Source organism: Tauraco erythrolophus, chromosome 22 (assembly GCF_009769465.1).
Source record: "Tauraco erythrolophus isolate bTauEry1 chromosome 22, bTauEry1.pri, whole genome shotgun sequence".
In the NCBI taxonomy this organism is placed as follows: domain Eukaryota; kingdom Metazoa; phylum Chordata; class Aves; order Musophagiformes; family Musophagidae; genus Tauraco; species Tauraco erythrolophus.
Window position 1 is genome coordinate 9844886 of NC_141486.1, and position 69805 is coordinate 9914690.

At 50.6% G+C, this 69805-nt stretch overlaps 2 protein-coding genes across 3 annotated transcripts in view; both read left to right on the forward strand.

Annotated features, from left to right (window-relative positions):
• Positions 1 to 15884: 15884 nt before the first annotated feature.
• NACC2 (NACC family member 2) lies at positions 15885 to 32195 on the forward strand. The gene is made up of 5 exons (XM_009989304.2): positions 15885 to 16749; positions 25786 to 25953; positions 28873 to 28978; positions 29252 to 29349; positions 31696 to 32195. Exons 1-5 carry the CDS (start codon positions 15885 to 15887, stop codon positions 32193 to 32195), a joined length of 1737 nt encoding a protein of 578 aa, XP_009987606.2.
• Positions 32196 to 54610: 22415 nt separating this feature from the next.
• UBAC1 (UBA domain containing 1) overlaps positions 54611 to 69805 on the forward strand; it is an 18314-nt gene continuing 3119 nt past the window's right edge. Inside the window, exons 1-8 of one of the 2 annotated variants that reach the window (XM_086625163.1) lie at positions 54611 to 54757; positions 60531 to 60651; positions 62737 to 62810; positions 64090 to 64197; positions 65236 to 65353; positions 66070 to 66178; positions 67648 to 67879; positions 68982 to 69068. In XM_086625163.1, the coding sequence (XP_086481289.1) occupies positions 54620 to 54757; positions 60531 to 60651; positions 62737 to 62810; positions 64090 to 64197; positions 65236 to 65353; positions 66070 to 66178; positions 67648 to 67879; positions 68982 to 69068 (987 nt within the window). In that variant the 5' untranslated portion in view covers positions 54611 to 54619. The remainder of the gene's footprint in view (positions 54758 to 60530; positions 60652 to 62736; positions 62811 to 64089; positions 64198 to 65235; positions 65354 to 66069; positions 66179 to 67647; positions 67880 to 68981; positions 69069 to 69805) is intronic. The other variant, XM_086625164.1, reaches the window with a different exon arrangement.

Below are 69805 nucleotides of genomic sequence, written 5' to 3' on the forward strand. Positions count from 1 at the left end.
TTTTGTTTACCATGGACTAGAGATACTTGCAGCAGCTTTTTTTTTTTTCCACATCTGCTCCTAGATTAGGAAGTTATTTCAGCAGATGTCGTTTCCTAAGAAAATGGGTTAATGCTTGGTGGTTAGAACGGTGTGGCAAAAAAGCTTATTTGTGCGAGGTTTTGGCTAATTGCCTCGCAAGTGTTACAGAGCGTTGCAGCAAATTTCCTGGATTTCACAATCGCGATGGTTCTGGTTTAACTGGCCAGAAAGATTTTCAAAAATGCACAAATAAATGGGAAAATAGAGGCAAATCACTTGCCATGTTGCTGCAAAAAGCTGAAGGACTTTGTGCCCGGGGTGAAAAGTCTCCAGGTGTCTGAGCAAGTGGTTGAGGCTCGGGGCTGGACAGACCTCGGAGCTTTATCAGCTCTTCATCGATGAAAGGCGGGTGCTGCTCTGGGGCAGGCCAGAACGAGAACCTCGTAGAAACAACAAGTAATTCCCAGGTTATGAGTTCCCTGGAAGAGCAGGGGTGTTTGTCATTCCCAGTTCATGGGAAATTGGGAAAGGGTTGTTGCACGGGGAGGGGAAGGCTGCTGATGTGCAAAGCATCCTCTGCTCCGAGGGTAGGGACCGCGGGAGGTGGCGGGACCCATCGCTGACATGGAAGCGCTTTCTTGGCCGGGAAAGTATTCCCTTGTTTTGTCCTGGGGGGTGAGTGTCCGGGTGTGAGGGGGCTGCCCGGGGCTGCTCCCATCCCACAGTGCCAGCGCTGCACTTCGGGGACGATGCTGCTGAGCTGGGGTCCCTCTCTGGGGTCACCCCTTTCACATCCATGGGCACCCCCAGGGCAGGCGGGAGGAGGAGGAGGGGGGGGCTGTTTCATGCACTTAGGAAACGCATCTGTGGAAGGTGCTGGTGCAGGTGAAAACAGAGCCTGGCCTGGGAAACGGGAGGGGGTTCATGTTCAGTGATACTTGTGCGCTGAGTCCCGCTGCTCCGTATCGTGACGGTCGCGACGTGTGTCTGGCTGATGTAACGCCATCGCGGTGGGCAAAGCTGTGGGTCCCCGTGTCGCCCACAGGGATCCCAACCGCTGGCGGCAGGATGAGTCCCCACCGCCGCCCCGGCTCACGGGCACCGTCCTGCCCGGGGCTGATGGAGCTGGAGGGGGCACAAGGAGAGTTTCAGTCTGCGCACAGTGAAGCCAGCAATTCCGTACGCAAGGCAGGTGTGCAGGAAAATGCAAATCAAGTGTTGCTATTTTCTAAGAGCGTCATTGTAAAAAGATTTTTAATTTTTACTGCGTTGAGAAGTGCGATGGCGATGAGCTGCGGCTGGCGGGGCTGGAAGGAAACCCCCAGCTCCTGGGCACCTCCGCACTGCCCATCCTTGGGATGCTCCAGGGAAGGGTGGCCACGGTGCCATCCTTCAGCTGGTCCTGCCGTCCTGTGCCGTGAAGAAAACCTATTTCTGGGCCAGACCCTGGGGCCGCGTGCCGGCACAGCCGTGGGTTGGGGGCTCGCGGCGTCGGCCGGCACCGCGTTCCCCATGCTGCTGGTTAAATAGCTAATTAGATTCCGTTCGAGCAGCAACATAAACCAGGAATAAATGGACTTGGCTTCATAAACTTAGCGCTTAAATATTTTCCCAGGCAGGAAAAAAAACATTTGCTTTCCGTGCAAAACATATAAATCTTGGAAAAGTTCCCGAAGTTGCGTGTTTAACTGTTCAGATCTGTGCGTTTGTAGAACAGAAGTGGTTATTCCCCTGCATAATTATTTTTCTTTTTAAAAGGAAGCTGAAATGTTTGCGAGGAAGACATTTTAAGCGACTGCTGGGGATGAAGAGTGAAGGGAGAGTCAGGTTTAACGCTGATTGCTTCGCTTTGCTTTATCGCTGTTGGAAATGAAGGACCTTCTCATCCCCCCCCTGCAAATGTCCCTTTTTCCATTGTGTTTCGGGGCTGTTTCTGCTTGTCTCACGAGTTTTACTGAAAGATGTTATCTGGTTTCTTTTTAATCCTACCAAAACGCAAGAGCTGTTCCTGGAGTTTATTTAACGCGACGGAGTCTTTGCGTAGTTAAAATTCCGGGTGCTGTAGAAAACACAGGCTCTCGCCTTCCTTCCCGACGCCCCTGCTGCAGGACATGCTGCGGTCGGATGCTCCTTTATTTACCCGGTGTGGGCGAGGGGTGGGAGGGAGGTAGCAGCCTCCTCCAGCTGGGTCAGCAGCTGAAGGGGAAGGGTCCTAAATGGGGGGGCTGACACCCCACAGGGGGTCTTCTGCCTCCGGCCACCAGCACTGCTTGCCCGGGATGGAGATTTCCAGAGCGGTGGGTGAACTTTCAGCAGAAATATCCATGGGTTGTTCCCTGCACTACGCCTCCCTGGTGCTCGCCCCGCGAGAAACCCCTCTAGAACTATATAAATATAGAGATACAGAGCATAGATTTGTTTTTGCATTAAATCGCTGTTTTGCATTAAATCGCTGTTTTGCATAAAATCACTGTTTTGTGTAAAATCACGCTTTTGCATAAAATCACTGTTTCGCATCAAATCCCCGAGGAGATGCTGTGGAGACCCATCCCGGCAGCTGGCGTGATGCGCAGCTTGTGTTGGCATCGTCCTGTCCCCATCCTGGGGGTGCAGGTGGGCAGCAGTGGCGGGGGGCAGCACCCCCAGCCCCACCACGACACCGGGGTGCGGAGGTGGAGAAGTGGGTCTGTGGTGACTGTCCCGGCTGGGGGTAGGTCAGATTTTGGCGTGAGGACAAGTGGAATGAGTTTGGGAGTCTCCTTACTGATGGACTGCCAAAAGAAGATGATGGTTTCGTCGGAGCTGGGGTGCGGTGGGGTTGGGGTGCCCCAGGCTGGGCTTTTCCTGGACAGCGGTGCCCTGGAGGAGGTTTTTCAACACCTCCACCACGAACATGTGGTTTGAAAGAAGCCAGAAGATAAAAACACGCAACAAGCTCCTTTGCAGATTGAAAAAACACCCCAGCAACCATCCTAAAGCTCCTCTCCATGAGCACTTTCCACCTGCTTTGCTGGCATTAATAGTCACCGCTCCGGAGCTGGAGATGTTTAATTTATTTGTGTTCTCCTAACACCTTTCTGTTTCATAACAGTAATCACCTCTCCGGGTTTGGCCGGGAGGCAGCGGCGTCTGCCGTGCTCCCTGTAATCCAGGAGTGAATCAAAGCAACTTTTTACAAAACAAGATTCTCTCGCTGTTGCAAAAGAGCTTTGGGGAAATCTGGTTTTTGTGGTTAAGGATCTTACTCTGATGCACAAGGAAAATTATGTGTAGCTTTTATTTGGCCCAAAGGATTCTTACAACATTATCCGTATTTCCTTTAATTTGTGGGATTTCTAGTAAATGGGCTTAAAAATAGGTCCGGGCAAAATGCCAGGGTACATAGGAACAGCAAAAAGGCTTTGCAGGCTGCGAGCAGCTCACTTTCACTTCTCCCCCGGCGCGGGCTGGGGGCACGGAGCAAACGCTCACCTTTGGGGTTAAATTTAACAACACCTCTGGAATTCTTTGGAAGTCGATATTGCAGAAAAGATCCTTTAACTCTTTAACAGAACTGATGCCATGTTGTTGTTGAGCTGGACATAAGTCTGGAAAGGGAGCAGGACGAGCTGTAGTGCCGGGGGAGGAGAAGAGCGTGGGGTGACCCGGGGAGACCCTCACCCGAGTCCCGGGACCCGTTTGCTGATGGGATTTGGGGACCCTGGAAACCTGGTGTACAAGCAGGAGCAGAACATGGCGATGATACACATTTTTTTTTTTTTCCTTTCAGCTTTTCATTCTCAGAAGTCTCTTTAAGCCTTTTGTAAGACGGGAAAAATCTAATAAGGGAGAGGCGATGGCTCGGAGCCGCGTGCCCAGCCAGGGCAGCTGCCGAGTGCCCGGCTCCCTTTGGTGATGTTTAGCTGGCTCTTCTGACTAGATCAGCCTTGGTTCAAGTGACTTAAAAATACATTTTTCCCTGGGGACAGCCACCCACAAAAGCCTTTCATTAAGACGTAGTGGGTTTATGCAGCTGGAGTCCCAGCGGCAAAGGGAAGGTAAGTGGGAAAGGATGCCGGCCGTGCCGCGCGGCAGCCAGCCTGCCTTGCTCGGCGTTCCTGTGCCGGGCAAAGGCACCTTATGGTTTCCCAAAACGTGTGGGTTTTGTTCTGCTTTTGCAAAATTTGCTTCATTAGTTTTTAATTAAATCTTTGGGCATAAATCTGTAAAACTTTGAGTACTGTGGATGCCGCGCCTCTCTGTTGCGAGTAACTTCTTGGGAGATGAAGAGGAGGAACGGGGAGATGGATGGAGAGGAGGAACAGGGAGATGGATGGAGAGGAGGAATGTTTTGAGCTTCCTGGGCGCAGCAGCAGTGCCTTGGATTGGCGCGGTGGGCAGGAGCGGCGTCTCGGCACAGGGAAGGGCAGGAGTGTGGCAACAGGGCAATGGCTGGGTTGGGGCTGGAGCAGGTCCTGTGAGTCACAGCCACCAGGAACCCCCCTTTGGGGAGCAGTGGGTGGGTGCCAACTCACACCGTGCCCCTCCCAGTGCTCTCGAACTAAAAACCTGCGTTTTCTTGTGTTGGTGGGGATGGACTGAAGATGAAGAGGTGCTCGATGTAGAAGCTCGTTAAGGGGAAATTATTTATGCCATTGGCAGCAACATGCTATTGAGTTGCTTTACAGATATTAAGTCTCCTGATGCCTCTGGGAAGTGGGGAAATGTGGTTAATTTTGGTTGTACAGGGGAGGGCACCGGGTCTCATCTCTGCCCCCCTCCCTGCCCGAGCACAGCCTGGCTGCTCGTCCTGTGCCGCACCAGGACCGTGCTTTTCCTTAAAAGTTGGTAACTTGAGAGTTGTTGTGGAAACCAACCCACCAGGATGGCAGTGGCTGGGGACTGGAGTCCCACGAGCCATTAATGGCACCACTCAGTTCCCCAGTACCCTTTCTGGAGGGGGCAGGTGAATTCACTCCAGCTCTTAGAATACGGGATAATGTCCGGGATGTGTCTGGAGGGCGCCCGGCTCCGTAACACCGAGCCCTGCCCCGGGATAGCGTCGCTGGCAGTTGGGTGGGATGCTGAGCCTTTTCCATGGGACTGATGCCGGTGGGTGCTGCAGCAGGTGCCGGAGCACCCTGGGGCAGCTCCTGGCTCCGAGGGCACTTCCATGTTTAAGGAAAAAGCAAAGTGGAGAAAAACGCCCCGTGCCACCTTGGCATGGTTTTGGTGTGTTGTGAGCAGAAATCATCCGTTTCCCTCTGGACGCGGAGCTGCTGAACGTGAGCACCCCAAGACACCTCTTTTCTCGTTAAACCTCGGGGTTCTGGAGCTTCCAGCCCTGGCACTGCTTCCCCTCCCGCGCCGGAGACCCGTCCTGCGGGCAGCCTGGCGCAGCGGCCGAAGTTCACGTTCCAGCTGATTCTTCAAATTTACCTTCTTTGCTGGAGATCAGCTTTCCCAGCCGCCCCGAAGGAAAAGACTCCTGTTTTTTCTTCAAAACCCAAGGTTAAACGAGCAGCTGTGGCACAGCTTGGTGGGAAATGTGGGATTTTTTGGAGTCGGGGGGATGAGCTGGTGCTGGGGTCCATCGCCAGGACGGGTGAGCTCCCCTCTTAGAACAGTGCCATCCCCCCCTGCACACGCCTATAAGCCCCTTTGATTTTTCTTTTTGAAAATAATTGGGTTTGTCCATGTGTTTTTGTTGTTGCTGTTGGTTGTTTTGGGTTGGTTTTTTTTTTTTTTAAAGATTTTTAACTGAGAGGCAGCAAATTTAATATTTTCTGTGTCTTGGATGTGTTGTGATTTACATTTGATTTTAGGCATAATTAGAAATGCAAGTAGAGCGCTTTGTGTTTTACCTCTGCTTCAACTATTTATGGCATGATATGCAAATGAAGCAAGCTATGAATATTAAAGATTAGGGTATGTTACAAAGTATCACTGTCTTTAATGAGTTCGGTAATGGGCACAGGCTTTGCACAGCCTTTAACATGGAGGTATTTCATGTTGTGTGCCGCCTGGGCGGCTCTGCAGCTCCCGGTGCCGGGTTTGGTGCCATCCCAGGAGAGCGGGGCCGTGATTTAAACCCGATGGAGCCCCGGGGTCGGCTGCCGTGGGTAGGTGCCATTCCCGAGCGTGCCCATGGCAAAGGCGGCTGCGGCTGGCGCAGGGTGTTGATGGATTATTTCACAGAGACTCTTTCAGTTCTCGTCTAGGTCAATCCGTTTCATCTGCTGCAGCGTCGTAGATGGATCTGAGAATATGAAAGCGCTCGTCGACCTTTCAAGGTGCTTTGCAGCACTGGGAGGGAATCTTAAACACGCTCCTGCCAAAATGGAGCTGCTGCCTGGAACGTCACATAGACCCCACGAAATCAGTGGTGCCCTTCCTCACCCGTCAGACTTATGGGCATAGAGTTATTTGGGGGTTTACTGACACATCCAAAGGCACTGGGAGGAACGTCTTGTCTGCCAGATAGCAGAGGGTTGGGAAGTGGGGCTCCTGGCATTAACCCTTTCTTGCTGTGGGCATCCGGGCAGCCCGGTTGGCACGCTTGGGTTTCTAAACCAGTAAACATTTTTCTCTCTAAACTGGCGGCGTAGTTATAAAAGAGGAAAGTAACTGTGCTTTCAGGCGCTGCAGCGCATACAGAGATTTCACCCACGGGTAATCTGAAGAACAAACTTCTGCTCGAGGAGTGGGGTCCCTGCGGGGTGCAGGGGGGGATGCTGGGGGGCTGTGGGGGGTGGGGGAAAAAACAGCCAGATACGGAAAGGAACGGGATTTTGTGCCCAACGGGGCTCGGGGAGGGTGGGCGGCGGGGAGGGAGAATGAAGCATGCCCCAGGGAGCGTGCTTTTCAGATTTGAGGTATTTAAATTACAAATTTTGATGAGGGAAGATTGTCAGCAGTATTCAAAACAGTGCTTAAATTCTTTTGAAACACTGTCGAGCTGTGCTGTGGCAGTTGAAAAGTTTGGCACACAAGAACTTGGCCCAGAAGTTGCTGCTTGGGTTTTTTCCCTTTAAAACTCAATTCATCTGTATTCAAGTATCCCACATGCTTAAGAAAAAAAACCCACCGGGCTCACAGTGGTTTGAGACAGACCCTTGTGTGTGAGGGGAGTGATTGATCTCTGATATTAGAGGGTTTCCTTGTCAGTTAATGAGCATTAATAACTATTTATACTTGTGTATTTCAAAAAAAAAAAAAAAAATTTTGTGGTGCTTGTGTCTACTCATAAAAACCAACCAGCAAACTAAACTGGGATTTAGAAAGCGCTTGTGATCCACTGGATTAATAACCCATAGGCATTAGTTATACCTGTTTATTTTGATGGTTTTCATTGGTGTGGGATCAGCTCAGTGTTTGCAGCCCTTGTCTGCAGCATGTCATGAACGTTGGGGAGACTTTCTTACCTCCAACCTCTGACCCTCCTCTGCTGCACGAAGCTTGGATCTCCATAAAACCCCCACATTTAAGCAATGTATGTGCTTTAGCTAGAGCTGTGCATCGGCAGAGCTCCCCGGGGACGCTGGCTGCTCAGCCACCAGCACAAAACTTGTGAGATGTTAGTGTTGGCTCTGAAGACATACTTGACCATATATTTTTTATATATATATAAATTAAATAGTATATAAAATAATATATTACATCATATATAACATATTGACCATATATAATCTATATAATATAATATAATATAATATAATATAATATAATATAATATAATATAATATAGTATTCTGGGCTGCAGTGTTGTCTGGGGTTGTTTTAGGGCACGTTACAGAAATAGTCACATGCTGAAGCTTTGGTCAAAATTTGTTGGAGCAGTGAAGGGTTTTGTTGCGAGAGCAGAGAAGTTGGACATGACAAGTCGGTGCTGAGTCTCCTGCACCTTCGTGCCCCGGTGCTGCGATCCCCAGGGTGGGAGCCGAGTCTGCAGGGGGGTTTGCCCCCGGGGAGGGGGGAGAGAGAGGATTGTTTGCTGAAGTACAAGCAATAAATGCATTGTATGAAAAATGCAGGTCTTCTGCTTTGTCCCCGTCAGCCTGGGAAAGGTGGGCATCAGGTTGAGGTGAGCACCTCATGTCGCAAATTTTGGGTTTCTCAGGGGTTTTGCTCAGTGAGCAGAAACCTCAGTTTTGAAAAACTCCCTGTGCAGTCTTGTATTTGCTTCTATAAACCGGGAAGTACAGAGTTAAATTTCTGCAGTCTATAACTTTCCTTTTCTGCAAGCTTATATTTCCATTAAGGATCAAGCTCAGATGCAACTGTAGCTTCGCTTTATCGAGTATTAAAAGTTTAATGTATAAACGTCTTCCTTCGCCAGAACTTTTTTGGCAGTATTGTTTTCCAGCGCTGAAATTTCTACAAGACCGTGGAGATCCCGATAGCTGCGAGGGCTCCGCTGCCCTTTGAGGGTTAATTATATTATGCCTACTTTTTTTTTTTTTTTTTTTTTTTTAAAGCAAGGAGAATAAGCTGTAGCCAAAAGTAAAAGTCATTAATTTTGAGACAGAGATGTAAGCAAAGTTTCCTTCCCCTCTGCAGGTTGGTCAGGGTAGGCTATGCAGTAATTGAAAAGTAAAGGCAATTGAATTACAGGCTCCTGTCCAAACGGAGCGCGATTTCTTCTCCTTTTTTTTTTTTTTTTTACAACCTCCATTGCATCAGAACTAGGCAGTATTCCTGATGTTCTCATGTGTGTTAATGCTGACTCACAGACTAACTTGCACAAGAAAAAAAAACACACAGGCAGCTCCACCATACTAGGTAATGAGCTCTAGCAAGAAGCAACGTCTGATGTTTTGTAAGCTTTTTTTAATTGACCTTTTAAGCTATTTACTTTATTTTAAGGCTTTCTGTTCTGTAGTGGCACGATGGTAGAACTGAGTCATGCATGTTATATATTGCTAGCTCTGCTGTTGTGTGCTAGGAGTGAGGAGAATACAATTCAGCATGGCACTTGTCTTTTTTGATGTGTTACGGATGCGAATTACTGTTTGCGACGGGATGCAGGCAGTGCACGCTTCGCAGAGGCAGGGTACCGGGGTGCTCTGTGCTGGCTGGTGGACGTAACTTAGTCGGGGTCTTGAGCTTTTATTGCATTTCAAAAAAATCAAATTCTGCAGAATAATTGTATTTTTTTTAATCCATGTCTCTCCCTTACCCTTTTCCTTGCAGCAATCTGAAAAAAAAAAAATTAAAATGTTGCATTTTCTATTTATTGCTGCTCTTTTGAGAGCTCTTAAAATCAGTGGTAGATAAGGGGGGGGGGGGGAACTAATTAAAAAATAATGGCAATAACACGCTTTGCCTTGGCTGAACGACTGCACTTTTTGGAGGCAGCAGCCTGCCGGGTGGGTGACCTCGAGTGCGGTGTTCTGCCCGGGCTGCCGGTGACTCACCTTGCAGCAGGACGGAGCCCCGGGAGCTGCCGTCGGTGCCGGGGCTGCGCGGGGGTCCCCAGGGAGAGCACCCAGGGCTGCGTGGGGGTCCCCAGGGAGAGCACCCGGGGCTGTGTGGGGTCCCCAGGGAGAGCACCCGAGGCTGCGTGGGGTCCCCAAGAGCTCCCAGCACCCCATCCCGGGGCTGCCCTGGCAGCGGGGCTGCCCGCACCGACCAGGCTGGATCACCAGCATTGATTTAATTCACTTTTCCATCTTTTTCCCTGCCCCAGCCTCCGGGTCTCTACTTTCTGCGGGAACTTTTGAGGGTTATGAAGCGAAGGTGGCTCCGCGCTGCGTGCGCGTTAGTAATATTTGCAGATTCGGTTTCTGCTGCCTCGATAAGGCAGAAATAAATCTCTTTTCACCCATCGCCACTGGCTGCTGCACTAAAAATAGGGTACGTTAGCGCTGCTCGCTGCTCGCCACTTGCAGCATTTCGGAAATAAATACTTTGGGGCTGCAGAAGGCAGTGCTGCAGAAGAGCACGGGAGTCTCGGCGTGGCTGACGTTTCATTACCGGCTGCACCTTGTTTTCTTTCCCCTGCCGAAGGCGTTAAACCGTGCAGGCGTTCGCCGCGTTCCGGTTGTGCTCCGGTCCCTCTCCCTTCCCTCCCTGGGTCCCCCACCCCGACCCCCGCTGCGGGCAGAGGAGAGGTTGGATTTTGGGGTTGGGGGGTGCAAAGACTTTTCTTTTTTGCTTCTCGGGCCCCTGACACAGCACCCTGCAGTGGGGGGGGGGGGGGAGGTATACACAGCGTAGACCTGAAGTGCATTTTGTTTTACTTCATTTATTTTATTTAAGGCGTTACAGTGGCTCCGTGCTCAGGGTATTTTGTTAAAAAGGGGGGAGAAAAAAATTCCCAAAACCCTGTAGCAAGAGCTGGGCAGGTGGCACCGCTGTGCCCAGGGTGGGGGAGACAGCCCGGGGGTGGCAGGGGGCTTTGGAGACTCCCTGCCCGCCTGGGTGACGTCCCCCTGCCAGCCTCAAATCCAAGGGTGGGATTTTTCCCCCCTCTCTCCTCATTTACAGAAGAAAGGGAAGTTTCCTTTGACCCTTTGGGGCCTTCAAGGGCAGGACTTTTCAGCTCTTTTCTTTTGAGGGGCTTTGGCTGGGGGGGGTGGAAGCCCTTGGCCGCTTTGTCTCCCACCCGCGGCGGGTCCTGCTGCCTTTGTCCTGCCCAGCTGCTGCCCAGCACACCTTCCTGCGGGAAACCGGGGGCTTCGGGTGATTTGGGGGTGGTATTCTTTTTTGTGGGGTGGGGTGGGGGTGAAATCTCCAAGTCTCTTTGTATGTTGGCTAAGGAAAAAGACAATTTAAATACGTTATCTAATTATTTCTGATACCTCCCGGGGGAGCTCCGATGCCAGCGTCTTATTCTAGGTCGATGCTTTCTCCTTTGTTGTCGTTGCCTCGCCCCGACCTTTCAGGCTTTGGAGCAGGGAAAGAGTTCAGAAAAGAGCAAACCTGCTTTTTTCTTCTTTCCCCAAAGCACGTGAACGCAGAAACTGAGGATTCTCAAACTCTCGTGGAAGTTGTATCAAGTAACGGCTGCATTTTTTATGAACGCCTTGTGGCAGTGGCTATGACTTTACAAAAATGATGCAGACATGAGCAAATCATCCGGCTACATCGAAGAGCTGGAAAAAAGAAGCTGCTCTTAGCAAACAAAATGAATTTTTACTTGAATGGTCATGTGTCTTAAATGATGGGAGGGGATGGGTTTCATCCAGTTTTGTCCAAGTTTTCCTGTTTGGTCAGAGGTGTCTGTGTCATCATCCGTCACCTGCAGGGCACAGCAGCCCAAAGGGGATGGATTTTTTGGGTGGTGGTGGCACTGGGGGCTCCCCCTGCACCCTGGGCACAGCTTGGCTCGGGAGACGAGTTTGCAAAACAGAGTTTACATGTAATTGCTAAGGACAGTTCTTCCCGTGTCAGATGGACTGAAGCCATTTCAAACCATTCAAAAGTCTCTTGGTGCTCTATTTAAAAAAAAAAAAAGATATTCAGTAGAGGAGATTTTTAAGTTAGACATTTTCAAGTGTTATTGCATTCACTATTTAGTCACAGTTGTATTTCGTTGCTGTTGTTTTTAGGGGACGTGAGCTCTCGTGGTGAACAGGTTCTCCTTGGCTTTCAAGGGTGGTGAGCAAGTTCTCCTTGGCTTTCAAGTCTGCCTTCTTTTATTCCTTGGATTTTTGAGGGGGTTCAGGTTGTTGTTCGTTTTAGGTTGGGTTTTTTTTTCCATATTCTGGTGATAAAAAGGCAGGGGCAGAGAGGGAGAGGAAGAAACAAAAATCCAGCAGTCCTGGTCTGTGGTTTATTGAAGTGATCTGGGCTTTTGCAGCTCACTGGAACGGCTTTGCCTGTGTTCCTCGATGCTCTTTCTAGACCAAACACAGTTACTTTTTTCACCATTTCCCTGTGAGCACGTTTCAGGGCCTTTTTTCTCCAGGAAGGCTGGAGGTTTAGAGTTTCACCAAGTGCCACCAGCAAGTTGACCCACTCACTCAGCCACTTTGTGACTGGCAGCTACAAAATCTGCTGGAATTGGAGAAGAGGCCATCAGGAACTGGAGTGATGCTATTTTGGGAGTGGGATCCCTTTGGAGTGGTCAGGCCAGGCTGCAGTTCAGTGGAAGACGTACCCCAGGAGGGATCAGTTGTGTGGAGCATCTTGGTTCAAACTCTGATGTCTCATGGGAGGTTTTACATGAAATCTGCTAATAATTTGCTAGGCTGGGGCAGCAGCTTCTCACCAGTTTAAATGTATCCTGAACTGGCACAATTTTGGTGTTTTTAGAGAGAGACGTGGGTTCCTCCTGGCATGCCTGGCTTGTTTATAGAGCAAATTCTGAGCAACATTAATAATTTATATCTATTTTAAGTTGGTTTGTTTTATGCTACCAAGCTGTCCTTGGCTGGTCCCACTCATCCTGCCCTGCTGGGTTTCTCCGAGGCAGGGGGTTGTGAAGGGGGTCCAAGGGGGTCCTGTCCAGTGCTGCCCTGGTCCCTCCAGCTCTAAGGGAGCTGTTGCTGGAAGAAAAGAGGAGATCCTTCTCCACCCATGGTCTGCCATCCACATGGACAAGGCTTCCTTCAGGTTCCTGAGTGGAGAAGTTATGTTTCTGTAAAGCACATTTGATTTCAGTAATTTTCACAGATCCAGAGTGGATCTGTGTTTGCCAGGGCAGACTCTTTTCCTTCTCCAGCAGAGGTTGGCAGTGTTGTGGTTGGAAGAGGTCTTGGGCTTTTGGGCTTGGCTGTCGTGGTGTCTTCTCTGACCTCCTCGCAGGATGTCACCTTGGTCCCCTCTCAGTGCCTTAGTCTCCTCCTCACCACCAGGCAGAGATCCCGTTGACCTGACACCAGGTTTGGATGAACCCATTGAGCGCTCCCAACACGTGGAGATCCTGGAGGTCCTCGTCCTGGAGCGCCGCGGCTCTGCCCGGCGCGGGGAGGCTGCAGGTCGCGCGGGATGCAGAGCAGCCGTGTCAGTGCCGTTTGCTGGAAGAGCTGGGGAAGGCGGCCAGCCCCACGGTGCGCGGGAGCAGCGGTGCTTTACTGGTGCAGAGTGGAACTTAATGCACCAACAGCCTGCTTGGGCGGTGGAAGTGGAGGTAGCGCCCAGTGGGCAGGGAGGGCTTGTGCCGGAGCATCACCAGCTCCGCTCCCTGCGGTTACCCTCCTCTAAGGATGGCTTCGTCCCTCATCTCCTGCATTTTAACCGTGTGTGACCATCGGAGCAGAGCAACTGAAACAAATCCGAGAGCAATAGCAGAAACCCGAACGCTCTGGGCAAGAGAGAAGTAAGCAAAGGGAGGCCCCACCCTCCTTCCCAGAAAAAAAGCACCAAACATGCTCAATAAATGCGAAGGTAATTTAAAATCTGAATCCAGGAGACAATGTGACTAGGATTTCATTACTTAAGCAAATGGATTTGCTTTTAGTGGATTCAGCCACAGACTGAAAGAAGCTTTCCCCAAGGGGTAAACATTTTTCCTGCATTTGAAAGGCTTTGGGGGGCGGAGGGGGGAGCAGGGAGGGTTGCGGGGGGGGGGGGGACACACACCAGTACTGGGACTGCCCAAGGAGCACCTTTGATTTGGGCATTCCCAAAGGTGTCCTTTTGGGTGGGTGGTTTTGGGGAGCTCCTGGAGTGGGATGGGGGAATGCAGGGGGATGCTGAGGCTGGGAGGGTGGAGGGGCAATGCAGGGGGATGGATGGGGATGCAGGGGGATGGATGGGGATGCAGGGGGATGGATGGGGATGCTCCTCGCGCCTTCCTCCGGCCGCATGAGTTAACCAGCGGCAGTGCCAGCTCTGCAGACTGTTTGGAATAGTTTAAATGCTTTGACACTCTGGATGTACTAGATGGCAGGGGAGGCAGTTTACAGCGTAATTCATATGCAAAACTGCACTATAAATTTAAAACCTGTCTCAGTTGCCGTGGCACCACTAAGCATTTCATCAGCATACAGTACAGTATTTCTGCCATCTTTGTTTGCATTGCAGTGACTCATCAAAAGTCTGTCTTGTACCAACACTGAGAGCATTCCTCTGGCACTGATATTTCTCTGTTTTTAAAGCTTCGGTTTGAAACTGGCATTTACTTCAGGTCCCTAATCAAAGGGCTCTATTCATTGCAGAGAGCAGCCTGAATGTTAATCTGCATCCGGCCTATTCATTTAGATGCTCTGCGCTGCCGGGGAGATTTGACTTGGTAAAAGCTTGAGCTCCAGCAGATACAAACCCTGCGTTTGATACTATATTTTTATTTTTTTTTTCCCCCCTCCCCTGAGCCATCGTCGTCGCCTCCTTATAGCGTGGCGCCCGGGGGGCACGGAGGGACGCGGAGCCCCGCGGGCGAGCGGCTGCGCTGGGGACGGGCGCTGCTGAAGGTACGGGGGGACCGGGCACTTCCTCGCTCGGAAGAATTTTTTTTAACCGTGCAGATACAATGAAATTGGCTCCGAGTGTGTTCCCTTTTCTTCCTGTTACCCCGTGGCCTTGCAGATAGGACTTTTTTTTTTTTTCCCCAGCAGTAGGAACAGAGACGCTCTTTGTGGGTTATTATTTTCTTTTCAGAGATTTTTTTTTCCTTAAAATCTTTCTCATATAAACTACTTTTTTTTTTTCTTTTGCCTTTTTTTTTTTTCTTTTTAATATTGTTCCTACGAGCTTTCAGTGCTAGTTAATTGTAGTTTTTCTTCAGCAGCATTGAAGGGAGGCAGGATTTTAAATCTCCTGGACTCTCGCATGGAGCTCGGGGAGGGGGGCCGGGGGGTGCCGCTGGATCCGCAGTGATTTGCTGCGCTGGAGTTTCGGCGCCCGGGCGGCACTGACGCTACCTGCTCCGCCGTCGCACGGCTCGTGGGCGAGCTCCCAGTGGAGGCACGGCTGGATTCGGGCGGCCGAAGGAGGAATTATCCCGTGGCCGAAAGGTACAGCGGCCCTTCGGCAGCGGCCGCGGCGGGATGCAACGCCGGAGCCTCCAGCCCTTTTGGTGTGAGGCTGCTCGGAGGGTCCGCGGTGCCGCTGGAGCAGGGCTGGTACCCCCAGGCTGGTACCCCCGGGCTGGTACCCCCGGGCTGGTACCCTCGGCCGGGGGGTGATGGGCTGGGGGGGGCCAGGGGCTGTGGCCGCAGGAGGGACTGGGCTGGGGCTCCCCTGCCCCACTTTGGATTTGGGGGAGAAAATTGGTAGGCGGCTCGCTGCGGCAGGGCGGTTTGTTTTATTTGGGCTCAAATATCTGGCTTAATTTGGAGATAAGCCTGGTTTTGTTGGAGGATAAATCTGTTGAGAAGGGGTTTAACTGTTGAAACGCTCCCTCTTTCTGGTGCAAATGGGAAGATTGCTTTTCAAAGTGCTTTTTCCTGGGAGCTGTTGCTCCGGCAGAATCCTGTATTTATTTCAGGCAGGATGGCACATTGTTTTATAAATATCTTTTCTGTAGTTTGAAGGTAGCTGCTGGTCGTTGTGTTTCTTATATAACACTGCCCAAGGTCTGTCTGACTGTCGGACCCTTTGCTTTACTGCTCACTCCTCTCCCGTTACCGTTCAGCTTTTCCTGCATAAAGTAAAACCCTCGGGGGAATAAATCAGTGGTGCTTATTTAAACAGACCACAACTTCAAGAAAATGCTTGCTTTTTTTTTTTTCGGAATATCCTTTGCCGTCCACCAATAGCGTTTCCGACGTCGTTTGGAAACATCGATAAGTAATTTTAATAAGCTTTTCCGCACTGGCTCTCGGAGCTTCGCTGGGAGCCTTTGATGTCGGGTGAGGTGGGTTCCTCTGCTCCTGCCTGCTTCGGTGAACCGTCTAAAAACGCTGTGCCTCTCTCCCTGCCTTCTCCGTTTTTCAGATGTGCCCTACTTTGGATCCTCCTGCATTGAATGTCTGAGGAGCTCCAGCCGATCCTGAGCCATGTCGCAGATGTTGCACATAGAGATTCCCAACTTCGGGAACACCGTTCTGGGCTGCCTGAACGAGCAGCGGCTGCTGGGGCTGTACTGCGATGTCTCCATCGTGGTCAAGGGCCAAGCCTTCAAGGCGCACCGGGCGGTCCTGGCTGCCAGCAGCCTCTACTTCCGAGACTTGTTCAGCGGGAACAGCAAAAACGCCTTCGAGCTGCCGGGTACCGTCCCCCCCGCTTGCTTCCAGCAGATCCTCTCCTTCTGCTACACCGGGAAGCTGACCATGGCAGCGAGCGAGCAGCTGGTGGTGATGTACACGGCGGGCTTCCTGCAGATCCAGCACATCGTGGAGAAAGGGACGGACTTGATGTTCAAGGTCAGCTCTCCCCACTGTGACTCTCAGACCACCATGATCGAAGACCCCAGCTCGGAGCCGCAGAGTCCCTGCAACCAGCTGCAGTCGGCCTCGGCGCCCTACGTCATGTCCCCCTCCATGCCCATCCCGCTCCTCACGCGCGTCAAACACGAGAACCTCGAGCTGCAGGCAGCTGCCCTGCCCGGCCTGCCTGGCAAGCGGCCTCTCGAGCCCGGTGCCCGGGAGGGGGCAGGTGGCGGTGGCTCCAACGCCGGTCCCCTGAAGCTCTCCCGCGTCTCCTACTACGGGATGCCCAACCTGGCCACCCTCATCCCCAATGTCCAGCAGGTCCAGTACTCACAGGGGGAGCGGACAAGCCCTGGCGCCAGCAGCATTCCCACCACCGACAGCCCCACCTCCTACCACAACGAGGAGGACGAGGAGGACGACGAGGCGTACGACACCATGGTGGAGGAGCAGTACGGGCAGATGTACATCAAGTCCTCAGGAGGCTACTCTGGTAACAGACAGTCTCTCTCCTTGGGTTTTCTGCTCTCCTTCAGTGGTTGCTTGGTCCTTCTCCAGCCAGCACGGGTGGTTTTGGGCTTGTTCATCAGGCTTTTGTCTTCGGGGGGCTTCCTGTTTTTATTTACATAGTGCGGTGCAGAAGGCAGCGCACATGGTGGGCTTGGTGCTGGTGTCCAGGGGTGGCACGGGCAGGTCCTTCTGTGCCATCGCTCATGGGCCATATCTCCAGCTGAGAGGGTCTTTAGATGAGAGAGGCGACGTCATCCGCCATCCCTTTGCTTTTGGGCTGGGACTGCTGACAAAGCAGCCTGGTGGTTACGTGAGCCATGGGGTGGTGACACCATCCCATGGCAATGGCTGAGCTCACCTGCCGTGGGTCACCCCAGAGGGGTGGTCTCTGCGGGAAGGGAAGCGTCAGCCCGCGCCGGCCCGGCGGGGTGAGGTGGTCGGTCTGGGAGGTGGTCTGCAGCAAGGTGCGGAGCGCGTTCCCTCTGTCCTGCCCTTTTAGAATAGAACTTTTTAAGAAGTGGTGAATGCATGGCATTTGGAGGAAGGGAGAAAAGCATCAAGTAAATCATTTGAATAGATGTTATTAATTAGGAGTGTCTGCAAAAAGAAAAAAAGAAGAGCTTCTATCCCCACTGCCTGAAGAGACCCCCCCTTGCCTTTGCCAGCCTTGCCCAGCACGTTGCTATCAAAAGGGGAAACGCAATTTGGGGGCCTGTTGGTAATAATTTATTTCTCGAGTAGGTGAGTCCCTGGCTGTGCCTTGGACAGAGGAGGCGGCTTTACTTTGGTGGTGCTCAGCCCCAGGGCGGGCACGGAGGGCACAAGACCCCTTCCCTCTTACTTGCCATGAACGAGAGGGCTTCCTCGGGCGTGCGCCCCGTGCCCCCAGGCACCTTGCAGGGCTCAGACCCTGTTGAGGAGCAGGGACAGGGGTGGGTATGGAGCTGGGGGCTCAGGATGGGCATGGGAGATGCCCGGCTGGATGGCTGCCATGCCTGCGTCCGGCGCAGACGAAGCTCGCAGCATCTCGCACAGAGGCTCAGCCTCGGCACAGTGGCCTCCCCGCCGGAGCTGCAGGTGTTGGTGATGGCAGCTTTGATCCGCGGGCACTCCCCAGGGAGGGACATCTTCCCGGCGGCTCTGGCAGTGCGGAGCATCATCTTGCCCGGAGCTGTTTCCCCTGCTACGGTTCTGTGCTGAAATTGCTGGACTAATTTTGCAAATATTTAACTCTGGTTTGTTGGAGAGCTGGCATGCTTTCCCCAAAGCCGTTTGATTTTCTTCTTAAGCAAGGGAGAAGGTTTGACAAACACAACTGTTTCTGTTCCCTAAAGCCAGGCTTTCCCTAGCACTGGGAATGGCTCATCCCCCCACATTCTGCCGTCCCGTCCCCCACAAAGAGCAGGAGCCCAGCGTCCCCGTGGCATGTCCCCCTGCCAGGCAGCCAGCAGAAAGGCAACATTTTTTGAGCATTTTTACCCAGCCATGTGCAGAAAGGGGAAAGCATCCTCGTAGCAGTGTTACTGTTTTAATATTAGAAATATTTACTGAGAAAAGTGGACAAGCCAGTTGCAGAAACTGAGCCTGGGAAGCCTGCCTGCACTCTCTGCCACATTTCAAGTCTCAGCGGTTGGTACCAGGTGGGCGAGGAGGAGCGGGCTGGAGGGATGGGCATGGGCTCGGGGTCTTCTGCCTGGCAGGAGCGGGGGGCCCCCATGCCCTGGCTGCTGTTAGAGTCAGTCTGAACAGAAATCAGGCTGTTTTCCCTCATGCTGGTTTTGTTTTCATTTTGCTTCGCTCTTCCCCGCTGTAGAGTGTGCGGTGAATAACGTGGGTTTGCCTTCGGCACCGGAGCTCGCAGCAGTTATTCTTCAGAGCGATGGGATTATGCCCTTGGACACGCCGTTTTCCTTCCCTCTCACGGGGCCAGTTCATGCAGTAACAGAACAAAATCCGAAGGTGACGGCAGGACCAGCCCTGGGATGCTGCAGGCAGCACCTCTTGGGCTGTTCCTAGTTGTGGTGGTGCGGGAGCCGTCCCAGTTGGGAAAGCAAACACAGGAGCAGCGTTCCCAGGTGTTGCTGGTGATGCTGCAGCCATCCGGCCCTCGCCTGAGCCGCTCATCCCGCGGAGAAGTTTTCCTCCTTGATTTCTGTAGGGGGAAGACTTGGACTGTGCCACGGTGCCGAGGCAGGGAGGAGGCAGGTCGGGAGCGCGGCGCTGCCCAGCCCCACCGTGAGGCTCCAATATTCCACATTTCTGCTGAATTATCTCTGCTGCAGCAGCACGTTTCAAGGGAGTTTCCTGCTTTAAATGAGCCAGCTGTGGTATCGGGCTTCCTGGAAAAGAGGGCGCACAAAAAAGAGATTAAAAAAATAAAACCTAAGCTGTTCCATTATGGTTTGGGCTTGTACAACTGACTGTGTTTTAATTACTTGGGATAAACTGTACCCTCAAAAGGTGCAGAATAATAAAACCGTAAGATGGAAGAGAGAAGGCAGCTAATCCTGCTCCTGGCATGGAGATCCCGACAGCCTTACAAAGGCCCGGGGGAGGAGGGAGCCCTTGAAAACAGCGATTGCCAAGGTTTCCAAGAGCCCCGCTTGTAAAAACAAAAACAAAGCCAAAGAAGAGCACAGCAGATGAAGCCCTGAATTTCAGAGAGGTTGGGTTTTTTTTCCTTCCTTTTTCTCCACTTTTTCCTTCCCCCCTGAAGTGTTGACCGAGCTGATGGTGGCGAGCGCGCGGTGGGACGCTGGTGGCTGATGTTCTTCGCTTCCCTCGAGCACCACTCGCCTTGAGCATCACCTGCCTTGAGCATCATCACCCACGGCTCCCAAAGGTGGTCATGAAGCCTCTTCTAGCCCCAGTGCTGTTTTTTTTTTTTAAATTTAGTTTTGTTCACCCATTTTATAGCCAGAACCATGCCGAATCTCCAAAGCTGGGATCAGAGAGATGAGGAGCACATCATCACCTTGGCCAAGGGTTTGATGGTAGAAGAGGGAGCGAGGAGGAGGTGGCACCAGTGTGACGGGCCAGGAAAAGTGTTGGACCAGCAAAAGAAGCTGCAGATAAATGGAAGGATAAGCCCAGTCTTAAACCCAAGCCGATGGGAGGGGTAGGTTTAGACGTCAGTAGACAGGGCGGCAGCTTGCAGAGGGATGTAGGAAAAAGTGTGGCAGCTCCCACCAGCCTCTGGCATCGTTCGGTGGCCACGGTGTCACCACCACTGTCCCTGTGCCCACCTTCTGCTGCGGCACGCCGGGAGCATCGTGATAAAATGGCTCCTTATTCTGTAACTGGGTCTGGTTATGGGGAACATGTGGGCCGTGAGGACACGAGCGAGACTTAATGAGGTTTCCAGCATCTGATCTGAGGAATGCGCAACTCCAGAAGATATTAAACAAAAGCAAAGTATTTTTATCCTCGTTAATTACAGCGTCGTGGGCCTGATCTGAAGTGGGTTTCAGCAGGACTTGCAGATGCTCGGCGTTTTTCTGCGCCGAACCGCGTTGCTGTCAGGCAGCTCGCTGCTTCGCAGATGCGGTTAATTTAATTTTGACGGGCACAAGCGAAGTGGCACGAGGGTCCGTCCTCCGCCCCGGCCCCTGCTGCACCCCTTGGCAGGGGAGGGGAGAAATCCGGATGCAGCAAACGGCTGGAATGTGAAGGCTGGACCTGAAAGTTATGAAATCCCAAACTGACAAGAGCACACTTCATTAAAAATGCATCTAAAATAGCCATTATGGAGCAGTCGTGGTAATTAGCTGAGAGAATAGTTTTCTCTCCTGGCCTCTGATTCCTGACAGTAAGGAAAGAGGGCAAGAAACAGCCCAGAATCCATAAGGAACAGCTGAGGCAGGGAATGACGCGCTGCGATGATGCCAGTCGCCGCTCGTGACGCCGGATAATTGCGGCCGTCGTGGAGTCACTGGTTCTACCTGCGGGACCAGTGATCCAACCCCGTGAGCACCGGTGATCCGACCCCACGAGCACTGGTGCTCTGACCCCATGAGCACCAGTGATCCAACCCCACGAGCACTGGTGCTCCGACCCCGCGAGCACCAGTGCCGTGCGGCGGCCGGTCGGAGCCCGCGCTGCACGCGGGGGATGCTCGCGAGCAAAGAGCTGCCGTTATTTTTAGGCAACGAAGTGGTGCAGAGAGGACGCCCTGTTTCTTCACCAGAGCGCTTTTCCTTTGGCTTTTTGTCGAGGGTTACGAACAGCCCCGCTGCCGAAAGCGCCGCCGTGTGCCGCCAGGCGCCGGGCAGCGCCGGCAGTGCCCATCCTGGCGCGGGAACGTGGTGCTGCACAGCGGAGGAGGGCAGAGCCCCGTGCCAGGGGCACGCAGCCTCTGGCCTTTTTTGGCATTAAACTTCCAGTCCCGGTTTCCTCACTGTAAAACACAGATGTTTAATTTTAGGCTGGCAGATGTTTCACTCCTGGCTGAGGTCTGAAGCGAAGGCGAGATAGGGGTATTTATAAACCAGTGATATTTTTCCTATACTAATTCCAGATTACCTCCCTGTATAAATAGGTCACAAATCAAATTTCTGCATTCCAGTACGTTGTTATAAATGTACTATTTGTAAAACGTAAACTATCCCGGTTGGGACCATATCATATATCTGTGCCGCGGTGCGTGCGCGTGTCCTCTGTGGCGCGGGTTTACGCACACGGGCAGATGCTGGCGGTGCCGGGGCTGCGGCGGCGATGCTATTTTTGGGGTAGACCCACTGCCAGTGGAAAATAGGCTAATGGGATCAAAACGTTTGTAAAACATTGTTGTTTGAAAAGAAACTTCTTGCCGTGTAGAGAACAGGGGAGAGTTATCCCCGTGTTTGCGTACGTGGTGACCGGTGGTGGAACAGATGGAGATGGTTTTGTAGCCGCTGTGGTGGACTGGGGCTCCTCACTTGTGGGTGTGTGTTGGGGCTTTGTAAACGTTAACATTTGGATGAGGGTCCGTCACTCGGATATTTCTATATCTCAAAATCCTGTTCTTAAAACAGAAATAGTTGTTTCTCACCCACAGGAGTATGTCGAAGTTTGTATCCATTAAACGGTCAAGAGGAGAACTTAGACCAGTGGGAACTGAGGGTTCATGAATAATTTTGAAGCACTGGTGTTGAGATTGTCAGGAACTACAGAAATAAATGAATACTGGCACCAGGTGTGTGGCCAGCAACTCCCAGCGCTGCCAGACCCCGGGCGCTCACCCCAGCAGCTTGTTGCCCATCACCGATGAGGCTCAATGGGAGCTGTGTGGGCTCAGCATCTCTGGTCCCAGGCAGCTGGGGTGGGACATGCAACTGTCCTGGTGTCACCAAAACCATCGTGGGCTCAGCAAGAAGGTGATGTAACAGACCTCTGAGCCGGATGGGATGTTTTAGGGACAAGGAGGACGTGTGCCCCTAGCGGTGTGCAAAGCCTGGAGCCGTGGAGCACCGGTAATTCCCGCGACTCCAGCTTTCCTCCGAGCGTGCACCTGTGAGTTGGTTTGAGGCCGCTTCTTCAGCCAGAAAACCCGGGATATTTCCCTTTCTGGACCACTTGTTGCCAGCTGCAGCATCCATATATGTTTGAGATGAAAACATATATCTGAATAAATAAAATACAGCAGCGTTTGGCTGGCAGCTCTCATTGCTTCCTCTGTAACGATTTCCTGCCCTCTCCACTGGCTGGTAGGCTCCATTCTTGGTCGAGAACAAAACCATATGAAACAATACTTCACATTGTTTGCCCTTTCATTCAAAGGGAAGGAGCTGCTGCCCTCTGAAGATACAAATTAATTAGAAGCAAATACTATCCTGTTCTTCAGAGCAGAAAGGCCAAACAGACTGGCTTTCTTTGAAAACATGGGACCAAAGTGTCTCTTGTATCCCGCTTCTTTACATAACCGATTGCTATCTGCTGAATTGAGGTGGCACTGAAAGGCCTAAATCTTTGGTCGTTTTTGTTTAGTGTCGTTGAATTTGTGCGAATGCTTTAATGGAAACAAAGTCCAAAAAATGATTCATGCCCGAGCTCAGTAAGAGATTTATAGACAGCGAGCCAGCAGGACAGATGTAACCAAAACAGAATAGGGGATTTTGTTACACTTGGTCTTTTTAGCCCAAATTTGAGTTTGTTTTATGAAGTATTTGATTTCACAGGAAGAAATGTGAACTTCTCGATGGCTCCATGTGTAGGAAGTGAAGTGTCTCCAGAAGCAAAGAATTTCTTCAAGGCAGAATTGTCACCAACCAGCACGGCAGCGTTGTCTTCCTGAAAAGCTGCTTTTCTTTCAGGAAACAGCTTTGACACCAAGTCCTTCAGAATTTCTCCAGGAAGGCAGCGTGAACACAGTGCTCGTGCCGATCTTTCTCCTACTTGCCTCATCATCGCTACCTTAGGACCTCTTTGGCCCAGAAATTGATTTTTATTGAGTGTTTGCCTATGGAAAGTGGTAGAGCAGGTAGGTTTGTCCTTGGCCGCTGTAGCTGGTGGCCACTTGGATGTCGTGAGTGTTTAATTTCCTCGGTGACAGCAGCCTTGGTGGAGAAGCGGGCGGGAGGAGGGCACGGCTGGTGGCCCCTCCACTCCGAGTTCTCCTCTGTTCCCGTTACAGCAGCGCTGGGTCACAGCTCCGAGGACCTTCTCCTGCCTCTCCTGCTCTGAGCTCTGTCTCATTTTGTGTATTGATTGCAACTACTTTCCCTGGAGACCAGCGGCCTTTATATCACTCAAAAAATAACTGGAGGCCTCTAAGAAACTTTCTGAGAATCCATATGAGCCTGCCCAGCTTCCCTCCGGCAGCTGAACATCTGCTGGTTTTTAGGGGTGATGAGTTTTGGGGGTGCTTTTGACCCGAGTCATTAGTTAGAAGTTTTGCCCCTAGCAGCATCACTCACCTAGCTGTTGTTGCTGCTGTTGAGGACCTTGGGCATGCCAGGCTGGTTTCTGGGATCTGTTGGCAGAATGACAGCTCACCTGGGGTGTGTATGTACAATTTTACCGTTTAGTTCAGCCTGTGTGTAACTTGCAGAGGACTCTGGGTGGGACCCGACTGCGGTGTCCGTTCCTGCTGCCTCCCCTTGAGATTTGCATTTATTTTGCAGTTGCCCTTGTGCTACTGTAACCTGCCTTGGCGAGCTTGCCTTGCCAGAGCCGAAAACCCTGGGAAGGACAGCAGAGCGGGCATTGGATCCCCCACACCCAGTGCCCCCTCTGCTTTTGATTTGTTTGAGCTGGAAAATACTAGTGTTTAATTGGACATACTCTGCTTGTCCCTCTTTGAAAGCATCAGAAATACAGCAGGTCCTGGGGATGCTTCCTCTCTTTGAGTGGAAGATGACTCCCATCTCCAAGGAGAGGATGCCTGGATGCTCGAGAGCTCTATTAAAGCGAGAAGTATTGCTGTTGGTGAAAATTCTGGATGTCAGTGGGACCACACATCAGCACCACAAAGCCCTGCCACTTTCCGTGGATGGTCGGGCTGTGATGGCAAGAGAAGTTAGTTTAAAAACATCATGTGAATTATTCTGCTGCTGTTTGGTCCTTAATCGCTGAAGGAAACGTTGCTCTGCCGTGGCGCGGCTCCACGAGCGAGGGGCACCCTCCTGGTGTTCCGACTTTTTAGGGAAGGAGGGAGCGATGAGGGTGAGGATGCTCCCAGCCCCGTGCCTGCGGTAGGATGCCACGGCACAGCACGGCGTCGCGGGGCATGGCCTAGTTAGAACACTGCTCCCATTGTACCGGAGCCATCGCCCTTCGGTTACTGCAGCAACAAGTCTGCAAAACTTGTTATTTTATCTAGAGAGAGGAAAAGCGGCCCCCAGAACACCGAAATAATGGCAGGAAAACACACCTCTTGAGTTGGAGAGTTTTGAGTTCAGGAGCGCTCTTTGCTGGGGTTTTTTTCTTCTCTCTGTGTTCACAGATGGCGAAGCACAGAGCGGGGTTCGGTTTTATGCGTGGCACTTGCCCCATTATCAAACAGTTTTGGGAAAAAAGATGGGTTGTTGTCGAGCTGAGCTGCTGTTCAGAACTGTATCTGCTCCCACTGCATCCCAGTGCAGCCGGCGCTGATGTACGCCCGTGCCGGCTCTCTTTTGCCCTCAAAAAACATAATTTTAAGCAAGCTGTGGACTTGCACTGTAAACGTGCTTTAGAAAGCGAATCCTCTGTGTGCCCACAAGACCCAGGCTTGTGCGGTGCTGGCAGGGCAGCGTGGCACTTCCAGCTTTTCACCGTTAATGGTTGCTCACGGGCAGTGGCGGGCACAGGGATGGGACGTCGGGGCGATCACAGCTGCGTCCTGGCAAAACCCAGTAATTGGGTTTTGAAGCCACAGCTTAGTAACATTTTTGGGCTCGTTGGTTGGGGTCTGTCTTGTTATTGGGAGGAAACGTTAGCCTGCAAAAGGCAAAGTAAGGGAAGGTGCTTCAGAGGGTGAGTTGGAGCTTGCAGGAGGTGGCTGGTGGGTGCCGTCCTCGGGGGAGGCTGTGGTGACCTTTCTCGGTGCAGGGGGTATCTGCAGAGTCTGGCTTTTAACTTCAGCAGGAAAAAAACATCAAGAGCGGTAGTTATGGTACTGATGCAGGTATTTATCAAACTCGGGCAATTTATTGCCTGCTTTAGAAACCGCCGGTGAAGTAACCTGCCGTTCTTCTGGGAGTGTTTGGGGCAGCCAGCTCCGTGTGCTGCACTTGCAGAATGATGCCAGCTGTGCAGAGTCGCCTATTTTCATAAATGATTAACTTAAGAAAAGTTAAAGCATAATTAGATTCTAAGAATCCCTCTCGCAGAACCCGAACGTGCGTCTGAAACTGCTGTGGTAGGTGATGGGGGAGACCAGGGGATCTTCCCATGCTTTCAGGTGGCATCTGCCCTGCGGCCGATAGCCCTGGCGAACAGTTGTACTTCTGGAGGGAGGAATATTTCCGACAGCTACATGAAAAAGTCAAAATCTGCCCTTCTGTTAGTGTTGTGCCTGCATAATAAACTGCTTTAATGGTTTTTCCTTTTAATTTTCAAGTTGCTCAAGAGAAGCCAGAGCAGATCCCACTGGAGAACCGCTCCTGTGTCCTCATACGACGGGATCTAGTAGCTCTCCCAGCCAGTCTTATCAGTCAGATCGGATACCGTTGCCACCCGAAACTCTACTCGGAGGGAGATCCTGGTGAAAAACTTGAGCTCGTCGCAGGTAATGAGCGAGTAGGTGGGGGTTGCTGATGTTCTCCTTGGCTGTGTTCTTCCTCTTACTTGCACCGCTGCTGGAGTTGTGCATCTTGTGTGCCCTTGCTGTGTCTTTCTGGATTATTCATCACCAATCATCTTTTAAAAAGTTCTAAGTTTCCTTTAATTTGCTGATAGAAAAATGTGTCATTAACAGGATTTATTCAATTGAATTAATTTAGCATTTTAATTGAATTCTCCAGCTTGCGTTCTTCCTGATTGGTGTGGGCTGCATCGCAATTGTGTTTTGATTTAGATGCACAAATCTAAAAAAAAAAAAAACCCAATGAAGGTAAAATTTGTGTCAGTGAACAAGCTTTGAAAAACCTGTAAAATATTTTTAAAAGTTGAGGATGTTACTAAAGAGTCAAATACTGCAGCAGGAGGGAAGAGAAGGAATTGGTTTTGGTCCTTTCATCTATCTTTATTTTCATTTTGGGGGGAATTTACAATATTGGGAGAATTCACTACTTCTCTATAAACGATTTATGGCCAACTTGAGGTGGAAGATGGTGCTGTTCAGCTTTTAATGATCCTGGTGGTGTAAAGCTGGATAAGGAGTGAAATCTGGGAGCTGTGAAATGGTGGCCGTGCCAGCCTGCTGCCTGGGTACTCCGAGACTGCACAGAAGATGGGTGTTTGACTGGGATGTCCAGGACAAATCCCAGTTTAAATAATTATTTTTTAAGTTCTCCCCAGCTTCACTTTGCTGCAGTGGTCCTCTTGGCTTGTAGCCCACGCTCTTGTGAAGTTTTTTCCCCTGGACATAGCTTTGTTTAGATCTTGGCATGACAGCCCATACCTGCTGCCCAGGTGGGGAGGTTTAATTCGTACCGTGGTGCAAAAAGGACACGTGGCAGCACGGTCAATCCAAGTCAGTCGTCCTTTCTGTCTGGTCATTTTATCCCGTGGTGAGTAGCGTGATTTTATTTTCAGTCTGCAGAAGGAATGTGGATTTTGGGGGATGCCCAGACAGGTTGCCACCTGATGGAGGATGGGTCTTTGATGGAAGGCAGGAGCAGAACGCACACGCCGCAGCACAGCCTATGACCACAAGTATTCCTTTTGTATCTGGAATATTGATTTTGTAGCCATTTACATTTTATGTGAGACTTCTTAAAACCGTCAAGTGGTGCAGGTTATTTTCACAGTGAGAGCTGCAAATTGGCTCGAGGCAGCTCTGCTTGATTTACATTTTTCAATCTGGAAAAAAAAAGTAGATTAATATCTCTAACCGATAGTGGCTGCCTCGGTTATTTTTTGTTTGTTAAAGTGAAGTTACCCTCGGTAGCATCTGGCATCCCCTCTGATGGCTTATTTCACAAAATACCACTGCCAAAGAAAGGTTCTGCAGCTGATTGCTGTCTCAAACCTGGGGAGACCTGGGGAGTGCTTGACCCCAGAGCACACAGGAGGATCCTGCAGCAAAAGTTGTCCCCAGCTCTCCATTTGGAGAATTCTCCTTTTGTCTCCGATTTTTCTTGCCATGACTGATGCTGCAAACTTCAGCAGCTCTCTCCGAGAGGGTCTTCAACAAACCTCGCGGTCATCGTAGTACGTCTGATGGACAGATTCTGTGCGTGGAAGAGAACACGTGGAAGGTACATGGTGAATACATACATGGAAGAGAACACGCAGAAGATACGTGGTGAATACGTACGTGGAGGAGAACATGTGGAAGATACGTGGTGAATACATACTTGGAAGAGAATATGTAGAAAATACGTGGCGAGAAGCGGGATGGCTCAGAGATCTGGAGCGATGCCTGTTATTTTTTGGGGTGGAACCGGTGCCCTGGGCTGCCCACGGCAGCAGGGAAGGTGCAGGCAGGTGCCATCCCTGGGGAGAGGGTCAGGCTCGGGTTGCTGCTGGGCACCGGCCCCGGCGCAGCCCGCCGGCGTGGGCTGCTCTGCAGCTCTGTCTTCATCCAGAAGATCAGGGACAATCATCTGTAGGCTTTCCTGGAAATCCAGGAGGTAATTTTATTTCTCCAGTAGATGTTTTTATATCTTGAGAACAGAGCGTGCTCTGGATCCAGATATGACCCGTTATTTAATCTTAATTAAAAGCAAATACCAAAACCCTCTCGTATAACAGTAGACTTGAAAAATGGGATAACCTCCCCCTGCAAGGCGATGCTGAGGCAGGAGCCGTTCGGTCTGCACGAGCTATGTGCAAAGTAAAGTGTTTGATAAGAAACCTGCTGTACAGCACTGCCAAACCCCGGGACGTGTAGAGCCGCTTTGGCAGGGGCTCCTTTTTCTCCCGGAGAACATCCTTAAAGGCAGTGTATTTCAAAGGCAGCAGTTCCTGTGCATTAGAAGGAAAATTCCCTGCTTACCAGGAGTATCAAAAGGTGATGGGCTGGGGTTTTTGGAAACAGTTAGATCTGTACTGTGAACAAATACCTTTTCTGTGCTAGATGGGTTTTTTTTCTTTTCTTTGTAACTATGTGTTCTACGATCTTTCACTTGAGAAAAAGAAAAGGCCAAATGGATTGGGGTTTTATTCCTTCAGAAAGAATAAATAATCTGATCTGTACATGTAAAATCACAGTATAAAGCCTTGCACTGTGTGTATTTGTAAGAAAAATGAGTCCTTTCATTTGATTTCCATAGACTTCCTTTCTGTACAGATAAAATTAGGAATTACTATTCCCTGGGACTTGTCAAGACCCCAAAGACTGCGATTACAGTCCCTGCTGGGCTTTTCCAGAACTTCTGCTGTCCTTGGTGGGTTTTCTTAGCAGCACGTGAAGAACACACTCCTTCCTGCCTTACGCCAGCATCGGGACCGGCCGCGCAGGAGGAGCCGTGTGTGGGTGGCTCGGAGGCGGTGCTGCGAGGCAAGGGTTTAATCCGGAATTCTCCTTCTCCATCCCTTCCAGGCTCAGGTGTCTACATCACCCGGGGGCAGCTGATGAATTGCCACTTATGTGCCGGTGTCAAACACAAGGTCCTTCTGAGACGTCTTCTGGCCACCTTCTTTGATCGGTACGTGCTCTTCGTGCTCTCCCAAGGGATTCAGTTTATTTTTCTGGTGTTTAACCCCATTAATAGATGATGTGTCGTGAGTGCTTCATCCTCCGTACACGCTGCAAATGATTTCAGTGCTTTTTCTCAATGGCACTGGAACCTGAGCCCTGGTTTTCTGATTCCTTGCCTTAAAATCACGTAATGTGGTGATCCCTCCGTAAGAACCTAAAGGGAAGAGGACGGTGTCCCCTTGCGACCCGGCGTAAGGGTCCTTCTTTGCCTTTCTTGCAGGAACACACTTGCCAACAGCTGCGGAACTGGAATCCGGTCCTCCACGAGCGATCCCAGCAGGAAGCCCCTGGACAGCAGGGTCCTTAATGCAGTCAAATGTAAGGAGAGAGATTTACTGCTGCTCTGTTGGAACAGCATGCCGAGAGCAAAGCCCAGGCCTAAGCAGGGAAGGCCATCTCTGTTGCATAATATGAGAATGATATGTGTTGAGATTAGGTTATAGGAAAATTAATTTATTTTTATTTTGCATCGTTTTTTGGGGGCTGAAGTGAATATTCTTTTTTTTTTTAATTTGTTTGGCAGTATCTTAATCTAAAACATTATTGCTGCTTGACTGTTTTGCTATATTTTAAAGCACTAATTCCACAGTTAATTATTTTATTGATAGACGCTCAAAATTATGGTTTTGGCAACGTTCAGAGCTTGACATCGCTGACACTGGCCGTCTCCATGTGCCGGCTTTTATGCCCTCGGGCTCCGGCTCACGTTCGGATTCATCCGAGTGCAGGGCTCTGCCAAATCCCGTGGTTTACAGGAGCAGAGCGTGCAGCTCCAATCCATCTCCCAGAGATGTCCTCCAAGCATCTCTCGGAGGCGCCAGCCCCGCGGTGCCCGGGCCAGGGCAGTGCCAGAGGGCAGCCGTGCTTTGCGGTGCCCTGGGGCTTTTGGGGCTGGTCTTCAGCAGTAAATAGACCCCCAGGAATTTGGGAATCCCGTGGCTGCTTCAGCCCTGGTAGTGTGGGCTACCATCTAGAGTGTGGGCTACCATCTGGAGTGTGTGCCAGCTCACAGCTGGCAGCCTTTCCAATAGGTTTACAGTCTGTTTCCTTCAATATATTTTGTAAATTTTTTTTTTTTTAAAAAAAACAACATAAAATGGAAACCCTGCTGCAAATAATTGCCTTTTTAAAAGACTGCATAAAGCAACAGGAGCTTTTGTTTTTAACGTGTGAACTCCACCCGAAGTTCTGCGTCGTGCCACGCGGGTCGGCGGGTCGGGCGGTCCGTGGAGCCGTGAGCTGTCTCTGAGCGGGGGGGGTACAAAAGGTTCAGCTGTGTCACACCCCTTCTGCTGTCCTGCAGGTCCCCTGTGTTGGCACCATTCCGCAGCACCCTGGCGTTAGCCGGGGTGGGATGCGCAGGGTCCCTGACCGATGGCCCTTCCCGGGCACGTTCGTGCCCAACGCCTGGTGTGTTTGTACGAGAAAAGGAGAGTTTTGTTCCTCTGTCGGGGTAGTTGAATGATTTACGGCAGGCACCAGGAACAAATAGTGAAATATTTGGCTCTTGCAGTCACCGTGGAACATGAGGAGTGTGCTGCAGGGCAAAAGGTGCCAGCTGTGAGCAAGGGCTGGGGTGCTGTAGGAAACCCCAATGGGTCAGTGCAGCGAAGCCCCATTCACTGGGGGCTTGATGTGCGGTGGAAAGTGATGTGTTCTCTCACCCTCACTGGATTCTGGATAGTAAATCTTTATGTAAATATTACTGCGCTGGAAAATGAAGCTCTGAGCAATTTTTTTTTCTCATGTTAAAGATTCGGAAGATAAATCTTTCCTCTCCCTAATTGTTGCTGTGCTGCCGAACTCCGGGGGCCTTCCAGCCACCCTCTGAGATCTGCAGCGTGCGGAGAAAAGGGATAAGGTGGCAGATGTTCGATACGTAAAGACAGAATCAGTGAACTGTGCTGTCAGTGCTTGCCCGCAGCCTGGGCATGGTGCTCTCCCGAGACAGCCGCCCCGTTAGCACCTTCTCTGCGGAGTGCCCTGGCTCTGCCCCTGCCAGCCGTGGTTCTCGCTGAGCCTTGCAAAGAGTTTCAGAGGCTGGAGAGGCATCGCTGCCCGGTGACGGCACCTGTGACACGCTGTCCCGTGCCAGGGCGTAAGATAACTTCTTACAACCTGAATTTTTCACCGGAATACCCCGTGCACCAGTTGTGGCTGGTGACGGCTCACTGGGGCAGTGTGGTGGTGGTGCTCCGTGGCACCAGGTGCTTGGTGCCCGTGGAGGAGCAGGGCTGCAGGCGAGGTGCCGCTGGGCTTCTGCGTTCGTGTTGACCTTTTCTGTGTCCATCTCTGATTTTGGCCATCCCAGCGTGCTGCGGCCACGGGTGCTGTGCCCCAGCTGGAGGCTGGGTCCTGCAGGCAGGAGCCTGGTACCTCCGGGGCTCGCTGGCTCCTTCTCCAGCCCCCTTCCCTGTGCCACCTGGCATTGTTATGCCTTCTGGTTTTATTTCTTCTTGGTTGTGTCTATCTCAGGCTGAGGAGTCCTCGTCTGTAAGTCTCTCCTTGCAAGAGCCCTGGCCCGTGGGTGAGGGTCCGCTCGGTGGCATCAGCCCACGCTGAGCCCTGCGGCGGGTCTCTAGGACGGGCAGAGGCTGTGATCACGCAGCCGCCTTTGTGTTGCTTTCCCTGAATCCTCAGCTCTGTCTATCCCTGTCTTTGCAGTGTATTGTCAGAATTTTGCCCCGAGCTTTAAGGAGAGCGAGATGAATGTTATAGCAGCCGATATGTGCACCAACGCCCGCCGGGTCCGCAAGCGCTGGCTGCCGAAGATTAAGTCCATGCTGCCGGAAGGGATGGAGATGTACCGCACGGTCATGGGCTCCACCACAAACAGTGTCCCCCTGGATCCGGAATTCCAGCCCAACACTGCTCAGGTCTTTGAGCAGCGAATCTATGCAGAAAGGAGGAGCGATTCGGGAACTATCGTAGCCTTGAGAACTAACACGGTGAACGTGGAGCTGAGCAACGGATCCAACCAGTCCTTCGAGCAGAGCGAGGATGCCGAAGGGGCCGGCTCTGTGATCCAGGAGGCAGCTGCCCCAGATGCCATGGCATCGGATACCCAAAGCACTCCGCAACCTTTTGAACAAGGTTCGGGCTCCTCCAGCCGGCCCGAAACTCCCGTGAGAAGACAAGATGGTACTTACGGAGGGACTTTATAAAGAGAGCAAACGTTTCGTGACCTATAAGGGATCTGTAATACTAAAGCTGCTTGCATGCATTACTAATACAAAACAAAAAAATGTGATCAAGCCACTTACCTACTGAACTGCTACTGTTGCCTGAAAAAAATGTGATTTTTATTCTGCTTGTATTTAAAATTTATGAAGGAAATAATCGCATTCGTTATACTGTAAACGACTAGGTCTGCGGTGACCTACTTAAAAAAAAAAATATTGGGCTCCTTTTTTGATATTCCTGAGGTTAGTCTATAAGATTGTAGCTTTTTCCTTTTTTTTTTTTTTTTAATTTTCCTTTTTTTTTAGGTTTTATTTTATTTGAAGAAGGGGAGGAGAAAAGCTAGCCACCCCCCCAACCACCACCACCCCCCACCCCGTCATCACCACCCCATCCATTACTCAGCTCAGAAGTAAAGCCATCGTTAACCTTGTCCTCGAAAGAAAGTTTTACCGTCACTGAACAGGAAAGCGAGGTGTGTTAGGGAACAGGTGCTGTGACTGGCGACGTGTGTCTCGCAGAAGGGCTCTGGCCAAGTGGGACAGGGTGGGGGAAATTGTTACGGGCTTCTGGTGTCGGAGGGGACCCCTTGCCGTGGGTGCTGCGGTGCCCAGCTGCTGGTGGGGACTCGGTGCCGATGTCTCGGGGAGTTTTATCCGGTTCCCCGGAGCTGGGATGGTTCCGCAGGAGTTCAGGCTTGCACGTGTCGGGAGGACCGCGTGGGATGCAGGTGGAGACCCTGGCCGGCGTCGTGGTTGTTGTCGGGTTTTTTTTCCGCAGAACGGCTGGGTTCGGGGTTTGGTTTCTGTCTCTCTCCCTCCCTCCCAGCGACTCCTTTTTGTTCGCTTCTTCTCGCTTGCACCTTCACGGCACCCGCTTCTCCGGAGAACGGGCTGGCGTCGCCCCGCTGCGCCCCACCGTCTTTGGGGCAACGGGGCGTGCAGGCGGGCAGGCCGAGTGTGGGGGCCAGCTCGTGGCAGGGGGAGTAGCCCCGCTCAGCCTGCAAAGGGCTTTGGGGAGGAATCCGAGCACGGAAAGCACATTGATCCTGCTCCGAAGGGCACAGAGCCGGGGGCTCTCAGTGTCAGCTCCCGGCAGCGTCCGCACCGGAGGCAGAGCACGGGGCAGCCGCCCGCGCCTGGGGCCACCCGCTGCCCCCTCCCCTCCGCCCCGCGCCAGCCGGGCTCTCGCTTGTTAATAACGTAGAGTCTACTAGATGCAAAAAGGTTATTAAAAAATAATAAATGAGTTTTGTGCCCTTCTGCGAAGAGGTTTCGGGGAGGAGGAAGCGTTTCGCCTCTTGCTTGTCCTCCAGAGAGGCTCTCCTGGGGAGGAGCCCAGCGGGAGTCATTTGTTGGGATTTTCTGTTGAAAGCTGATGTCCCCGGTCGCGTCGGCTTTGGTGGCCCCGGCTGGCCTTGGCTTGGTGCGGCGGGCACTGGCACGGGACCTGCAGGTGCCCCCAGAGCCTGGCTGGGCAGTGGGTACCAGCTCACCCCCCAACTCACTGCCACCCGCTCTGCCCTTCCAACCCGTGACCCGCCGGGCTGTGGGCACAGGCGCTGCCCGTCCCCACTCCCGAAGCTTCGCCCCGGGCACCCGCGGGGGCGCCGGGGCCAGGCTGTGCCCGAGGGACGGCGGCGGTGGCGTGAAAGCCCAGTATGGCTTTTTTCTTTTCTTTTTTGATGGTTATTTTTACTGCTACTGAGCAGCCTGCCTGCGTGGTGTTTGCAGCTTGCTCGTGAACGAGTTTGGGACGTAACGGGCAAGTGTGAGGTTGCACCAGGAGTCACTTCTGGTGGCCACCGTGGCCACTCTCCTCTTTTCTTTCCCGCTTCAGTTCCTGACTCCAGCCGGCGCTTTGCTCAGGGTTTTCGTCCTTCTTTGTGTTTCCATTGGGAAAGGGGGAGGGGGCAGAGGATCACCCAACTTTTGGCCATTTGTTTTTGTTTTCTTCGATACTTGAAGCAGATTTTTCGCCTCGTGATAACGAAGCTGCCCGGCGCTGGGCCCGTCCCGCTGCTCCTTGCCCTGAGTTAAAAAAAAAAATCAATGACGACGTGGTTTGTGCCTCGTGTCTTGGCACAGCTCTCCGGTTTTTGGCACGGCTCGGCTTGAGTGGACCGCGATGCGCCGGACCGGGGGCCGGCGCAGGTGGCGGCACGGTGAGCCGGTGCGGGGGCACGCGATGCTTCGGGGAGCGGGGACGAGCGCGGCCGGGGGCTCTATTTGCACTTTACCCACGTCAGCGAACAAAACCCGTGCTCTCGCTGCCCGGGAGGAGGCTCCTTCTGCGCGGTGATGCCCGACGGTGCCGACCCGCACCGGGGTACAGACATGGGACCACAGGGCTGAGCGTGAGGTGGGCTGCTTCCTCGGAGGAGATGGAGCGGTCCGGGTCCGTGGCTCTGGGGGTGTCCCCGTGCCCCCGGGAGCGGTGGCTGGGGGAGCTTGGGTGGGTCGACGGGGCTCGGGGGGGGATGTCAGGTTTGGCTGAGGACCCCCCTCGATCCCCCATCACCTCCCCAAATGTTTGGGTTTGCCGAAAGTTCGAGGCGAGCTGGGAGCGGATCCGGGCATCAGAGATGGAAAGTCGTCCCTTCCGTGTGTGTCTGTGCACGTATATATAGCTCTATATATATATTTTAAAGATATTGCAAAGGATTCCTCCTCCTTTTTGGCACTTGCTGGGGTTCGGGGAGCCGGCCGAGCCCTCTGGCCGGGGTTTGCAGTTGGCTGTAGGTGGGAATTCTGGACCAAAACCGCACCCAGAGAGACGGCCCCGGCCGGCGGGACCAGCGGGGGGGCAGCAGCAGCAGTACTTGAATGGCTTAGGACAGAGTCTGAAGAGAGTCAAGTTGCACAGTGAAAATATATATTTTTATACCTAGCACAACTTCCTGTATATTTTTGGGGTTTTTTCTTTCTTTTTTTTTTTTCTTTCCTCTTTTTTTTTTTTTTTTTTGGATTTGGGTTTGTTTGTTTTATTAATTATTATTATTAGGAAGGCAAACTTCTAAAATGTGAAGGGCGTTGGGGTTTTTTTTCCTTATCTGGTAGATGAGGGCAAGCATTTTGCACTAATGTTTCCTGTGTGTGGAGGATTAATGATATGTTTGAAAATGTTATATGGTAATGATTGTATTCTTCCGAGAAAAAAAAAAAAAACACAAAAAACCAAAACAAAAAAAAAAGTAACCCCTTTAAAATACTGAATGTAAGGTGAGAACAGAGCAGTCCATCGATTGTATGCGGCTTTCCTGAGTGCCTTAGAATTTTTTGATCATTTTTTCCAAGGAAAACGGATTAAGAAGATCAGATCATAACCGACTCCTTCCTCCTCTTTGTTTACGACACTATTTTAAATTATAGAATTTGGGGCTGCTTTATAATGTGAATAGGAAACTGCATTCATCTAGGTCTGATAGTGTAAAATCAAAGCATCAGTATTTATGGTATGTCTGCACCTTTATTCTTATGCTTGACTATTAGCAATATTACATGTATATTCTATATCTAAAGTTATACCAAGCACCTTTAAAGACAACGGAGTGTAAGCATACGAGTTACCTGCAGCTGCCATATAGTGTAGGAGCCGGCCCCTCTCCTCCTCGTTAGCGCTAATTACCACCACCCTGGGAGCCCCCGCTTTGCCGAAGGGCTGCATGACCTTCTGGCCCACCGCGCTCCCGCGTCGCGGCGTCCCGCACCTCCCGCTTCGGCCGCGGCTCGCGGTGCCCCCCCCGGCATCCCACGGGCTCGGCACCCACCCGCGCCAGTTGGGCGGTGGTGATGCTGGTGGAGAGGGCTGGGGAGGAGGGCTGGAGCAGGAGATGGGGAGTGGGGTCCGTTCGGCCACCTGGATGGTTGAGTTCTTCTAACTGTGGTTTCAGCCTAGAAATTCCCCCCGGGGGGAGCGGGGAGGGGTGCAGGGGCGGTGCGGGGAGCCCAGCCAGGGGCGGTGGGCACCACGGCTCCCCTCCTCCCACGGGCCAGGGGTTCCACCCCACCCAGCCCCCCCCAAAACTGGAATTGCCCACGGCTCAACCGGCGTTGGAGGGAGCTGAGCGTCGTAGCCGGGGTGTCGCACAGGGAGGGCTGCGGCTTGCTCGGCCCTTTTCCCGGGATTTTGCTTGGATCACTTGTTTTTCTGGAAATAGCGAGCGGAGGAGGGCGGCTGGGGGGACCGAGGGGGGCCCCGGCCACCTCCCCAGCACCAAACCCCCACGGCCGCCTCGCCAGGGCGCAGCCACCCCGGGCTTCACGCGCTGTTCCGAGCGTTCCCGCTGTCGGGATTGGCCGCGCCGGCGGCGAGCGAGCCCCAAGCTTCGGGGGGAGGGGGGGAGAGCGAGCGGGGAGCACCCCGGCCCCCCTCGCCCCGGGGGGGGCTGACCTCTAACGCACTCACTTTGGAAACCCCTCGACTCCTCCGATTGAGTTTCTTCCACTGTTAAGCGTTTTGCACACTAAATTGTGATTTTTATGTCAAGGTAAAAAGCCAAAACTTGCAATACTATTTTTAGCAGACAAAATAAATAAATAAATAAAATAAAATAAAATAAAGAAAGAAAGAACAACTGCGTATAAATGTATAAATATTTTTGACTTGAACATTTGGATGGCACTTGATTCAAATAGAACATTAATCCTTTGGACAGAATGTTTGGGAAAAAAAGGACTTAAAGTACAAGGTTGTTTTTAAAGCGTCTTCATAGGGTATTAAGTAGTACTGTAATTCATGACTGTTAAAAATACTTTCTGTGCTGTAAGGAAATCTCACAGTACCACTGAATTATGTTCCTCAACTGTCTCAGCCACGAACGATGCTAGCTTCCTTTTTTTTTTATCGTGCATTATTCACTAGTATTTATGTGCTCTTACTCTGTATAGTTAAGACTGTTATTTTGTAGCCATGGCTGACATGATATATCAGTAACTAAAAAAAAAAAAAAGAGAAAAGGTTAAGACACCCCCCCCCCCCCGAGTTGGAACTGTGCTCATAGCTGTTTTCATATGATGAAAAATCCATTTAAAAAAAAAACAAACCAACAAAACCCCGATGTGATCATTAATTGTAAAACGCTTTGTAAAATTCACATTTACAAAATAATAAAGTAAATTACAATTAAAAGCTTTCCTTCCCTCGCTTTTCTTTCTTTCTGGATCCTGGATGCTGTTAATCCGAAGTGGTGGTTGGGGGGTGCCGAAGGGGCGCTCCGCATCCCAGTGCTGCTGCAGGGGCCCAGGCTCCACCTCGGGGTGCGGGACAAACCCCAACCTCAGCCGAGTGAATGGTATTGCCCAAATTTTGGGGTTTTGGGTGTTCCCTGCTGTGCCCTGGGCTCTCCCCTCACCTCACCACAGTTGGCTCAGGCAGCTTGGATCATTTTTCCCTGGACACATCACACGCTCCCTCCCTCCCTCCCGCACTTGCTTTATTTATTTGTATTTTTTTAACTTGAATTCACAGCCCCCCCGAACCGGTGCCCGGCGCTTCGCTGCAGAGCGGGGCCGGGGTCCGAGGATGCAGCATCGCCCGAAGCCGCCGCTTCCCCGCTCCGCTGAGCCCTCCCTGCCTCTTCATCCAGGGAAAACCTTAACTGAGTTCCAGAAACACAGGCAGGTAAATTACTGTTACAGGGGCAGCTCCGCCAGCCGGGCAGCCCCGCTGCCAGGGTGGGAGTCAGCACCCAGCCCACCGACACCTGTGATGAGTTTGCCACGCCTCGGGCAGCGGGTGGCCGAGGCTGGCCCCAGCGCGGGATGAGGATGCTCGGCGAGATGCAGTGTGTGCAGCTGGCGGGGAGCGAGGTACCAGCCTGGGTGGGGAAGATGCTCTGGCGGTGAGGCCGTAGGAGAGCGCCAGGGGTCCGAGCCCTGCCCCGGGCACCCCCAAGGATGGAGTTGTGGGGTTTGACATTGTCTTTGGGATGGGGAGGGGAGAAAAGGGATGCAAAGCCCCCAGCAAAGCCCAAGAGCCTGAGACGCCCTTGCAGGGTGGGTGGTGTGGGGACCCCCCAAACTGGAAAAGGGTCCCCAGGGAGGGCTGGGGGTGTCGGGGGGAGCAGGAGCAGGGTGGGCTGCAAGGGTGGTAATTCTACTCTCCGTAATTTTTTTCTGTCTTTTTTTTTTTTTCCCAACCCAATTGGCCATAAAATTGCTGAGAAGCTGCATTTCCTCTGCTTAGCAAAAAAAAAAAAAAAAAAGCCCAAAACCACTTGCATTTGGGGTTTCATTTAATCTCATCTTACTGAAAGGAAAAACACAGAAACTTGGATGCTCGTGTACGGCGCATACCGCCGTGTTATATAAACCATTTCAAACTGATTTATTCTAAATGAGTTGTTATAATCAGAATTTTCCTTATGAGCAGCTTTCTTGCAAACGTCAGTATTTCAGAAAAAAAAAACCATCATACGACCGCTCCAATATTTCAAACTGATTACTTATAAACACCATTTCTAAAATTAGGTCTTTGGTGTGCGGTATTGTCACAGTGGGTGTATTATGATCTGCAGAGAGTATAAAAAGATAAATGAGTTATTTAACCAAGTAAACGACGTTGCTGTAGAAATGTGCAGGGGGAAAAGTGTGCGGGGGGGGGGGGGAGGCCGGGGCCAGGACCACGCCATGCCGTGCCTCGCACTGCGGCAGCCCGGGGGCCGGCACGGCGCGCCGGGAAACTGGTGGAGCAAACTCGGGATGGATGGAGAAAGGTTTCCTCTTTGTCTTAAAGTTATTCTTTTTATTGCTATTGTTGCAGGTCTCCTCTGCCCGGCGTGGGGCTGCGATTTTGGCAGCGCCTGGAGATGGAGGAGGCTGAGCTGCGGGGTGCAGGGGGCACCCATGGGGTGCCCTTCCCCGAGGGCATTAGAAAATGATAAAGCCATTTGTGACGCTGTGTTGGATCCCGGCTGATTCCCAGGAGGCAGCTCCGGGTGTTAAAGGCCCGACCTGGCTGTCTTTGCTTGGGATCTGCTCCGGAGGGAGAGATGCTGGAGCGCTGCACCCACTCAAACGCTCTGAACTTGGCTCTTCACGTTGGGTTTTTGACCCTCGAGTGTTTCAGGGCTGCCCTGGTTGGGCGTTGTCCCCCACTATGGGCTCCCAGGGACACAGCTGGGGAGACACTGGGCTTGGGGACCACCAGCCCGGGGCAGCAGGGACACCACACTGCGCTGCATGGCCAGGGGGAAGCAGAGACAGGTCCTTGGCAGTGCCCAGCAGCTCTCTCCTCCAGGAAAAAAAAGCCCAAATTGAGTGAAAGCTGTTCTGCTTGCTGAAGTCCCCACTGGGCTGCAGATTTAGGCTGCTTTCTGATTTTTTATAGATTATCTTTGCCAGCGTCACTCCACACTGACTCCTGATGACGTACCACATCCGGAGGGCGAAGGGGAGCTCATCACCCGCTGCGGTGGAGGAGGTGAGGCCGCCCGGCTGCAACCGAACACGGCCCAAAAGAGCCAGGAACTTGCTCCTGGGTGCCTGGAGGGGCCCCAAAATGTGACTTGTAGACAGGGGAAAGCAGGAGGGTCTGGAAGGCAGCTGGCCAGGACCGCATCCTGAAGGGTCAGGGAATGGGATGACCCCGGGTGGGTGTACCTGTGTTGGCCGTTGAAAAAGCCATTGTAGAAGGTATTGACCATTGTGGTTGATGTTGGCCATTGCAGAAGGTGGTGGCAGTTGCAGACGGTGTTGGCCATTGCAGAAGGTGGTGGCCATTGCAGAAGGCGTTGGCCATTGCAGACGGTGGTGGCCATTGCAGAAGGTGTTGGCCATTGCAGACAGCGTTGGCCATTGCAGAAGGTGGTGGCCATTGCAGACAGCGTTGGCCATTGCAGAAGGTGGTGGCCATTGCAGACGGTGGTGGCCATTGCAGAAGGTGTTGGCCATTGCAGACAGCGTTGGCCATTGCAGAAGGTGGTGGCCATTGCAGACAGCGTTGGCCATTGCAGAAGGTGGTGGCCATTGCAGACAATGTTGGACGTTGCAGACAGTGGTTGGCCATTGCCTTTACAGCTGGGGAATGCTGGTGGGTGGACAACAGATGCCGGGTGCTGCGGTATCCCAGCACCGCGCTTCTCCTCCAGCACTGAGGTCCTGCAGGAGTCCAGCACCGTTGCTGCTCTCAGCCTCGTGGGAAAGAGGAAAGAGCAAGAGCTGGAGCTGGCCGGAGCCAAGACCCGAGGTACGGCGGGATCCATCCCGGCTCACCTCCCTTTCCCTGACGGTGGGAAAGGGAAGGTGGCGCGGAGTGGGACAGCAGGGAGGGTGCGCACCCACGGGTGCTGGGGGTGCTGCCGCTCCCGCTCCCTGACTCCGTGTGTGTGAATGAAGTGCGAGATTTACACCCGAGAGGCCCGTGGAGCAGCTGCTATAAATCACGGCCGCGAGCGCTCCCCGCACCAGCGGCTGCCGAGCGCTCCGCAGCTCCGCTGATTTATACGCGTCTTCTGCACCGAGCCCGTTTCTAACGGACTGCGGAGCCGCGCTCCGGCACCGCCGATGGCTGAGATAGATGGTGCAGGACACGAAATACAAATAAAGGGTGAAGGGTAGGAACTGCATCGCTCCCGCCGCGCGCCGCCGTGCCCGCCTCGCTCTGCGGCGCTGCCTTGGGCGCGCCGGCGCTGAGTTAAGGTTGCCACCGGCACGTAAATCAGCCCCGGCACGCAGGGCGGCGGGCAGGGCTGTGGAGTGGGAGCGTCGGGGAGCTGAAGAGTAATGGTAAAAATAGTGATGGTAACGCCCCAGGTGCGGCGTGGGGATGGGGAGCGGGTGGCAGGGATGGGTTGGAGCGTGAACGTGGTGGCCGGCCACGTCCTCGGGGTCATGCCAGGACGGCGACAGCCGCAGCGGCGCGGCGGCAATTAACGTGATCGTGCAGGAAAGCCGCCACCGGCGTGCAGGTAATTCAGGTGCAGCTAACGGGGGATGCGTTGTGGGATGCGTTGGTTCTCGGCCCCCGCTGGCGCTGTCTGTGCCAGGACAGAGGCATTGGCACCAGGGCAGCGCCCCGCAGCCTCCGTGCTGGGGTGCGGTCCGTGCCACGCTGGGCGGCAGGGTCCCGGGGGCCGGCAGCCCTTGCCCAGACTGTCCCCCCACGAGGCTCTGCTCTCTCTGGGAGAGGAATTAGATCAGTCTGATTCAATGCAAGGACAAAAAGGGAAAAAAAAGGAAGGCATGCCGAGCCACACACCAAGACGACGGATAAATCCAGGAGGGGGATGTAATCTCACCCGCTTGGCCCAACCAGGAGTTATGACACATAAATTATTGCACCTAAAAGCTTCTATAATTTCTCTTCTATTTGATTCACCGTAAAGCACCACGATGCCCTCTGCATCTACCCCTTTGATTATACATTTGTACCAAGACACAGCTTCTGCTTAAAATAACATTACTGGAATAGAGATGGACAAGAGAATTCATTTGAATGGAAATCAATTTGATTAGAAAAGTAAATTACCCAGAGTATATGAGCAGCATATTGTGGTTCTGAATAATAACAATAATAAAAAAAAAATAAATCAGTGGCAGCAGCGGATCTTAAATGTTTTCATGGAACGGAGCCGCTCAGGCAGTGACTGAGCTGTGATCGGTGCCCAGTACGGAGCCAGGGCTGGGTCCCTGCGCCGGGGCACCCTCAGGCACCGCTGCCCCGTGTCCCCAGGGACCCCCGTGACACCTGGACCCCTCACAGGGGACGAGCCCGTTCGTGTCACCTCCCTGCCCAAAAGTGATGTGCGATGGGCAGCGCTGTGCCCAGCGAAGGGGACGTGCAGGGGTCTCTGTGGCTGCGGGTGCCTTCGGGGGGCGTGATTTTATGTGGCATGGAGTGATGCTGGTCTGAAGTGGCCATTGGCAGAGCCACGGTCCCCCTCCAGCTGCCGGACCAGGAGTCACCGATTTGGGTGTCGCTTGGGATGCCGGGCTGGCTGGGGGGAGGATGGCAGTGTCTCTCCCTTTGTGTCTGCCCTGCGCTGCCAAAAGAGGTGCCAAGGAGGTGGACGAGGTGGCAAGGAGCCGGGGAGGCTGGTGGCCGTTGGCGCCCGGCAGGAGCCAGGCCAGGACCCCCAGTCGCTCCCGAAAGGTGCGCGTGCCCTGCGGCAGCTGCGGTGTGGAAAGACGGCTGAGTCGCACGCTTTGCTGAGCTGTGGTATTTTATAAATAATCAATTGGTATTTAATTCCCATGTGATAACTGTCTTATTAAATCTAAATTTAATGTGTATTTGGGAAACCCTAATTTAAAGTGTTACTGCATGCACCATCTGTTGTGCTCTCTAAATACAAATGCAATAACATAATTCAGAATTACATCATAAAAGTAAGTTATAAGAGATTAAAATGCACAACTATGTTCTTCAGTCAAGGCAGCTTTTATGCTTTTTCTCCTGATTTAGACACAAATCACAGCCGAAACATCCCTACCCTGATTAAGTGATTTTCTGCAGGGATTTTTGTTTTATCGGCGAGCAGGAGCACACGGGAGGGAGCTTGGAGCAGACCAGGAGCCGGCGCCGGGCTCTGCTGCCACCAAAGGCACCGGAGCTGCGGAAACCCTCCGGGACCCCAATCGCTGCCCGGGCTGGGAGAGGTGATGGGCCCAGGGCACCCCGGGGTGCTGCGTCCCCCCCTCCCTGGCACGGGAGGGGACTGCTCCCCTGAACACCTCGTGGTTTTGAAGGTAACCTTGGTGACCCACCACGCCACTGTCTGTTGAGAAGCCCATCAACCATAACCCGGCATTGGGTGCATCAATGGTCTTTTCTCGTGGCAGTAAATCTAATACCTTTGCAAACCCCCTTATTTTCTCTCTATGTTGAATGAAACATGAGATTCCTTAATAGAGAGGGAAATTAAAATCTAGTTTTATTGCAGTTCCTGTAACTGGTATCTAAGCTATTAATAATCAATCCATTCTTGCTTAAAAGCTAACATTTATCACGCCAGCTCAGATGAGCTGACGGGCACTGGGGGGAAAGTACAATTGACTGCAATTACACTTTGAAAAATGTTATCTGTGCCACTGACCACTGGGGATAAATGATGAGATTTCATTTGTTTCTTCGAGCTTCAGGTTCTTTTTCCCAACTTCTTTTTTGTTGTGTTTTCTTTTTTTATTCCCTTTTGCCTATAGGTTGCCTCAACGCTGGGCTGCTCCAGGTGGTTGTGGTGCCGGAGGGACCCTGCGAAGGGAACTGTGGTGTCCCAAAGTCATGGGGAACCTCCACGCTGTGCCCTGGTGAGTACAACTGCCACCCCTCTGCTCCTGTCCTGTCTGGGTACATTGCACCTTCCTCATCCTCACCTGGGGCATCATACCTAGGGACATTGCACCGTCCTCATCCTCACCTGGGGACATCGTGCTCAGGGTGAGCAGTGATTTTTGCAGCAGGGGGCCAGTGCTTACCCTAAAGGGCACCCATAGGTGCCTGTTGAGGGTGGATGGCCCAGCCGCCGCCGGCCACCCTGCCAGGGGGGGTCCCTTCCCTGATTTAGGATAAAACGCCGTGGCAGAGAGGGGCTGCGCACGTCTCCGGGTCCGGCGCAAGCGTGGCGGTTGGGAGAGGGACTCTAGCCCAGCCTTGTTCTGGGGCCACCAGACCACTTTTAGCAAAGCACCCCAGCACCAAAGTTTATTTGCTTTATTCCTGCATTTTACAAGGGGGAGGAAGAGGCTGGTGGAGGAATCGATTTCCCTGATTTACTGGTATTAATGAAAGAGCTGACCGTAGATCTCCCGCAGCAATATTACGCTGCCCGCGATAATTCTCCAGACTCCAAACTTTTCAAATGAGTTTTTGCAATTTAAAATTAATAATTGTTCTGTCTAGAACAAGGATAATTAAATGCCTGTTCATCCTCATTATTGTCAGCCTTGTGATTTGTTGTTTTCTCTGTAATAAAATTAACTGGTTTAACTAATGGGTGCCAAAACTTGATAATTAAAGCTGAGCAAATAATTTGCAACAAATAATTTACCCACTGGATTTGGCAGGGTCTGGGGCAGGCACAGGGCTGACAGCGAGGGGCCGGGAGCCAGCGGCGATGCCCGACCTTGCGTGGGGCACCCCGGGCAACCTCCTTTTTCTTACCATGGTCGTTTTTTTACTGAAAATTCTTTATTTTTGTTCTTTCTAAGCAAAGAGGTTCCCATCACAGGCTCTTTGTCACACCTGGAGCACGAGGCAGATTGTTCATCGAGGGTTCGTGGGCTCATCCGTCGGCGAGGAGGCCCATAAGAAATAGCAGCTGCTCTCCAGTAAATCCCAGCAACGTGTAGGTGGTCGAAAACTGGCACCTCTCGGGGGGAGGAGGGGCATTAAAATAATGAGCCAACAAAAGAAATTCGGTCAGACACAATCTCCTAGCAAGAATGGACTTCAAAATTACGGTTATTAGCAAGGTTTCATTTCAGCTGCAGTTAAAGAAGGTATTGCAATTAATTTGTAAGTTGATATTACACATTACAACGCGAGGGGCCATTAACGAGGCGGGCACATTAAATTTAATGTACTTGGTGAATGGGACAGTTTGTCTCTCCCTCCTGGGTGGATTCCCAGGTGGACGGTGGGGGTCTGGAAGGGTCAGCGGTGCCAGGGACCCCCAATGCTCAAGAGGTCGGGCAGGGCTGCGCGGGCACGGCTGGTACGTGCCGCAACCGGGCAGGTTACTGCGGTGATGCCACGCGGTGCCGTGGCCGTGCTGGGTCCGGGGGCACTGGTGGGAAGTGCAGTTTTGGCCCCAGTGCCACGGCACGGCCAGCGAGGCTCAGATGAGTGTAAGGAGAGGATGAAATGTCTCATACCTATAACTTTAAATTAAAAAAGCAATGCACTGTTTATTGGTTCCTCCGAGTGTCTCCGGAGCGGCAGGCTCATAAAGATCATATTACAGTACAAGCCATTATGCAAAGAGTTTACTATATATACATTTCTAAATGCTTCAGCAAACAGCAGCCTACTTACGAGCAGAGAAGGATAACTGGTTCGTTTGGGGTAACAAATGATCCTTGATTTGATTTTAAATGCAATGACAGCAAAATTTATTTCTTATTTAATCACTTGCCAGAGCTGTTGAGGACGGGATGGTATTAAACTGCACAATGCAGCATATGACTACTGAATCAGTTGAAATAGGCATAAGAATATATTATGTTTATAGGATAGAAAAAGATTGTACAGCAATGCATATAACTAGAATGGGTATTTTTGTCATTTATACAGTAGCTTATATCATTATTTCTTCCCGCTTCCAATTTTTCAGTAATAAAAATACAGGGGATGTGATTCTCTTTGCATTACAGATAAACCATCTTGATTCTTTATTAAATATTTTTATTAATCTGAAGTACTACAAAGCATTTGAGCAGATAAATCAGGCTCCGAATAGTCATTTCCTCTCTGCTATGGCTCTATAAAGTGGATTCATTTATGAGTGCGCAATACCAGAAAAGAAGGTTTCCATATTCATTAATATGTTCCCTTACGGTCCTATTTTTATATCCTGCTGTACTGGGCAGAAGGGCGGGCGCTAACTCGGTCCCCAAAACGAAAGAGGTCTGGGTAATCCGCTCTGCAATCCTGCCTGGGGCTGGGTTGGATTTAATCAGGAATCAGGGCTCGGGTACCACGGGCCAGCGCCGGCGGGGAGGATGCCGGGGCCTCCCCAGCCCTGGCTCCCCCAGCCCCCTTCGCGCCCCAGTCAGCAGCGGGGGGACACCAGCACCTTTGGGGTGCTGTGGGGATGGATTCAGCCCCAGCATCACCCCCTCGCTGCCAGCACCAGGTCGGTGCCTTTGCCCATCGCCCCAGCTGCTCTCCCTGTAGGATGTGGGGGGTCCTGTAGTTGGGCAGAGGGACCACCAGGGCGTTTGGGCACCAGCCCCTCCTGGGAGGGTGCCCGATGCTGCAGGGTCCATGAGAGGCTGTCTGACACCCTAAACTTCTCGCTGCCCCTTTGCCCCCGTGACCCTCATCCTCCCACCCAACAGAAAGTGGCACTTTGGGGCCAGCACCTCACTTTTGGCCAAGCCCCTCGTGCCCAAGCAGCGCCGGGCTCCCCGCGGCACAGCCGTCCCCAGGGATGCTGCCGGGGGGCACCCGGCGGTGCGGGGGCAGGATGAAGCCGTCAGCGTTCTGCCTTCGCCAGCTGACGAGCCGTTTAGTCATCGGAGGAAGCTGCGGAGAGGCACAAAGGAATTAAACCTATTTAAAACCCAGCCAGGTGTGCAAACAAGTTTATCCTATTGTAACAGCTCAGGCAGGATCGGGGGGGGCTCCAAAAGGTTACAGCAGCCACGCGGTTATTTAGGGCTCCTCGGGAGACGTGACATTTCACACCCACGTTTGCCAGGGCCGTGGGACTCACCGGGACCCCTGGAGCCGTCGCCTTCACCCCACAGAGCCCAGCGCTGCGTCTCCATGCCCACCCTGGGGTCGGGCTCATCCTGCTACTTCGCCCCCTCCTTGCCCCTGCCGCTGCGGGCACCCCCGGGGACTCGGCTTTGATTGCAAATTTGGCTGCAGCAGCTGTCTAACATTTGTTTGCTGTTTGGAACTGGGAATTACGACGCTGGGCGAAGGGCAGGGTCCCTCCAGGGCCGCTGCCGGCAGCTGGCACAGCCCCAGCCCAGCACCCCGGGGTTCCAAAATGTTCCTCCTGCGATGGGTGGCCTTTTGCAGCCCAGCTGCCATCGCGTGTCAGGGAGCAGGAGCCTGGCTGGGGGTGGATTTAGGTGGGCTTCTGCCCACACCGCTGCTTTTTCCTCCTTTTGAGCATCCCTGCTTTCTCCAGGGCATCCTTGCAGCCATGCACCCCTGTCTGATCCCACCAGCGTTGCAGAGGGGGTATGGATGGGCACCCCCCCCTCATTTCCCATAGATTACGCTGGGCAAAGGCAAAGCAGGGGTTTGTCCCCGTGGGGAAGGATCTGCACGAGGATCTGCAGTGGGACGACTGATTCCATGTGTTTTCCCGAGAAGGGCCGGAGCCAGTTCGGGGCAGAGGAGCGGAGCTGTCACACCGCTCCATGTGTGCCGGGGTGTTTTCCTTGCTGGGAGCCACTGGGGCTGCACATAAATCTGCTGTCAGCCACAACTGTGTCACAGATGTCCCAGGACATGAATTTTTTCTCCAGTTTTAGTGCTGGCGTAAAGCTAAATTATGGGAGTTGTCAGCATTAGCAAAAACCGTCGTCTCCATCCTGTCCATAAAAAGCACGGCGGTGGGGCCTGGGGGCTGGGAGAGATGGAGGAGAGATGGGTCAGCTCCTGTTTTCCAAAAGTTATAGGGACCAGATTATTGTGCTGCGGAGCTGGGACTGGTGCTGGCAGGTCGGCCGTGGCAGAGGTCACCAGCACGGTGGCAAAAGCCGGGGCCGGGTGGCAGCGCAGGCACCGCAGCCACGGGGAGCTCGTCCCCATCCCTCCACCTCCCCCTGCAACGCCGGCGAGAACCCGCGGCGCACTCGGACCCCTGTCGGGGCCACAGCTGCTCTGTCCCACGGTGGGGATGGTGGAAGCTGCGTTCGGGCTAAATCCAACCCAGAAACTCTTATGGCACCTGCCAGGGCACGAGCACGGACCCCCTGGGAAGCGCTGGAGTCCGCACCGCCGCCCCACGGCAGATCGCCGTCGCTGTGGAGCTCCGGCCCTCCGGTTCCAGGACACGCTGATGCTGTTAAGCACCGACTTAGGAAAAGTGGGAGCAGAAGAGTTTTACACCTTCGCAAAACAACGTTCAAGAAGGAAACGAGCAGCCGGCGGTTGTAATTGAGATGGATGAAAGGGCGGCCGGCTTCCCCCAAAGCGTTTCAGGCAACGTACTTGAGAAGAATATGAAGTGCTGCTGCTCTCTAAAGATCGCCACGCTGCGGCTAAATTATTAATGACTAGGAATGATTTCATATTTAATCTAAAGACTATTAATTACACTGCAGAAGAGCAACACACCAGCCTGAGAGCCCCTCTCACCAACTGAATAATTTAGTGATGCCCCATATTTTACCTCAATGTCAAGGCGGGCGGTGGCACACCTCCTGCGCGCGCAGCCTGGCAGCCTTTGGGGCAGACGTCGATGTCCCAAGGGGTACCTGGTGCCGAGGACTAAGCCCGACCTTGGGCCCCCCCCGTCCGGTGAAGGGTGCCATGTGGAAGGGGCACATGGGGCTCCCGTGGGGCTGGGGGCACAGCTGTCCCCCGCCTCGGCCGGGCTGGGAGCCTGGCAGCAGCCCTGGCTATGGAAACACTGAAGACAGATGTTTATTTGTCCAGGATTATTTGCTGATCACTGTTACGGTGATCCAAGATGATCATTAAAAAGTGAAATGGGCTGTTTAATAATAATGCTCCGAGCACGCAGTGTGCCGCGCATTACGAGGATGTTTAAGCATGAGCCCAATTAAGTCCCTCGCGTCCCTACAGAATTACCCCAGTTGTGCACACTATTAGCAAACTCCAGGCTCCTCGTACTCGCAGGCAATCCTGGAGCCTGGCGCTCTGCTAGAGCCCCATTTCTATCCCGAAGCTAAATTAAAATCCTATTGTGCCGGTGCTGCTAATATTTCCTGCTCTTGTTTCCAACAATTAAATCGTGACATTCTGCCAAAACGTACGAGGAAACTAGAAAATGCTCTCGATCAGCTGGAAAGAAGGGGTGAATCCTCCCCGCTGCCTCCTGCCACCCAGACGCAGCGGTGATGGTCGCGGGTAAAACGGCACCTGATGGACAAGGTAGCGGCGGGCGGATGTGGGGATTCATCGTTCTCTGCCGGCGTGCGTGGGAAGTGAGACTTTAAATATAAAGTTGAAATGGTTTTCTTCTCCTTTTAGGAAAGAAATCTGTGAACTGGATCCATGCGGAGCCGAAACACAAAATGCTGATTATGAGGAAGGACTCGAGGGATGATTTCCACCACTGCCACCCCCAGCACCACCAGTGGTCCGATTCTGACACCCTTGCCACGCAAGTACTGCTGCATCCTTTTAGATACCTCCCTGATTTCTAATTCTCTTTTCCCCCTTGTCTCTGCTCCCCTGGCTGCTGCCCATCCTGGTGCTCCTTGGGGAGAGCACGGGGGTCCCCTGCCCCACGCTGCCTGCAAACCCCCAAAGCGATACCCCCACCCCCCCATGTCCCCCTGGTCCATGTGGGCAGAACCGTGCTGCAGCTGCTCCTGGGGGAGAAAAGAGATTGTGGGGTCCCGGAGGGTGGGGGGGGGACCCTGCGGTGGGACAGGCAGGACCGGCTGGTGTCCAGAGGGCTGCGGGTCCCACAAGGCTAGTGAGAGCAAGTTACCTGGTGGAGGGAAAGAGGGGAAAATAAAAGGCTGTTTAAGAAAGAAATTACTATTTGGTCATGGCTTAGAAGTTGGTACTTAGAAATTCCATGAATTTTAAAATAAAGACATCGTGAGATTTGAACTTTTCTTTTGAATACTCACCAACCGCAGTGCCTAATACCTTCCCTGGCCATTAAGGAGCTGTGCTGGAAAGCAGAGAGCGCTAAGTACTACACTGATAGAGCAGTTAAACACGGTAATAGAATTGTGTTTGGAGAGGCTGCAAAGCCAGGTATAGAGCCCATACATAAACAAGGCCATTACCAGCCAGGATAAGCGGTGATAGAATTTCATGAATATCCCCACAAAAAGCTGTGTATATTTATAACAACCTGCAGAGTCGTTTGGAGCACAGTCAGGGGCCTTTCAGAGTGATTCCAGAGTTAAATTGTACAACAGATCTGCCTGTCTCCGCACTGGGGTACCAGCACAGCCACTGCAGGTGAAACTGGACGGGGCAGAGATGTCGTGGGGTGCTGCAGCGGGGAGCCCTGGCTGGGCACCCTCCTGCCCGACCATGGCCCCTGGGGTGCTGCGGGTCCTGAACCAGCCCCAGCAATTACAGCCGGACCAATACCGCCCACAAGTTTTCAATTTCAACTTATAACATTCTTTTTATAAAGTTTTTTTTAAGATGATCCTCTGTTTGCAGGGAAGGGGTTGGAGAGGGGAGCAGGAGAAGTGCTTGCTCCTTCTCCATCTGCCTGGGGAGGTTGCTAAGGGGCAAGAGACAGAAGTTTCCATGTTTCAGAAAAAGAGAAATAAATCTGGGACCCATCAGCCTCGAAGCATCAGGACGGGACTCCCACAGGGCTCAGCAGCCACACATGGAGACGGCTCAGAGACCGATGGCTCCTCTGCGGCACGGCTCAGTGCTGGCGGTGATGAACGCAGCCAAGATCCCGTATTGGGGCTGTTGGGTGCAGACAGATCCTGGTGCTTCCCTTGGCTGCTTTCCTGGTGATCCTGCACTGGATCTCTGGGACTGGCTGTCAAACACAAGCAGGATGCATGTGTGCTGCTGGAGCCCAGGCAAGGACAGCAATGTGAGCCAGCGCCCCAAGAAACCTCTGCAGGAAATCCACGCTCTCAACCTCTGCAGCTTAAAAACAGGAAAACAACCTCTTGGGGATATTTATTGCTTTAATTTAAATAAATAGGTACTTTAAACTTAACGAAAACTTTTCTCTGCAACTCTAGCAAAACCTGAACCCAAGCGATACGTACGCGGCTCGAGCATGAGCCTAATAAAATGCTAATTGCAATTCATAAATTACATCGGGATGCCTGGGACTATTGAAGATCCTGGATGAAGTGTAGCGTTCAATTTATCCTGTGCATGCTGCCGACAGTGCTGCCAGCCTCCTTCTTGTCCCCCTGTGTTGTTTTGTCATCTCTGCGCTATCACCAATTCATCACAAAGGCAAGTGAACTCTCCGATGTCCACCCACCGGGTGACTTTGTCTTCGCTACTCTATGACTTCTAAATTAAATTGTCAAAACACATTACTGAGAAAAATATCGTGAAGGGAAAGTTCTTTACCCTTTTATCCCATCTTAAGAGAGAATGGGTTTGATTTGAAGAAAACATGTCTGCTTCATTATCCCTCCTGCTATCATATTTCTTCACTCAGCAGCAGCAGGAAAAGAGAGTCAATACGCAAGTCTTGGATGACATGATGTAGCATCCCACAGGAGTTGTCTCAATAAATTCTGAGTTTGCCCAGGAAAAGCTGAAGGGGGGTGGTGTAATTTTCACTCTCTTTTATTCCTCCCACTCTCAGACAATTTAAAAGAGATTAGGGGTTTGCTGGTGCGGATTTCCCTGAGCTGGATGTCCCCACTCCTCCAGCACTGGATGGTCTGGAACAAGCTCCTTGGAGTCCTTGCAGCAGAAGAAATCAGGCCAGGAGAGGCACAGTCAGTGCCCTGTGCGTACCAGAGAGTCCTCGGACCTGAGTCCTCCCTAAAGTGCCACAGACAACTCGCAGGTGTTAAAGCAGTCCCAAAACTGCTCCAATTTGCACCAAAGGAGCGCCTAGGCAGCAGCACCTGCTCCCACACTCTGGTTCCTGCAGGAGTCAACACTACTGGTACTCTGCTCCCCAAGTACACAGTGAGCCCTAAAATGGGGTGTTTGACTGCGGGTGGGTTCTGTCCCCTCTCCCCTGGTCTGCTTTCCCCCTGCATAACGAGGAGTAGCCTCCAGGCCAACACCTGCAACCATCAAATCAACCGAGTTTTGCAACTGTCTTCCCTGGGACTTGTATCGCTCTCAGTAACGCAGGAGGTTCCTGCTGCTGGATGCCATCACCGAAAATAATTCACCCGCAGAGGTAAAACAAAAGGAGCCGTTTCTCAAAGCAAAAGAGCTGTTGATTTCCCCCTTTTCTCATTCACACATTGGTCTCAGGCCATAACGGATCAGTCATCAAAAGCAAGTAACACATTGTGCACTCATTCTTTTGGCTTCGGCCAATATTAACATAATACCCACATATTGTTTATTTATTCTGCTATAGTGCAAGTAACGGAGGTAATGCCCGACGTTTAAATGGGGTGGTTTTAAATGCTCGCATTTCCTTAGCTGTTATGATGCATTAGCCATCAGTAGTCAAATTGCCTTGTATTTGCAATTTTATGGGTACATTTTATCAAGCACACAGGAGCTGCATTCAAAGCATGAAAATAAAGTATTCCACTTGTGTTAGGCAAGCACTGTTCTGATGCAAGATATGGCCAGAAGGCAGAAATCGCCTTTTTTTTTTCTGCCCCAGCTCCAGATTCATCTCCAAATATTGCTTCTACTTGCAGTAGCGACTGCTAAGAGCCCCCTTTATGGCTGTGTAACATCCACGCATCCTCCCCACACTAGGAGCTCACAACTGAATTTAGCCTGCCGTGAAATCACCCGATGTTTCTTTGCTGTTTTAAAATATCTCCCAGCAAAACGTTGTCATTGCTCTCCCCCACAGAGAGAGTGGCTGCCGGGGTCACCGAGAGTCGCCTTCCCGAGTCGCCATCCAGACTTTCAGCTCCCTCCCGTGAAGCAGGAAAAGTTGCAGGGAGCAAATAACGCTGGTAAACAGAAGAAAAGAGACGTTCTCCCTGGGCAGGGCATCCAGGACCGCGCCAGCACCTTGGCCCACACTGTTGGTGGCCAGGACGTGTTGGGCTGCTGGGGCTTGGCCTCGAGCAGAGGCTGGCTGGAGCCTGGGCTCCCAGCTTGGTCCTTCGCAAGGGCAGGACCTGGGGTTACCCCACTGCTGGCCCCAGGACCTGCGCCTTGCCCCTGTGCCAGCTCCGGCAGAGCCTCACGGCTCCAGGGCCACACTGGTGGAGGGGGAAAGTCACCCAGGCTGTCGCCAAAAGGAGCTGCTGCTGGCAGGGAATTTGCTGAGGGGGAATTTGCTCCCTCTCGTGGGCTCCGAGAGCTGGTATGTGAGCCCAGCACACCAGCAGTGGTTGCAGAAAGGGATGGGATTCCTTCGCATCTTGGAAAACTGGAAAAACTCCTGTTTGACCCCCGGGAGTTGCTGGCACAGCACGACATAAGTGTTCAGACCCCCAGAGACGCACTCCCGGGTCGGGGCTTTGGCAACACCTACTGCTTTTGACAACCCAGAACTAAATCTGCTTTTTGACAGATCGAATTTTGGCTCTGTGGAGCTCTCAGCTCCTTCTCACATAACACTTTATTGCCTTTATTGTCTCTGGGTCTGCTAATTCTGTCTGGATTTATTTCTTCCAGAGAGCTTTAGCTGCCATTCAGCCAACTCCAGACTGAGTGCGTAACGTGAATATTGCAGCGCTCGCTCTCCGAGATGAAACGATGACATATTCCTCGTATTCTCTCGGCAAGTACAGCTCCATTTAATACATAACACCCGAGCAGCTATAGCTGCAGCGCCTTTTTTTCATTTTCAGCTCCCTTTAACCGTGTATTTAACACCAAAACGCCCCATTGCTTGTCATGCTGCAGGCAATGGGGCATGGAAAACCAGTCAAAGTGTGTGTGTAGAACGCCTGTGACCAGCGTTTTACTATGGATTAGCCTTAAATATCACTTGTTCCCCGGGAAATGAACCTGCACATCCTGCAGCACCCACGGGAACGGGAAAGGGCTGGGAGACGGGCAGATAACGGCACCGGCCGGGCCGTGGCGGGCACACAGGCCCAGGACCGACAGACCCGGTCCGGGTACAGCCGCCCACCGCCTGCTCGGCTGTCAGACGATGCTCTTTCGCCGCCGTGGGACTGTCCCGCTCGGTACGATCCCGACGGCAGCTTTAGCTTCTTCCCGTCCCCGGGGAGTGTACCGGGATGCGCCGCCGCGGCGGCGCGGGCAGCTCGCGGTCCCCCTCTAACGGCGGAAGGGCGAGCGCCGCGTCCCGCCGGCCGGAGGGCGGGCTCCGCCGGCCCCCCCAGCGCTCCCCGGGGCAGCCCGCCGCCCGAGCGCTCCCCGGGACCGGCGGCACCGCTCCGGCGGCCCGGACTACAGCTCCCAGCATGCACCGGGAGGGGACCCGCAGGGGAAGGGGCGGAGGGAGAGACTGCGATTCCCACAGTGCACTGGGAAAACACTTTTTAAAAATGATTTTTATTTTTTTTTCCAAACCAGGCCGCCTCACCCGTAGCGGAACCGTTAATAAGCGTCGAAAAAACCTCCCCGGCTTCACCCAGGGGCATTCCTCCCCCGCCCGGCGCCGTCGCGGCTCTCACTTCCGGCGCAGCAAACTACATCTCCCAGCAAGCACTGCGGCGCCACTACCTTCCGGTTCCGGCCGCTGCGGGAGCGCCCCCGTCCCCTCGGAGGGACCGCCGGGCCGCGGCGGGGCCAGGAGCGGCGGCGGGGCCGGGGCAGCGCGGCGGGCGGGGCGGCGCCGCCGCCGGGACGCACCGAGCTCCCGTTCTCCCAGCGCGGCCTGGCCGGGCGCGCCGCTTCGCCCGGGCCTGGCGGGGTCACCTTCATGGGCGGGCGGTAGCGCGGGGCCCGGCGCACGGCGGGGCCCGGGGCCTGGAGAGGCGTCGCCGGGGCGGAGCGGGGGCCGGGAGCGGCGGCGATGTTCGTGCAGGAGGAGAAGATCTTCGCGGGGAAGGTGCTGAGGCTCCATGTGTGCACCATGGAGGGCGCCGAGTGGCTGGAGGAGGTCCCCGAGGACACCACGGTGGAGAAGCTGAAGGAGCGATGCCTGAAGCACGTAAGGAGGGGTGTCCCGGCGGGCTCCTGGGGTTGCCCTGTGCCCCCCGGGAAACCCTCGGCGGTGCTGGGCCCAGCGGCGAGCCCGGGGCGGGTGTGGGGCAGAGAGAGCGCCGGAATCTACGCGCTTTCTGCGGTACGCGCCGGGTTCTGGGCTGAGATTGGGAGTCATGGTCGGGGGGAAGGGCGGGCAAGTCCCCGTGTGAGGAAAATAAGATTTTTCCAACGCCCTGTAAACGTCTTATTAAAAAAAAAAAACAAACGTAGCTCAAGTAAACGAATGTTTTTGTGTTCTGGTTTCCTGGTTCACTGTGTTTGCTGTTCCTCTGAATTATGTGAAACTGTTCCGTATAGAAAGAAAATGCACGTTTCAAAAGTTTTGTGTGTTGGAAAAGGAAGATTTTTGGGGAAACTACTTTGCAACCTCTAGTTACAGAGCTTGGCATTTGTTTTGCGGTAGTGTTGGAGATCACCAGCTCCTGCGTGCACTTTATGGACTGGTGGCCGTGTGTTGCAAGGGACTGGCGAACTGGCTTCTGGTGATTCCCCTTCAGAAGTTATAGCCTGGTTTGTTTCTTGTTTCTATTTAAGAGCAAACGAGAAAAGTAGTGACTGTGGAAGAGAACTTTCCTCTTTTGAACAAGTGTTGGCACAGCCTTACCCTGGGTGGGCACAGTGGCTAGTGGGGTACTCAGTGTGGAGACAGCAGGCTCTTCTCATGCTCTCCCCGTGCTCTAAGAAATATGGTCTTAACGGACATGTCCAAATGGGAAATCACTGGTCGCTGTCTGGAACAGAAAACATGTGAAAATGCACAGGCACAGCCGGTGGAAGTTGAGCTGAAAAACACAGGCTCTTTGTACTCACGTGCTCAGTTACCAGGGATGTGTTTGTGGGTGTTAAAACCAGTGGTTTCAAAACTATTGGACTGAATTTCAAAGATCTGTCGTGACAGTGGCTTGTGTTAAAGCAGAAACATGATTGACGATAGTAGCGTGTAAGACTGTGACCCATGGCCAGGGCTGTCCTGAAATCTGTCGTTCTGGAACCAACACAACACAGTCTGGCAGCTGGAGTCACAACCTGCTGCATTTCTTGAGAGCTTTGCTGAGAGACGTGTAACTTTGAGTGGCAGAAACAAGAGCCCCTACTCCCATCCCCGTTGTGCAGTTTACTAAACCTCATTTAACAACGTGTTTGGTCTTCAAAGTCTTCCACAGAGGTTTTTTTTCCAGTTGCAGTGGGAGAACATACCTGTGATAGATAATTACTTAACCCCCAGTTGAAAGGTAGAAGGTTTCCTCTCTGAAGGAGCACACTGTGCGCAAGAGTGGCTAGCAGCCCTGTGTCTTGGGCCACCTCGTTTGCTTTCAGCTAGAACCCTTGGAAACTGTAGGTCACAGCACGTGCTGCTTTGCTTGTCTCGTAGTCTTTACGTGCTTTTTGATTTAGGGATGAGAAGGGCTACGTTGGGGTTTGCTCCCCCTGAGGTAGATATGAACCTTTGGAGGGAAAATGGGAATGCAGGGCCCCCCCCCCCCCCCACTGTTAACATTCCTGGAAGAAGTTCAGTGCTTCCCCCTTGTCCTCCTTCAGCGCAGCAGCTGAGTGATTAAGCAGAAGAGTGGTGCAAAGACTGCCAAAACAGGGTGGGGTGATGATTATGTGTGTATGTCCTGTAATTATTAGGAAGCTTAATTGAGTAGATGCTCGCATTGCAAGGGCAGGAGACGATCGATAACGTGATGGCGTGATGTTTGATTTCAGTCTCTGCTGCTCTGTGCTAATGGTGTGGATTTGCATAACCATTATAGGTAATATATAGTTTTATGGAGGGGAAAGATAGAAATGGAAAAATCATCACTCCTGATGGTGGATATGTTGCAATGAATCTTGGTAGCACCTTGGGATAATTTATGCAGCCATCTCTTGCAAGATGCTGATTATTGTGTTCCCTAATGTCTTTGAAATCATTCTTTCAGGAAGCAGAGGAAGATGATATTTGCAAGAGGTTTGAACTAGGAAAGTGACCACTTTTCCCTCCATAATGTTCAAATGCTTACTGATCTCTGAAGTGTCACTCTTGGTGTCTTTTTTTCCTGGATTTTATATTTTGGCTCTTTTTTTTTTACTGATAAAGCAAAAAAACCCCACCATTTCCCACTACTTTTACCTCTTGACCTGTAATAACTTAGAGGTGATTGTTGTTAAACTGCTGCCCTTAGTAATGCTGTATGTAGTCTGTGAACAAACACCTGATAATAAGTCATCTCCCCTCCTAGTTATTTTCAAACTCAAGTTTCTCCATCAAAGTGTTCTCTTGGAACAGTCACTTGTCCCTGCACAAGGCCCCACCACCTCAGCAGGAGCAGGTCTGGAGCTCTCCCGTGGTTTCCTTAAAAAGCAACTGTTCATTTCAGAACCAGGATGGAGAAGGGCCATCTAAACCACAGAAACTCAAGCTTAACTTAAATATTTTTTTTATGATCCCTAGTTCTTGTGCCTCGGGATGCACAGATGTGGGCTGTATGTGTACATAACTCTACCTGTAAGTTTCCTGGAAGTGTGGGGCAAGCTTTTAATGCTCAGTGCTTCATTCCCATTTTTCTTAAGCTGCCTTAGTGATACTCACCTGGGTTTTAAGGTATGGTAAGGAGTATCTGTGGAACAGAGCTGCAAGGTGCTAGTTCTCAGAGTACAAGGATAAAGTAGGTTAATGCCTCTGGGCTTGTTTTGGATACTTTGTGAGGGATGCAGATGGTTTGAGCCACCCAAGCTTAGTAGTAGGGAGTGTCACTACTATTTTCAAATGTTTCTGTTAATCAAAGCAAGCAAAAAATGCTTTTTCTTATTTTAAAAACAAACATAAAGCCTGTGGTTTAATCAGCATTCCAAGCTTCACAAATAGCATTTAGCATCACCAGGGCTTACAATTTCAGCTGTTGCTCAGGCACCTGGGAGCAAAGGTTTCTCACCTGCCTGGCAAAGCGGCCTTCTGTAAACTCCTGGGTGAAAAAGAAATGCAAATATTTATGCTGGAAGCAAAACCATGAAACAGTAGATCCCCTCCTTACAGTCCTTTTGTACAAAAAGGTGTGAAAGGGCTCGTCTTTCCCAGCGTGCTGCACCTCTGACTGCTGGGGGTGCAGTGCTCGGGAACCCCAGCTGTGCCCCGGGGCAGCAAGGTGCACCCTGATGGCTCAGCTTCAAGGTGCACCCTGATTTCTCAGCTGCTTTTAATTTGTGTGACAGATGCTTCCTCTGCACTCTGCAGGGAATTCCTCTCCCCCTCACCGCTCTTCCTGTGGATTACCAGTGCTCTTCTCTCTCTAGGGAGGAAAACGTTTTCAGTTACACTTTATACAGCATCGTGTTTAATACAAAAATACTGTATTTTGGCAGACATGGTTCTCCTGAAGCAAGCTTCCATGGTGAGATCTGGTGTTTAGTGGTGGTAGTTCCTGGTGGGCTGTTGAGAGCTGGCAGAGGCATTGCCCAGTGAGATGGCCTTTCATTTCCAGGGCATGTCCAAATGTGAAGCTCAGTATTTCACTGAGCACTCTCTTTGATATGTGTGATGTCTGCATGTGCATTATTGTTCTGTGCAGTTGTTAACAAAGTGGTTAGAGGAACAGGAAGCAAGACTAGATGTCCACAGGACTTTTCTTTTAAAACAGCAACTTTATTTTTTTTCACTTACACTTTCACCTTATTAGTAAGTGTTACAATTGCGCACACACACACCTCTTGATATGTGCTGGGGGAGGGAAAAATGGATAATAGGTCCATATCATGTCCCATCCTGCCCCAAACATCCACCTCCCAGCTCCCACTTTCAAGTTCTTCCTTTCAGGGTTTGACTCTGAGGATCTGTAACAGTAATATTTTGAGCTTGTTCAGAGAGATGTTCCACTGATGTCCTTTTAGGTGTTTTGGGTAACTTTCCAGACCAATTACAGGAGGTACTCCCAGCTGCTTCTAGGCTTTAATGTGTTCTTTGGCTTTTGTTCAGCAGTTAAGATGCTGAAGGATTAGTAAGAAGCTACTGTTCTGCAAAGCAGGACTCAAACATTCTCGCCTCCATCTTATTGAGGCACCAGAACTGTGCAGAAGTTCAGAGGAGGAACTGAAGATCTGTGTTGAAGATAAGTGCATTATGTTTGGAAAAAACAGGTAGTTGAGTTTTCCATCAGTTGTAGTCACAACAGAAAAGGTGGTGACAGACTAAAAAGATTCTTTTGGTGGTGGCTGGTGATATATATAATGATGAACAGGACTAAATGGCACATCAAAGTGAAGCACTGATTCCAGTGGGGTTTCTGGAAATGGCCCTGTTACAGGAACGGTGAACACATTCTTCTGCAGACATGGTAAAACTGGCTTGGTAGAAACTGCATTAAAAGCTGTTTTTTATGAGCAGAGCAGGTGAGGTCAGTATTAAGTGGCTTATTTTGTGGCAAGAACAGCAGCATCAACGTCGTGGTTTTGGTAGGTTGTTATTTTTAATTTTGCCTTTCTGGAATTGCAACCACTCTGCTTTTTCCACTCTAACAAATTAGAAGCCTCTAGAAGCACTGATGTAATGTTCTTTAAATCTGTCACTGTGGATCTGGGACCCACTCTGGTGTGAAGATGAGTCAGTTCAAGGCCTGTGTGCGTGCACTCTTTTTTTTTCAGGATTTGAACTTGATTTCCTGGTGAATTAATTGACATACAGTTTAGAATTATAATAAGGAATGGAGCACAACGTTCATATATGAAAAAAATCTACTGTATGCTGATTGTTTATGGTTGGGAAGAAAAGTTGTGACTGTAACTTTCAGCAAGAGCCCAGGTTAGGGCTCCAGCACCCAAATCTGTTGGTTTCGTCTTGAAACAAGGTGCAGAAATTGCTGTTTCCTTCCAAGTTTAAGGTCAAGTATCCCAAAATCCTTGCTGGCAGTTGCTTGTTTAGTCTGCCAGTGTGTGTAAATAACAATTATTGGGTGAAGCAGAGAGTCTCTCCTCTAGTTGGACACTAGTTACAAATGAGAAGCGTACCGCATTATTATGGCCTTCCCTTCTGTAAAAACACTGGATGCTTTCCGTAGATTCACATTCTTAGTTCATGATACCAATTGCTACCCTCAGACTTCTCACTAAGAGCAGGTGACCTTGACAATCTGTTGCAGAATTAACGTAGCTGTGAGTCCTAGAGCATCCTTGTTTTGCTCCAGATCTCCGTAGGCCTGGGTATAGGACCAAGCACTCAAAATTAAAGTGTGATAGAGATGTGCAAAAGTACAAGTCTGCTCACACAGGCTGGTGACCTTGAAGGACTCATTTGAGCAATTGGACTGTAATGTTAGGTCTTTGAAAGTGGCTGCTTAAAGAAATTTTTTAGAGCATCATAATCAGTTGGAACTTAAATCATAGAATGCCTCAAGTTGGAAGGGACCCATAGGATCATCAAGCCCAACTCCCTGATGTAGCTATTAATTTAACAGCATCAAGGAAGGAATTCTAGAATCCTTTCTTTTGTTGATTATTTTTCCCAGCCAGGAGCTTGGACATGCAGGTAGAAACCTACCACAGTCAGTGTTGTTACAGCACAGTTTAAACTTCAGTTTCTTTAATAAAACACATTCTCTGCGCTGGCCTTTAGCTTAAGCTATTAAGAAGCTAGTAAATGATGGCAGAGTTTGTATGTGGAGAATCTTAAGTGCAAAGTGCAGTGATTCATGCAGTAAACTTATTTCTGTCTTCTGATCTTCAATATTTATTACCTTCTGCAGTGTGTACCTGGGAGCTTGGAGGATCCAAAAACCGTGACGCATCATAAGTTGATACATGCTACTTCTGAGAAGGTGCTGACAGACACAAAAACGGTCTTGGAGGAAAACATTCAAGATAGAGGTAAGATTGTCTGGTTTTTAATCCTGTCAGCCTGGAAGCATGAAATTGTGTTTTACTGTTTGGTGAGTTCCAAACAGTAACGTTTTTAATATCTACTCTTTGCTTTGACGTAGGAAGCTAATAAGGTGGCAAAAAAGGAAGAGGAAAAAAAGACTTCCCACCTCGAGAAAGCACCTTTAGCCGTTTGCTTTTCTTCACTCTTCCTTTTAAGAGCTGAAAAGGAATTAGGAGTGTTCATTAAATCAATAAGTTAAACAGATTATTTTAATCTCCTTTTAAAGGAAATTTTTTAAATCTCCAGAGCAGCATTTATCCTTCAAAATGATTCAAAAATAATTGTCTTGACTGAGTATTCAAAGACAGACAACCCAGTGCTTTTGGGGGATTTCTTGAGGTCTCCAGGTCAAGCAGAGGATGGTTGCCAAAGTGTATCTGAGTGTCTGCAGTTTAGATCTCACTCTGTCCTCTGCAAACGTAGGTCAGGATCCATCACACTGTAGTATCACTGACTACTGAGTATGTGAGGTATGTATTTGCTCCTGAACTTCACAGGTGTAAAGGATTAATGTGAAACAAAAGAAGATCTAAAGATGAGCTGGAGTCAGTTTTTACTAGACAGCTCAAGCTAATGGCCCCTTCTGGAGTTCAAGGGCAGTGGTGCAGCAAGTGAGAGAAGCAGGGCTGCTGTAAACTGAAATATTGTCTGAACCAGAAACTCAGCAGGAGTGGAGTTCCTGGTTTTTGCTTGAGTTCATGCAGGCTGGAGACCTGCAGCCTTGAACATGAGCGGTTTGGTGTCTCTTGCAAGGCAGTGTCACCTGTCACCTTTAGAGCTGAGAAGTGCCATCTTAGGCAAAGGCAAGGGACAGCATTTTTGCTGATGGCTGGTGTGTTATTTCTAGGCGAGGTGCCCTCCTGCAGAGTTTTGAATTGCAGTTTGCAGCAGCTAAGCAGTATTGACCGTGTAGTCCCAGTAAGCTGTCACATGAATGCCTCTTCACTCCTTTCCCCTCGCAACGTGCTCCACCTTTCATGTGCCTCACTGGTCAGGGAGCCGAGATCGCAGCCAGCAGCTGATTGCCACCGGCTGACTGCGCAGGGCAGCCAAGAGTCAGTGTGTGGGTCCTTCCACGTTCTGACCAGCTGGACAAATGAGGGTTAACAGCCTTCACCAGCTGTTGCTCTTGGCTGTTACGTGCTGAGCCAGATCAAGGGAACTTGGAGTGCAAAGCATGCTTTGTTTGCTTTTTACCTGCTTAATGTGACCGGACTAAAATCTGCATGTGTCTGGCTGTAGGACTGCAGATGCTGCCTGGGCCAGTTTTGGGCTCTAACTGGTGTGTCTGCATCTTTCCACCCTTGCAATGTACGTGGTAGTAGCTGAGGTGCCAGAAACTTGTGAAGCATTACGTGATCTCTAGAAAAAGGATGCCTTGTAAGGGGAAGGTGTTAGTCTTAAAAGCCCAAATCAAGCTCGTGCCCAGTCCTATGGGATGTCTGAGACTGAAGACTTGTTTGCCCTCGAGTTGCCCTGGTGGGCTACCAGTGATGCACCCCTGCTGCAGACCGTGAATCACACTGCTGCCATTCACACACAAAGGTGAGCTGCAGCCTGATGCTGGAAGTTCTTGTTGAAGCTCAGCACTTGGCTTGCTGCAGTTGAAGGAAGACCCCAGTTTAGACCAAAAACCATCCGTGGCCTGTCTCTGCTGCTTCATTCTCAGGGGAAGCACTGAAGGTGCTGATGCTTTCTTATTATGGTGAGCCAATTGAGGTACTATTAACATGTGAGACAACTGGAGCCTGTAATTCCCTTTCTTTAAGGGTGTTGTGTGAGGAGAAGAAAACTGTAGCAGTCAAAGTGCAACTAATAATGGACCATGTTTTGAATTCACTGTGCACTGAGGAATTAAAAACAGTGGAGGGAAGTGTGTCAAGCCATACAGGTTTTAAAGTGTGATAAAGGTCTGATGTTACAGTGGAATTAATACAAAATTCATCTCCAGGAAAATTGGATTTGCAAGGTATCTTAAAAGAACTGGTTTTGTGTTACTTTCTAATATATTTCAGTCATTCTCTTTCTAGATGTCTTGCTTTTAATAAAGAAGCGTGCGCCGCCTCCGCTCCCCAAAATGGCAGACGTGTCAGCAGAGGAGAAGGTGAGTTTGAAATCAAACTTCTTGACTTGGCCATTTTGATGAACTGCTTTATTAATGATCTGCAGAAGGATTACTGTGCTGTACTCTTTTTTGTTTGTTTGTTTCTAGAGGCAAATGCTGCCAGTTAAATTCTGGGGGAATTATTTCATATTTCTTCCAAATTTTGAGGAAGCTGATTTTTCATTTTTAACTTTGATTGTGAGAACATTTGCCTTGGAATAAGGCACGCAGATACACTCTGTGGAAGTGGTATAGATCTTTGAACAAATGTCTGATAACTGTATAAGCATAATTCAGCAAGTGCTTTGCTTTGTCTCTGTTTGAAAACCCAACAGAAATATGTTGATGTGCTGTCAAGCTGTCTTCTGTCTTTATCTGTGTGGCTTGTCACCCTCTAACCAGATCTCTGGAGCTGAAGTGTTGGCCCCTGCTATTCTTTTTTTATTTTGTTTTGTTGGAATCTAATTGTTACTGAGGATCAGCGATGCCCAGGACGTTGCTTACACACAAGTGGTACTGCAGTTGATATTATTGCATAAAAACTTTGAGTGATGCTTGTGCTTGACCTTGTGAATCCCCTGTCTCTCTCCTTGGTCCTTGCACAGCTTTGTTTCTTCTTGCTTCCTGCAGGTATTGGTGTATGTCTCTGTATCCCTTCCTGTAGGTATTGTGTACATCTCTCTCTTCAGTATGGTCTTGCTGTGCAGAATGTACACTGTAAGAACATAAGTTCTAAGACTGGGAAATATTTATAGTTTGTACCCTGCTATGTTTTGTCCTGGACTATAGGCATTTAGTGAAAATCCAAGGCACCAGATATCTCTGCATGATGCTTGCAAGTGGCAAAGCACTTCCAGTATTGAGCAGTTAAGGGTTAGTCTGTGCACAGGGTTGGTACATCTCTCGACAAGCCATGGGTTTGAAGAGCACGTGCTATGAGCAGACCATGTGGAGCAGAATAAGTCCTGGACGCTGAGGCCTCTGAGTTCTCTCCATGTGGATACATCACTTTCCCTTGTTACACTGGAGTTTCCCTGTGTGTTTAGATAATAGAAATAGGTGTAAGGACTGAAAGTGGGGCAACCCAGCAGGTCCAGTTCTGCTCTGTAATTGCAAAATGATGCTCGTGGTATCGCTAGGCTGCTGTTTCTCTTAGTTGCAAGTTACAGAGCACTGCTTGGTGCCTTGGTGAAGAATATGGAACTGCTCTCAGCTATGCTGTGTTCTCTGTTCTGTGGATAATGGGTTATGAAACCTGATTGTCTTTCCTATCCTTCAGAGGAAACAAGAGCAGAAAGCTCCTGATAAGGATGCTATTCTCAAAGCAACTGCAAATCTGCCTTCTCGCAGTGTAGATCGCACTGTGGCCCATCACAACATGAGAGATGTAAGTATTACACTTGACTTTGACTCACACACTGACATCCTAATAGGCTTTTGTCTTGTATAACCTTTTCTCTTGCATGAGAATGGGATTCTGTGTAAGAGAAATTCAAATGTATATGATGTATATTGAAGCAGATAGCTTAAGATTTCGACACAGGTCGTACTACTTAATGATAATAAAACGCTCTGTTCTAAATCATGATTTTTTTATGTTTCATTTTTTCTTGGTAAGCCTCAGTAAACATATTCAAGATCTGGCAAATGTGAAGTTAGAGGTTTTTATTTCTTCAGTCTTAAACAGTTCAGATGTTTGCAGTGGTCTTTCTCTTCCACGGTTTTGAAAAGAGAAACTAGACATAAATTTTGACTTTAGTAGTTGAATGCTGATAGAGGCTGTGGTGCTTCTAACTGTGTCTTCAGCAGTGTGGGGACTACTTCTACCCTTCTGTACTAGTAGGGGTATGAAGCAGCAAATCTGCCTGCATGCTGTGCCCTCGTAAGCTAACGGGGACAGTTGACATTTAAGCTGTCTAATGGCCAACATGTCCTACTGAGCAGGGTATCTTTAAAAACAGATGTCCAGCTGAAAAGAATTTGTGAGGCTTCAGTTTAGAAAATAGCTTCAATCTATTGTTCAAATCTAGATTACTAGAAAGCAAATAGTAGAGCAGGAAGCTCATTAGTTCACGGAAGCAAGTAGCACTGGTGCAGAGCTTCCGTGACTGTCTTCTTACAGCACCTTCTGCAAAGTCACAGTGTTTCTGTGAAGCAGTGAGTTTTCCTGAACACTGCCCACCTTCCCGTGGTACCAGATGGCAGACTCTGGTAGAAATAAAAGGACTTTTCTGCCCAGTAGCTTTTAATTACGTGTAGCACTTCACAGGCAAGACCCAGTGTTTCTTGAGAGTCTAAACAATGAAGATAAAGCCTTAATAAAGCAGCCTTTTGTGCAGGGGGCCAGCCTACTGCTGAGATACTAACAATAGATGTATTAAGGTTCAATAATGTCTGGTAACTTCCTGTCTAAATGTTTTGACAGTTTCCTTTCTTGCAGTTCCAGACAGAGCTCCGGAAGATCTTAGTGTCTCTCATAGAAGTTGCACAGAAATTGCTAGCACTGAACCCAGATGCAGTTGAACTGTTCAAGAAGGCAAATGGTATGAACTTATCTTTATAGCTACTAACTCAATCCGGGGAACTCGTTTGCTTCCTTAGCAGAAGAGTGGGTTTGCAGAGTGAAGTCCAGACCTCCATGTAATAGCAAAGCTACTACAAACTTTGTGGCAAAGATTTCACCTTGTGGGTATAGATTATGTAAAACCTGTACATTTATGAAGTCCCTTTGGGATGGCTGAAAAGTTCCATTTAAAAATAAAGTCAGTAGTAGTGGAAAAAATTGGAAAACTTCACAAGAGTTGCACTTTAGGGATGGTAAGGAATAGTTGAAAACGCATAAGGAGTTAGTAAGATGAGGAGAAAGCGTAGCTGTTACTGAGTTTGTGGGAAGCACTTCCCCTTGAGATCTGCTAGGACCAGATCCAACTCACTTTCATTAATCAGCTATTTTTCAGTTATTTAGAATCTCCTATATATTTACTTGTGTGGAAGTACTATGGTAATGTGAGAGTTAGCTGTCTTTTGTTTAAGGTCTGTAACACATCTGGACGAAGTTTTTGTCCAGGAAGAATCTATCTGAGCCTGATCAAGCCGAGTGCAGCAAAGTAAATGACGAGATGGCAAATTCGGGGCAGAAACGAAAGTAGGGATGGAAGAAAAGAATGGGGTTTGAACTTAACACGTGCCATTCCATTGAGAAAGGGGTTTATTTTAGTCTGAAGTCAATCTGAATGTTGTTTTGTTTGTGTATGTGTAGCCATGCTGGATGAGGATGAGGAAGACAGAGTGGATGAGATAGCTCTGCGACAACTTACAGAAATGGGGTTTCCAGAAAGCAGAGCTGTCAAAGCCCTTCGATTAAATCAGTAAGTGTACTCAGCACGCTGCCTGTAAAGTACTTGATATGGTTAAAAAAAAATTCTTTTTTTTTCTCAAGTCTCCTTATGTGGGTCACCTATAACTAGGTTGGAAAAAGCATTGAAGAACAGTGCTGCCTCAGGCAGGGCGCGGGTGCAGGTGGCACAGGGAAGGGGAAACAGTGCCGTACTTGCTCTGGAAAGAATAGCTGGTCTGTGGTTCCCAAGGCTGTCAGCCTGGCACTATTTTCCAAGTATTAAACTCACATTTTCTTCTGCTTTAGATTCAGATTTCACAGAGCAGAAAGCAAATCTTGCCCATCCAGATTGGTCTTTCAGCTTTAGAGAAATACTTTGTGCTAATATTTTTTTTTAAAAAAAACACTCAAAGAATATTGTGAAGTCCAGATAGCATCTGTAGGAAAATAGGGGTCATGTAGTTCTTCTCATGCCCTAGGAAGAATCATTGGTATTACCTCACTGCTGAGAGTTTGCTGAGGGTTCGTTAGGCTCTTCTCAAACCTCTAATGGTAGAGAACCAACAACATATTCCAGTCACTCTTAACCAGTATCTCTGCCTTGTGGCTCAGAAAGACTTTCTCCCCCAATATTCTCCATCTTTCATGTGGTAACTGAAAAGCCAAATAGGCAAAGGCTTTCCTTTCTATGAGCATGTAGTAATTCCCGCGTGTCAAATGCAATTACATGTTCAGTTGTCCCATCGTTATCTTTGCTGCTTCCTCTGATTTCCTTGGGAAGAGATGTGTTGGGGCACTCTGAAGATCCCTTAGCTGGAGCACTTACACTGCATAGCAAGTGACTATGATCATGACTCTGGTCATGATCTTCTGTTTCCTTGGGCTGGGAAGAAACCTCTCCCTTGAGGGATCCCAGGTTTCCTCTTAAGTCAGAGTGGAGGAAGAGCAGAGCGGTGCATGTCCAAGTGCAATTGCTTATGTTGAATTTTGTTCTTGCTCAAGGCATATTGTGCACATACAGTGTTTTTCACCCTCTTTCTTTTGTTGTTGATGATGTTCCTTGATCACTGGATAGATGTCTGAGAGGATCTCCTTAAACAACAAAGCAGCTTGCATCTGAGATGTGGTTCCATGTAAATTTGGAACATGCTTTGTTTGCAGTTTTGTCAACAGTCGCAAAGAGTGTTTCTCTGTTGTGAAATAAAGCAGATGACGTGGAGAATAAGGTGACTCTCTCAGACATGCCTTTTAAAATCCGGGTTGCAGCTGTCCACAAGTTGGACTTCATTCCTCTGGCTTCAGAGAAGACTGTGGTGCTCTGAATGCACAGAGGATTAAGGTGCTCTCAGATTTGCTCCAAAACTTTTATTTATGACTTTTGAGATACTAATTAACCTGCAAGTTGCTATACCATGGGAATAAATGCAAAAGCAAATGTGTGTGGAGCACTGCTGTACGTCTGGAGTGTTTCTCATCCCTGTGTTTTGATTTGCTTTTCAGTATGTCAGTGACACAGGCCATGGAGTGGTTGATAGAACACGCAGATGACCCTACAGTGGACGCTCCGCTTCCAGGTCAGGCTCCATCAGAAGGCACAGCTGAAGCTGGTGCATCCTCTGCCGAAGCAACTGCAGGTCCTAGTTCAGAAGTGGGTGGGGAAGAGGCCAAGGATGAGCTGACAGAAATATTCAAGAAGATCCGGAGGAAAAGAGAATTTCGTCCAGACCCACGAGTATGTGCTGTTTATCTCACTGTAGATGTAACTGTTAGGACTGGAAAGGACTACTTGGGCACTCTGTAATCAAAATAAATGTTTAGTTAATAAATTAAATGGGATATCTGGTTAGATGTACATTATGCTGGCTTGACAGTATTTTAGTGGAAGTCTTTAGAGACTGTTTAAATTCAGGTTACTGAAAGGGGTATTACCTAATTAATGCATTGCTGTTTCAGATAACAGTTCTAAGTTACTGACACTGTTATTTCTCTACCTGAAAACTAACTGATGGGACTGACATGAGCTGCCAGGCTCCTGGAATTGCTTTTTAAGACTGCTGCCTGGGAAGGAAGGGTCGCAGGACAGGAGTAGATCCTTTTACTGTAGAAAAGGACAGAGGAGGATTATTGTAATTAGGGGGCAAGGAAAAGTATCACCAGCAGATTTAAGTCTTGCAGCAAATGCAGAAGTGAGCCTTCTTTCAGAACACAGTATTAGCTGGAGTGAAAGTATGTGGTGTTATCCCACTGTAGACTCACCAGGAGGTGCTCTTTAGAATCCAGCACTTGGCTTTTACAAGTAGCTGTTTCTTGTGATTTCAGTCAGAAGATGCAAAGGTATTTGATGACCTGGGTACAGTTTCTAAATGATGAGACATTCTCATAGCAATATCTAGGTCTAAATACATAATGCTCACTAGCAATATAATAATCCAGGAAGTAAAAATTAAATTGAGTGAACAGAGCTACAAATGAATGTGGAGCTTGATCTGCCAGTGAGATGTGAACAAAAGCTTTGTAACATGAGAGAAGTTCTAAAATAAGGTGTTTCTATCCCACTCTTCCTCAGTCTACCTCAGGCACACTCGCTGTCTGCCTTATTTATATTCAGCTTTCAGTGTTGAAGATAGAAACTGTCTTCACTCTTGAGATTTATTCTTCCATGATAAAGAGTATTTGAAAACTTTGTAAATAAGACTACTTAGTGGTCTTCAAATGAAAAAAAAAAAGGGGATTTTTACCCCACAAAATGCTGTTGCACAGAAGGCGAAACAATGTGATTGGTCTCATTTCTGTTTCAAATGTTACATTTATTAAGCTGTGCAAATCTGATACAGGCTGTCATTGCCCTGATGGAAATGGGATTCGATGAAAAAGAAGTGGTGGACGCACTCCGAGTAAACAACAACCAGCAAAATGCAGCTGTGAGTACAGAACCATTTTTGTTCCTTACTGCTATAATAGTCTGCTCAACTGATCCTTTTCATCATGGATTGGTCTTTGTTTTGGTTGATCATAAAGCCCAACTGCTACTGGAGATGAAATGAGCACTATATGTTTTGTGCCTCTTCCAAATTAGATGCACAACTAGAATACAAAGGTTTTGGACTTCTTGGAGAGCTCAGCATGTGGGAGGTTGAGACTGATCTGGTTGGGATAGCATATGGATTTTCAAAAAGCTTTTGAGAAACTTCCTCACCAGAGTCTGCAAAAGGGATTATGCTTTCGTGAGAAAGGAAAAGGTTTTCCAAATAATTAGTAACCGATTAAAGGACAGGAACAAATGATCAAGCAAGAGATTCTGACCATGCAGTGTGTAAATTACCGTTCTGCAGCAATGTATTCCAAAGTTTATGGAATCAAAAAACAGGAAGGTCTTCAAGTACCAATTAGTTATGGTATTATTATTACCAACTAGTTGATGATATGTTAAGGAAAATTATGTGGACACAGTTGACAGCCAAAGCATCCTCTCCTCTTAAGCTTTCAGTGCTGGCCACCCTTAGAGAGACGATATTGGGCTGGATGGTACTTCCAGGGTGCCACATTGTACCCATGTTGATGGGGTTCCTAGGATAGCATGTATCTTCCCTGAGCTTTGAAACATCCAAAGTTGGTATGACTTTATCACCATACTGGGTAGTGCAGCTGTTCCTGTTGA

Excerpts from the sequence above, each read along its gene's own strand:
- NACC2 (XM_009989304.2), top strand. The coding sequence starts at position 15,885 with ATGTCGCAGATGTTGCACATAGAGATTCCCAACTTCGGGAACACCGTT. Across the intron at positions 16,750-25,785 it reads GTCCTCAGGAGGCTACTCTG|TTGCTCAAGAGAAGCCAGAG; the intron begins GTAACAGACAGT and ends TTAATTTTCAAG. Across the intron at positions 28,979-29,251 it reads CTGGCCACCTTCTTTGATCG|GAACACACTTGCCAACAGCT; the intron begins GTACGTGCTCTT and ends CCTTTCTTGCAG.